This window comes from Manihot esculenta, chromosome 13 (genome assembly GCF_001659605.2).
Source record: "Manihot esculenta cultivar AM560-2 chromosome 13, M.esculenta_v8, whole genome shotgun sequence".
NCBI lineage: Eukaryota > Viridiplantae > Streptophyta > Magnoliopsida > Malpighiales > Euphorbiaceae > Manihot > Manihot esculenta.
Genome location: NC_035173.2, coordinates 3,948,914 through 4,020,160, shown reverse-complemented (window position 1 = coordinate 4,020,160; position 71,247 = coordinate 3,948,914). Strand labels below are relative to the sequence as shown.

The following is a 71,247-nucleotide window of genomic DNA, read 5'->3' as shown; positions in this document are numbered from 1 at the left end:
AAATAATTTATAATTTAGTTTTTGTTATTTTAATATTAAATAATTTAATTCTTAAAATTTTATTTTATTAATAAAATCATCATTCTATTAAAATTAAATAATTTAATCTTTTTAATTTTAATAATTTATAATAATTTAATTTTTATAATTTTAATATTTACAATAATTTAATTTTTTAATTTGAGTTGACTTTTAATTTATAGTTGATTTAACAGTAAAATTATTAAAATTACTATATTATTAATAAAATTAAAAATTAAAATATTCATTATTAAATAGCTAAAACTAAATTATAAATTGTATTAAATTTTAAAGAATATAATATAATTACTCAAACCTTTAATTACAATCAAATAACAATTAAATAAAAAAAATAACACGTCCTTGTCGGCTACCTCCATTCACGCACCTTCACTTCCATGAGACCTGTCCATAATTCTCGGCCACGTGTCACTTTCTCATCAACTCAAGTGCGAGCTCGAATTCTCATCTCCTACATCCCCATGTGCCCACGAGCTACGTTTCTCATTATTTCACCATTAGATCGGTCAAAGACAAATAATCTGCTGACACGCGTCTATCATAGATTCCATAGGCTGTCTTCCCTATATAGAGGGAGTGTGCAGACGCCAACCGCCACTGCCCCATTTCTAAGCAAATACAAAATCCGGTCACCAACTTTCCAAAACTGTCGTTTCTTCCTGTTCGATGATCGCAAATCAACGCGGGCCGGCTCGCCGGATTCTTACTTTTCCGGCAGTGCAACCTTGCGAGAGCATAAGCCCATCAACGCTGCTTACTTCGCTAACTAATCTAGCTCTCCAGATTTGCGACTACAAGTCCAAATCTTTCTCTACCAATGCACGAAACGCGCGCGAAATCATTCGCCTAATCAACAACATTACCATATTCCTCGAAGAAATCCGGACGGGTTTTCGTTCGGATCAGTCCGATTCGATTGTACTCAGTTTGTCGGAACTTCATTTGACGTTGCAAAAGGTTCTGTACTTGCTGGAAGATTGTACCCGAGAAGATGCTCGTCTATGGATGCTAATGATGTCGGAGCGGGTGGAGAACCACTTCCAGGTTCTTGTCCGGGCGATATCTGCGAGTTTGGATGTTCTGCCGCTCAGGTTGCTTGACGTGCCCAGCGAAGTGAAGGAGTTGATTGAATTAGTGACGAGGCAAGCACACAAATCAAGATTTCAAATGGACCCAAATGATAAACTGGTAATCAAAGATGTTTTCTTGCTTCTGAATCAGTTCGAAAATGGTGTTGTTCCTGACAGGAGCAATATAAAACGAGTTCTGGATTATATTGGGATCCAAAAATGGAGCGATTGCAATAAAGAGTTGAAGTTTATGGATGCAAAGATAGGATTCTTGCATTCAAATGAAAAGAGAAGTGAATTGTCGCTTTTAAGTAGCTTGATGGGGTTCTTGAGCTATTCAAGATGCGTGGTGTTCGATTCTATCGATACCAAAAAAGCCCAACAACAGCAGATTGATGGTAGACGTGGCAGTGAGCTGCTTAGCTGCCTTAACAGTGATGATTTTCGATGCCCAATATCACTGGAGGTCATGAAAGAGCCTGTCACCATAGAGACAGGGCATACTTATGATCGGTCTTCGATATTGAAGTGGTTCAGGTCTGGAAACCCCACTTGTCCGAAAACGGGAAAGAGACTTGGAACAACAGAACTAGTCCCAAATTTAGTGCTTAAGGAGCTAATTCAACAGTACTGCTTCCAAAATGGGATCCCTTTTGCTGAGTCTAAACACAAGAATCGTGACATAACCAGAACGGTTGTTGCAGGAAGTTTGGCAGCTGAAGGAGCTATGAGATTGGTCGCTGATTTTCTTGCAGGTAAGTTCACAAATGGAGATAATGTGGAGAGAAATAAAGCAGCTTATGAAATTCGGATTCTTAGCAAAGCAAACATTTTTAATCAGGCTTGCTTCGTGGAAGCTGGTGTGATCCCATATCTATTGAAGCTGTTGTTGTCTAAAGAGTCTTTATCTCAAGAGAATGCCATTGCAGGTTTATTGAATCTTTCGAAGCATTCAAAAAGCAAAGCTTTGATTGTTGAGAATGGAGGATTGGAGCTAATTGTTGAAGTTCTAAAGAAGGGGTTACAAGTTCAAGCTAAGCAGCATGCTGCTGCTACATTGTTTTATCTTGCTTCGGTGAAGGAGTACAGGAAATTGATTGGGGAGATTACTGAGGCTATACCAGCTTTAGTAAACTTAATAAGTGAAGGACATGATCATGCCAAGAAGAATTCTTTGGTTTCGATTTACATGTTGCTTATGCATCCTGACAATTTTTGGAGAGTTCTAGCAACTGGAGCAGTTCCTTTGCTTCTCAATCTTTTAACATCTTGTGAAAGAGAAGAACTAGTGACAGATTCTTTAGCAGTTTTAGCTAAATTAGCAGAAAAACAAGATGGGGCTAAGGTAATTCTACGTTCTGTAGCTTTGCCTAAAATTGTGCGGATTTTGGATTCCTCCAATTATTCAAGGGCAACAAAGGAGCAGTGTGTAGCGTTGTTGCTGGGTTTATGCATTAATGGTGGTACAGATGTGGTAGCCCATTTGGTGAAGAGCCCTTCTCATATAGGATCATTATATTCTCAACTCAGTGAAGGCACTGCTCGAGCAAGCAAGAAAGCAGGTGATCTCATCAGGATCCTCCATGGATTCTATGAAAGGAACTTGTCTGGATCAAAGAATCCAATTCTCCCGCAAGAACGGTTTATTCACGTTTGGTAACCCAATTTTTTTTGGTACACTCCATCGTCATTCTTCTATCTTCTTTCAAGAATGCCTCCATGTAAATACTACAACGTTGGAGGAATGCTTCTTGCTTGATTTTTGTATCGTTAGCTCAGTTTTTTGAAGAGCTAATATAATAATAATAAGAATGAAACTTTGTACAAACTTAGTAAATTCATCCATCAGAAGTAATAAAGGAAGAATTTTTATTATTTTACATTTTGCTTTATCATAAATTTCAGTGCATAGTTCTCAATCAGTGAAGTTGATTTGCTTCTTCCCATTTTGTTTAGCTGAACCGGTCATGCAAATTCAGATTGATAACTCTCTGCCATGAGATTACTCGTCAAAAAACTCTTAACGAAGGTCACCTGTTCTATGCTTGGTATCCTCACCCAGAGAATTGCATCCCCATCCATTTCCTGGAAGGACAAGACAATCCAGGTTTTAACAACAACATTGAAATTTTGATAAAAATCAACCAAGAGAACTGCCAATAAAGGAAACAAGTTTCTAGTAAATTTCTCAAAACTGCTTTACCAGCAGAAAGATTATGCATTTCAGGCAATTACAGACACACATCATTGAAAATAAGCAGGACATTTGTTCTGCAGAATTTAAGTATATTTGGCCAGTGCTGTTGGCCTCTGCCCCAATGCATACAGGTACTCATCAACAACAGGGCTTCTCGCCAAATATGGATAAGTTGGAAAAAAAATTGTCAAACAGAAGGGGGGGGGGGGGGGGGGAAGTATTTTTCAAAGTGACCGTAACTGCGGTTCAGTGGAGATAAACCTTCTTGGAGATTGTTGGGAGCGTCAAATGTTGGAGTTGATGAGTGGTCTCCTTAATTTTATATGAAATTAGATTATTATTTTTCTTGTATTAGGTGGGTTTGTTGGCTTTGTAAACTTCAAGAAGTGTGTTTTCGGTAAACGAGTGCTAGAAAAATAAAGAAGAAAATAGAGAAAATTTTCTTTGTATTACTTGTTTTTCTTTAATGAAGATTTCAAAGCTTGCCATTGGTGGTTGTTTAGCAAGACTGCTCTTTTTAAATTTGTTCTTAGGCTGGATTATCATTGTTTTGTTTCTGATGTTGGTCTGGCCGCTGGATCAATTGTACCTTGGTTTTGAGTGATCTGATGTCACAGATATAATCGATTCTGCCATTTCCGCAATCTGGTTTGGAATAGAAATTAAAAAAAAAAAAAAAAAAATCCCCCCAATCTCTTAAGCTCTGCAAAATTACTGCTAACTACTTTTTAAAAAAAAAAAAATTTAATGCAAATTAAGAGTGAATTGTCGTAATCGAGAGGCTAGGCAGTCTCTCCATGAAGTCATTGAGGGCCGGGAAATTGTAATATTATGCTGTGCATTTTACGTATGTTTGGACGGAGTGTAGGAAGGTTTTTTTTAATTAAGATAAGGTAAATGGAGATAACCAGGGGCGGAGGGAGGGTACGGCAAGGGGGCACGTGCCGTACTGGCGACCGGAAAATGCTTTGAAGGGGGATGAAGGTGCCGCAGCGGCGCAGCCGATGGTGCCGCAGCGGCGCAGCCGGTAGTGCCCTATCAAAGGGAAGCTCCTGGCTCCGCCACTGGAGATAACTGTCCCAATCCACCGAATGGGTGGGTTGAAGAAATTAGAGTCTTGAAGATTTTAAAACTTCCGAAAACTATAACGTCTTCAAATAAACTCCTTCAAAACAAAGTGATTATTTTGAAAAACCATACCTAGACTCCCCCAAGTTTCTTTTCAGTGGATTCTCAACACTTGGTTTATTGGTAAACTGAACTTTTCTTCTCTAGGCCTGGGACCAAGAAAGAGGGTTAGGCCATGACCCTCTTAAGTCTTGAATTGAATTGTAATTCTTTAGGCCCTGAATCAGTCTGACAAACTATTCCGGTTCAATTTTTATCTCTATTCGAGAATGGTTTTCATTTTAATTTAATGAGTTCCATTTAAATTTTAGATTAATTAATATCTCTATATATTTTTATTATTATGCTACCGAACAGGTTGAATCAAATATTAATTTTATATATTTTAAATATTAATTTTATATATTTTTATTATTTTGCTACCGGATAAATTGAATGAAATATTAAATTTATTTTGATTTAATTTAAATTTTAAAGTAGGAAGACTAAGCTAAATTTTAAGGTGATATAATTTATTATATAAAATAAAAAATATTATTTAATTTTTATAATATAAAAAAATTTATTTATTAGTTTTTTAATTTTAAAAAATTATAATGTTAAAAATATTTTAAAAGTCTATTAATTAATATTTTTATTAATTTTAATCGATTTTTGTAAAAAATTTAATATATCTAAACGCGATAAAATTTATTAGTAAACTTTTTAAAAATTAAATATATATTTTTTAAAATTCAATGATGAATTTCCACAAGGATTAAATGATTAATTTCCCATAAAATAAACGCAAAAGTTTCAAGCAAGTCTCTTTCCAGAAAAAGAAAGGAAAAATGTCTTGAAATAAGCAATAAGCATGTCTCTTCTCTTGCCCTTAGAACATACAGCTTGGATGCTGCCTCTTTTCTGTGACAAAGATTTTCCCTCACCTCAAGGACAAAGCAGAAGTTGGTACCACAGTGTATAATGATTCTTCACCTCATACCGATCCGGCAGGCAATGCAAAGCCAGGCAGCAAACCGGTTCTAAGGACTCCTAATTTGGATCAAATTGACAATGGCAAACCTAAAAGCAGATCAGGCAAAAAGATAGGAGATTATTGAGAACGAGTGTTTAAAGGTTCTCTTCCTTTTCAAGGAACCTAAATTTTAGGAAGCTGAAGAATTTCCAATTTTGAACCCAAGTTCCTAACCTGATTGAGACATGCGGTTCGCATGAGAATTTGCAAAACCTTGAAAGAATCATATGAACTAAACAAAAGGAATGAACATTCACCCAGTCAACCTATTGATAGCATCCGATCTATGTTTATCCAATTATGTCCTTCCCTTTATGGGAGCACCACCAAGTCACAGCTAGGTTTAGGAATGCGCAACTCTTTTCTTGCAGTCGAATTATACTTCAGATAATTTACTTTTGCAAATCCTAATTTTGAATGTCAAATTACGAACTTACAATTTCAATCTAAAATTGAAAGGAATTTTGACGCATTCGTAATATCCAATAGAGAATCTTACAAATGAAATTTCAAAAAGGGGGTGGTGGGAAGCATTCATAGAGTGAAACAAGCTTGTGTCAAATAACAAGATATAATAACAACATCAATAACTATCACATCTCTTCAGCTATTAAAATGAGATATAATGAATTCAGAGGGAATACAAAATTTCTCAGACCACCCAATTAGTAGACCGAACCATTCTTCCAACAGGTTGTAAATTATATTTTCCCTTCGAATTGAGGGAAAGTAAGTCCCTAATACCAAATAATGGAGGTCAATAAAATGACAAACCAAAAAAATTATTTTCGTACAAGCACAAACCCAAAAATGCAACTTGTGCAAGAATATATTCATTTCTTGAAGTTGAAGATGAAAATTTATATTCTAAAGCAATTCAAATCGCAAAATGTACCTTGATTGCTATCTGTGCTTTGTTCTACAATACTCAGAAACTACACGAACAAGAATATCAGTCTCAAAGCACTCACCAAGGAAAAAAAATCAGTAATTAGTTTTACGTCTTCGACCTCAAGGCAAGACCAGTTTCCACTTTCTTAATTTCGAAGATAAGCATCCTCCACATCTTGAGCACAAACATTTCAGCTTCATCATCCAATATAGACTGAAGCATATCCAACATTTGTGATGCCTTAACATGTTCTTGAGTACTGGATACAATGTAATCTACCAGTGTGGTTTCCTCCTCTCCCAAAAACTCCGTAATCTTCTTTGAAATCCATGGTCTCATTCTCTCGTGAAGCCCATGCTGTGAAAAGCAAATGAAACATCACAGCAACATTTTAGAATGCAGCGAATGTAACAAATGTGTATAACACCATCACCACAAGACAAAGTTGGATGACCTCATATGGGTTGAAGTTTATATCTTGTTAGCATTTTCACATCTCTATTTTCATGCAAATAATCAAAATACTCCATTTCGCCAGTTCTGAGGCATGTGGGCATTTTAAGTTTCAACTACTAGAAGGACCTGAAGCCAAATCTGGAACAAATAAAGCACTATTACCAACAACTTGGTCATATTTCTTATAAACACCATGCAAACATCTACCGGACCTCATCATAAAAAAAATTCAGATCAGCCTAGTTAGAAAACGTAACATATACCTATCCATGTTTTAAGATCAAACCTCCAGAAGAAGGGCCTCCATAAACTCAAAAATCGGCACATTATGAATACAAAAAGGATTAAAAATCTGATACAAGCCCATCGGGCTACAAGAAGAATGGGCCTGGTATACACAGGGTCTACAATAGGAGCAAAAGAATGCAGAGACGGTTAAATTGAAAGTGTCTTCTAGAATGGAATGGAAAGAGGAAATATTCTGTGGGCACCAAAAAACGAGGAGGGAAGGACAGCTGTTCCTGGAAAGCCTATTTATCCAGAGAACCGTTAAGAGGAAGGCATGCAGTTTTCACCAAAAAAAACTTTTGTTGAGAATTTGGCCATAGTGCTGGGCTGGTTATTCCAGATTTTCTTTGTCTTTTGTTCTCGTTATTGCAATTGGGAATAGTAGAAACTGAGGGTTATTTTCCCATCGTATTGAAGCTCATTCTGCCTGTTGAAAAGCTATTGATACAATTCTATCATCTCTTCCTTCATTTTTTCCTGTCTCTAATTCCTAACTCTATCAAAATCAAATTTCATTATTTATGCTTCAAATTGAGATGGACAAAGATCAAGACAAACAATGATGCTGACAAATCTAAATATCATATGCACCTCTCAAACAAGTGTGATGATGTTGGACCCCTATCCTCAGTTGAACAGTGAAATAAAAAGAATTAAGGCAGCAATATGAGAAGAAAAAGACAGAAGCAGACAATTTTGCAGAAATTAGCCCATCAAGACTTTTGTTCTGTATTATTTATAAAACATGGTCTCTATGGGAATAGCAGTTTAAACATCAAAACAATATGCGATTCACACGTAACAAGCTCCTACTTTCATTTTGAGGCATATTTGATACAAATTGAAATTTGTAGTTGCAATAGAGATACTGATGCAAACTATTTGAAAATCCATATTATGCAAGGAGACATTGCTTTTGCTAATTTGAATTGTAACAAAATGTTAAAAGTATAATATTATTTTATTTTATTTTTTAAAGAAAGAGGGACTTGAAACAGAGAATAGGTAAAGCAACTAAAATTTCTTACTTTGTCATAAACGGCCCAATTTATCTCATATGAGAATAGCTCATCCTTGGTCTTTGGGATCATATCAATCAACTGTTTTGCATCCAAAAGTTTCTGCTTATCTGGTGTTTTCACTTTGTCTAGCCCATGTTCCCGGTTCCTGTCCTGTTCAAGAATCTTATCTTTTTCATCTCTCACCCTATTAATATCTTCATCGTTCCTGTCTCTGTCCCTCTGACTTGGCCTATCATGAGTGCGTCTGCTTCTTTCTCTTTCCACATCAAGCCTCTCTTCTTTGGGATTAGCATTAGATATGCGTTTCGCAAATTCTGCAGCAGCAGCAAGATTTGGGGGTTGTGCTCCTGTAACAGCAGGTTGAACTGCCTGCAACTCCTCTGTTGAATAATCAATAGGAACCAGAGGCCTCATCTTTTTATCCTTGTGTGCCTCATCATCATCTTCTTCATGGAAAACTGAAGGAACAGTAGCACGTTTGCCAGACCCAACTAAACCAAAACCCAACTTTCTCGCAGGCACATTACCACTTCGCCGCATATCTGATTCGGTCATTGGTGTCAAGGTTGACTCATCAGCAGCACCATTTTGTAAGACCTCATCATCTGTCATACTCATTTGAAGTTATATCCCATTCAAAACATCAAAAAGATACTCTTTTTATTGCTTTTATTTATGTCAATAGTTCTAGGAGGATGTTAAGAAGAAAAATTATAACAGCAAAAGCATTAAGTAATACAATAAAAAAAAAGTACCTGCACGGTTTTCATTACCAGAATCTCCCTCATTAACCTGTTCAACAAACTTATCTTTGCTTTCAATGATGGCCTCCTCCACCAGAATTTTCTTTTCACTTCCATTCATGATAAGATCAGACGACAGCTTTAATGCATCTCTCTGTTGCTGCTGTAACCTTTCCTCCTCAGCCCTGCTCTTAGCCTCAGCAATTTCCTCCTCTTCTTTGAGTCTGTCAGCCATGTCTTCCTCCTTCTCCCTTAGTCTCTTTCTTCTCTTCTCTTCTAAGATACTCCTATGCCACCTTTTTCTTGAATCATCATCATCACCTTCTTCATCATAAAGAATCTCCTTCCTCCTTTTGCGTTCTCTTTCTTTCTCCTTCTCCTTCTCATACTGCCGCTGTTTCTCTTTCTCCCTTTCTCTATATTCCCAATCTTTCAGCCTCTCCTCAAACTCACGCTCTGCCTCCTCGATCTTCCTTCTCTGCTCCCTCTCTTTCCTAATTCTCTCTCGCTCTGCTTCCCTTTCATATCTTTCAAGTTCTCGTTCCTTTTCCCGTTTTAGGTCTCGGTCTCGGTCTCTTTCTCTGCTTCTCCTGTCATACTTTCTACTCCTATCAGGTGAGCTTGTTTCAGGTCTATCCTGTTCACTTGCTGCTTTATTGTCACTTGTCTCATCATCATTTTTATCTTCAGCTGTGTCTACAAAGTTATAAACAAGAAAAGCAACTAGTAATTAATACTTGCTCTTAAGGACTGAACTATGACTCTATCTGAAACTACGGCTCTAGTCTCACAAGAAGAGTAAGCTGTCAAGGACTTCAAGGAACTATTGTAAACATTAAATGTACAATTAAATATTATGATATGGAAAGGGCTTCAATTGTTCTACAAAATACTGCCAAATTTTTTTATTAATTAAGATTTTCTAATTGCATCGTAATTTTTTATTTATCTATATTTATTTTATCCACATTCCGATAACTTTATCAACTATAGGGTATCATAACTTTATGTATAATAAGTACAGCCAAAATTTCCATTATATATGAATTTTGATTGGAAAAAAAAAAGAATAAATATTCTTGTATCATTTACATTGTTTTACTCTGTAGCATATCAATGCTCTATGTACAGTTGTTTCAACTAGCATTACTTTTAGTTTCCATACATGCCAACTATAATTGAATTCAATGAATTATTTATTTGCAAATTCAACTTTGACTGGCTACAACATTTTAGTAATTCTATTGTTGAAGTTTCGTAACTTGATGGCTGAAAAGTATAAACCCAAAAATTAATATTCATAAGTTCAATTGTAACTGCAAATAAAAATACAACAAACATAACATTGAACATATAAGGGAAAAGACAAAGGGCTCTTTTAATTCCAGAAATATAACCTAATTTTCAACCTTATTCCAACCTTTAAATCTTGATTAATTTAACCTATAAATCATACCAATGAGATTCATTTTGTACATGAATGATTTCCTAGAAGACTATCATCAGATTACCATTACTCAATTGAAATAGAATGAAGAAAAGCATTATATGAATTTGTAAACTAAATAAAAGACAACAATATAATGAATAATTGCATACCAGCATTCACAGGTGTGTACAATTAATTCATTAATCATATTTTATTTATGTTACAGATTATTTTTCTTTTCAATGTATAATCACAATATATTTTTATAAGTATGTTATACAATTGCTATTATCTAATGAGAACATAAACTGCAGAATTACATGTTAAACATTACCACTTGTTACAAGGAATGGACATGACAAATGGCTAGTAATAATGAGCAACAAAAGTACCCAAGATCACATATCCACTACAAAAACTCACCTGGTCTTGCTATATCTGCATCAGAGTCCCCATCCCTCGATTTAGCTGGCAGTTCTGAGTTTGTATTCCCAGACCCATCTGCTGGTGTTTGCGGAGGTGGTGGAGGCAAAGGTTTAGTCTTCAACCTTTCTTCTATCATGCTAGTAAGTTTCTCCAAAGCTTCTTTGTCAGCTTCCTTGTCTTCATCAGTCACAATCCCAAAGTTGGCAAGATCATGACTTTCTTTGTCCCCCTTCTCCTTGTCAATGTTAGAATCCTCCTCAGAGGATTTGGAAGGTTCATTCTTTTCAACACCTAAGGCTGTTCCATCCTCCTTGTCAATCTTTGCAGCTTGATTTTCTTTGAGATTCTTGGAGTTTTCAGTTTTCTTTTCAACATAGCGCTCTAAATATTCTCTTGTTGCTTGATTAACATTTAGCTATTAAATCATGCAATCACAGGAACAAAGATCACAAACAGTTCTCGGGAAAGAAACCCAGATGCACACATATGATAGTAACACAAACAAATAATTAAAGACACATAGAAGTTAGCAAGACCAAAACATGTACAAGTCTAAGTCTAGAGCATATTTTCTTGAAGCAAACATAGTTTGATGGGCTGGCCCATGTCTCTATTGCTTTTCCCCTTTTCGTGCAACAGTTTAGGCGTTCCAATTTTATGCTTCAAGGAATCCAAACCTGGTAACTCTACCAGCCATAAGTCTAGATAAGCTTGGATAGAAATTGCCTTTTTCAGTTAGGACCCTTTTCAAATGTATTTGCAATCGATAACTGCTCGTATTATAAATGCTTATGCTACAATACCTTTACTTTGGATAATCAAAATCTTAAAATGGTCAATATACACGGGGACAGAATAGATTTTGTACTTTATGGTCAAGTACTACTTTCTACATCTGTATCTTACGTATCCCATCAAAATCAAATAAAAAAAAAACACATTCGTGGCAAAAAATTGAAAATTTAAAATCTGTTTCAAAAGGAAAGAGGGAAAGAAATGAGGAAACAAAAAGAAAGAACAATAAGCTGAAGATTTTGTTGAGAAGTTTATCTCATTCAGTCTATCAAAGAACAGCAAGCTTCAATCACCAAACGCATCTAATTTGGAACTTATCACCATTTACCTCAAAATCAATTGCAAGAAAATATCAAGCTATCAGTACATACCACCAGTTCTTGCCCATCAATATTAAATTTACTCAGTAGACGTAATGCACGGAGAACTCCTTCAGCAGATTCAAATTCACAAAATCCAAAGCGTTTAGGAGTTCCATCACTGGGGTCTTGAGCACGTTTCCAACTCTTGACAGGTCCACACAACTTCATAAAATTTAAAGAATCAGATTTCACAATTACGAAACTTCAACCATGGATAAGCAATAATACACAAAGCACACACAAAAGGACCAGGGGTAAAAAAGTATAAACAGACAACTAAAGTCAATAATTTACCCGAAGAAGAGAAAGCATAAAATCATTCTCCACAGTAGGTTCTATCTTGCCAACATAAACAGTAGTTTGTGGTTTCTCTGCTGGTGTGACAGATGGAACAGCTGGCCTAATGATGGGGGGGATAATTGGACGAACAGCAGGAATCCCTGGAACAAGAGGGCGGGATCCTGCTGGAAGCACACCAATCACTCCAGGTGGACGAGGAGGAAACATGGGGCGAACCATAGCCTGGTATGGAGAAGGATATCGTTGAATTCCTGCAAAAACAAAAAAATAAAATCTTTGCACTCATGTCAGAACAGGTCCACAAACTAAATGCAGTGCGTCCTCACCAATATGCATATATGTGTAAGAATAATTCAAAAAACGAAAATAATTAACTGCTGTTACCACACAATAAAAGCAAATTAGAGATGGCACCATACGCATCAAGCACACCAGCTGAACAGATAACCTGAAGGAACATTAATGGAAAAAAAAGGATCGAGCTCATAAACATGGATATGTGAAGTGGGCTTACCTTATGCATCCACTTGCAAAATAGTAGAATAGTAGCCCTTTTCAAACAATCCCATGCACCAATAGCAGAATTTTGACATTGAGCAACATGAGATTTGGAACATCTCATGCTTAAAGGATTTAATGATATGCAACTAGACTAATTTACTTTAGCCATTTTAATTTATTTCAACCGTTAGTGGTCAAATGCACAGCATGAAAACAAAATAAAGAAATGCAAGAGAGAGGGGGGAAGAGATATAGACTGTGATTGGAAGAATTGCGATACCTTAGAATACAAGCCAAGGAGCACTCAGTTGCTAACATGGTCTGCTGCTGGCAATTCATAGACCCATGAAAGGGAAAGAATCCTTATAACTACCAGAAAGTAGCCTACTAAAATAAACACGGCATAACCAGATATAATTTAGAAGGACACATGGATTATGCTGTATTCTTTAATTTGTATACTCCAGATGCTGATTTTAGTGCAGTAAAAAAGAATTTTCAGTTACACTGTTTATTAAAATACTATCAAATAAGGAAACCAGGCAAATACGTGCATACCAAAACAGGAGTTGTAGAAGGTGATACTCTCTTAAGCAATATGAAGCCTTCCAACCTTTCTCTCACCGTATTCAATCAAGACACTGTAGGAGAAAACATCCCGTCATCCATGCCCCTTTTTCTAAATTCTTCCACACCCCCCTCTTTAATATTCTTCCCACCAAAGCATAAAATAAACACCATTTATCTATGCCGACCATCCACGACTAATAAGTAGAAATTGATCACCAATGCGTATAATAGCTAGTTGTCTACCAGTTCATATGCTCACTCAATAACAAACAATACTAATGGTAGTAGTAGTAATAATAACCAACGCTTCTTAAACAATAAGATTAAAAAGAAATCGATAGGCATGGAGCACGCGAGAAAGAATAAGGGAAGGAATAACCCACCAGGAGGTTGCATAGTTCCTTGAGGAACAGCTCCAGGAATGACCCCATACCCGTTCGGCAAAGGCGCGTACGGTCTCAAAGCCGGATTTGGATGCTGACCGGGCGGAACCTGATACTGCATCACCGGAGTTGGCACCGGAACCGCTCCGGGTGCACCAGATGCCATAACCGACGGTGCACTCACCCCAGGCGGCTGCACTCCAACGCTAGGATTTTGATAATTCGGCAGCGGAGAGAATTGCGGAACCGGACGGAACGACTGAGCCAGGGGAGGCACAGAAGCGCCGGAAATTGGCGGCGCGTAAGATGGAAACGCATGTGCTGGAGTTGATACTAAAGCAGGATACGGATTCAGGGTATGGTTAGGGTTTGGTGTTTGTTGCTGTGTCAGTGGTGACGGAGGTGGCGGTGGTGTTGCAGAGTTGGATGTTGGATCGGGTTGGTTAGGCAGAAGTTCCGGGTTATCTGGCTCGGGTTTACTAGAATTGTGGTCTGCGGTAGCAGCAGGAGAAGACGGAGGGTCCGCCATGGAAATACAACACAGACACACAGAAATGGAGAGGGATTCTGCCGATGTGTTTTATTTTTCGACCTTTTTGCTTTCCTTGTGTAGTTTTGTGCCCTAGGGAAGAAAAGCATGGACTTGTATTGTGGCTTCTGTTCTCTTTGCAAGGATTACCTGTAGCGTCACATTATTTCTTTGCTATATTCTATGACACGTTTCATGATCTTATTGGCTGTAATTTGTCACTGATTGATTACCAACGGCTGAGATCGCTCTACTAGTTGGTAATATTTTTGCTTTTCACCCACATTTCTCAAACTTTTTAGTAAGCTTCCTGTGCACCTAAATTTCTAAATTACGTATATTAATTTTTTTTACCCGTCATCTCTGAAATTTGCAGAACAATTCACTTTCATTTCATTTTGCTATCATAAAATCTCCGACTATTATAATTTATTTTAAAAGAAAATATTTTAAATAAATTTTATAAAATATATTTTAATTTTTTTAAAATAAAAATTTTTAATTGAAAAAAATTAAATTCTCCAAATTGATGAAAAAATTATGTATTTAAAAGGGTTTAAATATTTAATTTTAAAAATATAAAAATTAATTTATCTTAATATTTATAATTTATTTATATTTAATAGGCCATAATACAATTTAATCAAGTTTTATATTAATTTAATATAAAACTCTACTAATTATTGTATAATGATAATAAAATAAAAATAAGAGAATAATGAAATGATTTTTTTTTCTGTTGAGGAACAAATATAAATAATACTCAAATTTTATAACACTAAACAATTTTACTGCACATGTTTACATGCATGATAAAGTAGGTAAATAACTGCAAATAATCATGTTCCTTTTACCCTTTATGTTGATTTGCTCACAATGTAGATTAAGAAAATTCTCCATCTTCTCTATGAAAACCAAACTTTCATCTATAGTAAATCCAACTCCTCGATTATTTTCTTCATACTTCCAAAATCCTAAAAGCATAAGACCCAAAACTCTCCTTAGTATGGTTCTGGTCCTTGCCTCTCAGGCTCTCCTCCATCAAATTCACTGCCATTAAAACCAATCTTGATAGCTCGTAGTTCAATGGACTTCACAATCCTTAGTTACTAGACTTGCCACCTTCAATGAAGAAGAAGAATAAAAGCATGAGCTACCCTGAATAAATCGTCTTTAATAAATCTTATTATATTTTTGAAACAGCTACTTTCATTAGTGACTTATTTGCTTTCTATTGTGACTTTTTCAAATTTTTATATTTTTATTTATTTTTTTTTTGAAAATATTTGTCTTGATAGAGAAATTAAATTGCTCTACTTAGATAAGTTCTTTACCATTAATTCTACTATGAAAGAGAGTGAGATTAGCTTCAATTATTTCAATTATGTAACACAGTTAATTGGGATATTAGGTTCATAAAGAAACAAGTCAATATTTCCAGTGGCGGAGTTAGGAGCTTCCGTTTGATAGAGCACCGCCTGCGCTGCGGCACCTTCATCCCCTTCAAAACATTTTCCGGTCGTCGGTACGGTACGTGCCCCTTGCCGTACCTTCCCTCCACCCCTGAATATTTCAACAGGTACTACCAAAAGGGAAAAGGGTATTTCAGTTAATTGGGAATTGTGTTAGGATGAAGCTAATACAAGATAGTGGACAGGATCTTGTGGATTGGAGTTGCTGGCTTTATGTCTAATTGTTATTGCAAATGTGTATTTATTCTCTTATAGGTTCTGGGGTGACTCACTTCTACCGATATATGGCTGGTGTGGAGGGAACTGCACGTTTTGACAGAGCTATGTGACAACGAGATGGGTCTGTGTGCTATGTATTCAGATATGGGTAAGTTGGGTATGATCTGGGTCTTGTTGAATTGCTTGTGATATGGAAGAAGTTAGATTTTTTGTGTCTGCTACTGTTAACCTGATTGAGATGAGAGTTAAATGGATGTTTGATTAATTTGACGTTGTACTGAGCTTGAGTATTATGTTTTTTGCATTTGGATAACTGATGTTTTTGAAATTTCTGATGTAAAGCAAGTGATAACATATTCAGCATATTGATATGCTGATGAAGCTTGCTCAGCTGAGTGCTCTCTGCTGGTACTATGTCTTTGTTAATGCGATGGTATTAAGCCCCAGCAAATGGTTATGAGTATAATTAAGAATTTTAGTGAGCAGATTGGTCTGCAATTCAGTTTTGGGGATGAGTGTATATAAGCTAAGCTTTTGTCTGTACATTGGACCTTCTGTGATTTTGGCAAATGACTATTAACCGAAAAAAATTATCAAAGATTAATAATCTATTTATTTAAATGTCTTAAAATTCTCAAGATAATTACACAATATTTATGTGAAAATTAACTTAAAAAATAAGGAAAATTTATTATTTAATTCATGAGAAAACTCATGAGTTGATCCATTGATTTTGAAAAATATATTAACCGTTAAATATTTTATTATTTAGTTTCTATAGTTTTAAAAAATTTATTAGTTTGTTTATCAATTTTATAAATAGTCTATTAATTAGTTATTACTTATTGAGAGTATTTTAAATTTTTTTTATAATATTTAACGATTAAAATTAATAAAATAATTAATTAGTAAATTTTTTAAAATATTATGAATATTTTAATATATTTTTTAAAATCGATTCATCAATTTTTTCTTAACATAAGAACTAAATAGTATTTTTTTAATAAAATAAAAGAAATGGAATGACATTAATTAACAATTTAAAATTAGGGCCGAACAATTTTGATTGTAATTGAAAATGGAAAAAAAAAAACCTATTTCTTGTGGTTTTGCAAATTTTTTAAAGGAAAGAGCTAGATTTTACTTTTACATGCGAGGACAATGAAAAGAGAGTTAAAATAGAATGGAAATCGCTCTTATAAAGGCTTTTAGAGAATTATCTTCTCATAGAATTGTTCATCTTTTTTTTTATGAAGATTTTCATTAAAAAAACAAAAAATCAAAGTCTAGTTACAAGCACTCAGAACACCCCCAAATAGACTTTTGTGCTCAAAACAGATACAATAAAATAAATGCTGAAGGCCCAAAGAGAAATCCTAAAGCAAGAAAAAGCCTCCTTGCTCATATGCCACCGCCGCCCTTCAACCCATCAATCAAGATCTGTTGTTGCCTCATCATAAAAAACTTCACACTGAAAAACTCCGAGAAAGAGGAAGAGGAGCAGAAATGAAGCAAAAGAAATTAGTAGCAACCAAACAAACGAAAGCAGGATCTAGAAATACAACCATGAAGACCAACCCGCACCAAAAGAAAAAAGAAGAAACAAGAGCAGAATAGAAAACAACTATATGCAAACTTCTACTCGGAGGGAAGAGCAGAGAATTCACGGTCCGAGCAAGAAGAGAAAAGCCTCTCCCACTGCGGAACTGATAAAAACGAAGACTTTCTCCTCAGAAAGAAAAACAACCGAGAGAAAACCTCTCTCTAAAATAAACTAGAGAGAACCAATCATTTCTAATTATTCATCTTTCAATGCAAAGAATCTCTCAGGCAACATCATAAGAAAATTTATTTATATTCGGATAGCATGAAAATATAACAATATTCTTAAATAATATATATAGCTAAGAATGTTTTGATAGGAAATAATTATTTAAATATTATAAATAAAAAAATAATATAATAACAATATTTAAAAAGAAAAACAAAAAAATGAAATATTTAACATAAAACTATTACTTATTAATTATAAAGTAAATCAATTTCTTATTAAATGCTGCCCGTGACAAAGAAAATTTTATTCAAAAAAAGTGATACATGTAATGATAATGGGTATATACATATGTTTAATTATATAAAAATTAATATTATGACAGAAATAATTTATTTGTTTAATAATGAATTACGTTAGTTACAAATGTATTAATTTTATATGGTTTGTTTTTTTAAAATAAAAATATATAAATGACGTTATGAATATTAAATTGATGATGTGATTGGAACGGAGCTACTGTAATTAGATAGAATCTGTAAAAAAGAGAATATGAGGCGTTGGTAGTGCTCATAGCAGTCATTCCAACACTCAAATTAATATACTGAAAAAGAGAGTAAATGTAATAAATTCTTTAGAACTCTTGTATAAGAGAATAGTGTATATTTACTTATATAATTTTTCTTCTTTTATACTGTAAAAAGATAGAAATGAATATAGTATTTTTTGATAATTCGACAATAATATAGCCGATTATTTGATAATGAATATCGCTAGATAATAGATTAATGATCTTGTAATTATATGTGTAATGGGAATACATTGAATTGTGCTTATTAACAGTAATTTGGCGCCAAGACTCTTTCTACTGAAAGAATGACGAGTCTTAATGATGATCCGAGTGTTAAAGTGTCTGAATTTTCCTTTTCAAGATAAATTTCTATTTATCCAATTTTTCTCACGTAGTCGTATGATAAAATAGTCGAAAGAACTTTTTTAATATGTAATACAACTTATGTAACATCAATCAATTAATTACTTATTAGTTAATAACTTATATGTAATACAAGCTATGTGTGAAACTATATAATTAATAAATTTTAAAAGAGTAATATAATTTAAAATAAAAAATTAAATAAAATTAAACGTAGCTAATGATTTAAGTTAAAAGTTTTAAAACCGCCTAAATTTAAAATTTATTTAGTTTAGAGTTTTTAAACATTTTAAGAAAAATTATAAAATAAATAAAAATCAAATAATTAATAATTTTTTAAAAAATACTGTAGCTTAATTAAAAAAATGAAATCAAATTAAATGCAGCTAACCATTTGAGTTGTAAATTTTACCATCTAAATTTAGACTCTATTTGGTTTAAAGGTTTTGAACACTTTGTTTAGGATTTGGCCCATTACAAAAGGAAACCTTTTAGCGTAATACTACCACTCATGGCAAAGTGAGAATCGCCATTGAGCTTGCAACTCAATAATGTTGAAACCCAGTAGCCAAAGTTGTAAATCAACTCAGAAGTTCATACACAAGGCACACAGTAAATAAATCAATAAAAATTAACTTTAAACCATCAGGCACAAAACTAAAATGTAAGCATCAATGTTGAAGTTGGAGAGAATTCACTCAACAAAGGCAAACCTTGCAAGAAAACATAATGGGGAACAAGGAAACCAAATATGCATATCCTCCCTTGCATACTTTTAATTCGATTGGAGTCAAAGAACCTAAATAAATAAATAGTGACCTCAACATCGATATACAAGAACTTCTAAGCTAAGTTCTTGATTTTTGAAATAAATTTTGAAGGTCAACTATCTCAAAAACTGAAATGATATAATGACTTTATATCGTTTTGAAAACTCCACTATGCTAATAAAATATTGATCTTATAATTTTTAAGTGTTTTCAAGTAGTAATGGTAAAGAGCTAAATGAGAATAAATACTTATAAAAACTCTTTTTAATTTAGAATTTGCCATTAAAACCAAAATAAGATATTGTTTATACCTCACTTGGATAGATGATAATTTAGACTATGAAAGAAATGCGCTATTTGTCTCGCCGATAACTTAAAAAAAAAAAATAAAAAAATATATATATAGAAAAAAGATCCTCTATTTAAAAGGAACTAGAGAGAATAAAAAGAATATAGCTTAAAATAATTTATACACTATTTTTTATATTATATATTATGCATTGTGTATTAAATAATTTATTGATTAAAAATTAACTTACAGAAAAACTATATAATTAATAAGGTTTACACAAGTAATATAGCTTGAAATAAAAAAAGCAAATCAAATTAAATGCAGGTAACAATCTAAGTTGTAAGTTTTATCAACCGCCTAAGTTTATAATCTATTTGGTTTAGAGTTTTTGGACACTTAGGGAAATTACAAAAATAAAAAAATCAAATAATCAACAAATTTTAAAAGAATAATGCAGTTTAAAATAAAAAAATCAAATCAAATTAAACACATCTAACAATTTAAGTTATAAATTTTACCAACTATCTAAATTTAGAATCTGTTTGGTTTAGAGGTTTTGAACACTTTATTTAAAATCTAAATAAAATGCATTCAATCCATTACAAGAAGAAATCTTTTACCATAACACAACCGCTCACAGCAAAATAAGAATTGTCATTATACTTGCAACCCAACCATGTTGAAACCCAGCGGTGAAAGTTTTAAATCAACTCATACACAAATGATAACATATAAGATGTAAGGAATATTGAGATTATTACGTGTGTACGCGTGATTTGAAAGAGACGAACTAATCTTTTCGCTTAGTTTGACCGGATAGTAGAAAGTTAAACTTATAGATGTCCGAAAATCAGGCCATCTTAGTGTTCGTGCCATACAATTAAAACTAAATATAAAGATTAGCGATCCCCGTACAAACCAAACACGACCAGAACAAGACAACTGATCTCTATGCGATAGTCGGTCCTTCTGACTCTCTCCGAGATATTAAATATGCAGTCAGCCACCTGACACGCCTAACAAAGGGTATAGCTAGACTCAATGACTCTACATTGATTAGTAATCTGTTAGCTGCCTGACATACCTGCCGCATCATAACACCATCCAATCTGATGGGACATAAAGCAGAGAATCGAGATATAAATATCCTTCAAATCAACCTCGCCAAGGGATTCATTTCTCTCGGAAGAACAACTCTCTCCTCTCTCAAGGCAGGACAGATTTACTCTCCATGGAAAAAAAGCCCTTCAAAAGGAAAACTCTCAATGGGCCAAAAACTAAAGTGCTCTCTTTGTTGCTCAAAGTCTAATTCACAGAAAACTAATCTCTTTTTCAGAATCTAACTCACACACTCGTAGAAGAATTTATCTCGTAAACTCGAGGAATAAACCCTTAAAATGGAAGCCGTCTGGAAATTTCCTTCTAAAATGCTTTATTATTTATTTTATTCTATTTTCTCTCCGATCTAACTAATTAGAGTACCAGAGAGTCTCTACTGAGACATCCCCGGTGGACCCATAACCGACTTTTTCTATTTTACCGCTCTCCTACATCAAAATAAAAAATGGAAGGATTTAACGAGATAATCATGGATCAATGGTTAACCCATTGAATTGAGTTAGATACATGTTGGATTGGCTTAATCAGTAAGAGACGCATTAAATAAATTATTAAAAATTAACCTTAAACCATTATGCTCAAAACTAAAATGGAAGCATCAAATGTGAAGCGAGAGAGGCTTTACTTAACAAAGCCAAACCTTGCTAGAAAATATAATGAGGGACAAGGAAACCAAATATGCACATGTTCTCTTGTAGAGTTTTGATTCGATTGGAATTAAAAACTTAAATAAGCAAATAGCAACCATCACCATTGCTATGTAGGAGCTTCCAAACAAAGCTCTTGACTTTCAATACAAGTCTTGAAGGTCAACTATTTCAAAAGTTAAAATGACATGCATGATGACTTTATCATGTCTAGAAAACTCGATTATACTCTTTTATAATAAATGGTCAATCTTATCCTCTTTTAAGTGTTTTTTATGGTAAAGGGACAAAAAGGAACAAATACCTATATAAACTCTTTTTGATTTTAGGATTTGCCATTAAAATTCAAAAGAAAACATTGTTTACATAGCTCAGATGGAGGAGACAATCCGGATCGGAGAAGAAATGCGCTCCTTGTAACGACCCGAAAATCGGACCGCTACCGGCGCTAGGATCCAGATCGGCTTAAGGCCACCGGGACCCGTAGCAAGCCTGACATGCAACCTGTAAACCTGTTTAATCCCATACATGATCAACAATCATACATAAAAATTTAAAACTTTTCTTTCATACATTCTATCATCCACCAAACTCAACCTGTGCATGCACTGAACATATACATAATCATAAACTTGACCCCTCTGTGGGATCTCATCAATGCCCCCAATGGGTGGCATAACAAGAGTTGAGTTGGCTAACATAGACATCAATCATTAAGATCATGTTTCAAAGGGATTACATTATACTATGGTCAAGCACACTTTTAACCTCAATATCATTACATTACATATCTATACATCATTATACAATCTGACATGTCCACTTTCTAACTATTACATACATAAGACTTCATTACTCTTCTTGACTTCTCTGTCTAACCCGTACCTGCAAACCTGGGGAATTTGGGAGAGGGGCTAGAGCCCAGTGAGCAGAATAGTAAAGCATTTAAAACATATGATAACATGAAATGCATCACATCACAACTAATCATATCAAGGATGAACTTGTCACCATTTAGCCCTCTACGTAATCCAATCATGCCAGGGGCGTAGTGCAGGCCACACCTGGTCTTTCTCTTATACATACATAACATAACATACATAATCCATGATGCCGGGGGCGTAGTGCAGGCCACATCCGGTCTTTCTCTTACATAGTGCCAGGGGCGTAGTGCAGGCCACACCTGGACTTCCATATCATATCATCGTGTCATAACATATGAGGGCTAATGGATCATTCAACATTCATCCACATCATCAACATATTATGCAATGCAACATATTCGTGATTTCTAATGCAAACATCCTAGAATATCACATGGCATCCGTGATGCATGAACATGCTCAAAACTGATTTATTTATTTATTTAAAACCATAAGAGTCATTCCACTCACCTCTGGCTAGCTCTGACACTGACTGAAGCAGCTGACTCACTGCTGAGGTCCTCGGTTCCTCGGGTCCGAACCTACACAGGTGGACTCAAATGAGGGACCAACATACTAGAACATAACTCTAAAACATCCCCCAAAAACCCCCTAAAACATCTCAAAACATCCATGCAAAACATGCAAAGAAAGGCTGGACAGGGCACTTTCGGCAGCAGGTTCGGCGGCCGAAAGTCCCTTCAGAGCCGAAAGTCAGGCAGGTTCGGCGGCACCTTCGGCGGCCGAAACTCCCAGACAGAGGCGAAACTCATGCATGTTCGGCGGCACTTTCGGCGGCCGAAACTCCCAGACAGAGACGAAAGTCTTCTTTCGGGGGCAAGCTTCGGCAGCCGAAGGCTGCCTCCACAAGAGGGTTCGGCGGCCGAAAGTCCCTTCGGCTGCTGAACCTGGTTTCTCCCAAAGGGCAGAAACTTGGTTCAAACATGCACAAAAGCCTCAAACTCATACCATCATGCATTTTGCTCAACCAAAACATGCACACAAGCTCCTAGGGGTCTCAAACTAACTTAAACCCCAACTACAACACACATACACAAGCATTTGCAAGCCACATTGTTCATGAACATACATTTATACCCATAAACATAACTAAAACCTAAACACGCATTCTACCCCCATGAACTTCATAAAACTTGCTTAAAACATACTATAAGCTAGAGATCGACTCTTACCTCTTGGAGATCGAGAGTAGAGGCGACCAAACTTGGGGTTGGGAGAGATTTGAGTTCTTGAACCTCAAAGCTCCAAAACTTTGCTCAAAAGCTCAAATCTTCAAAACAAAGTTAAAACAAGTGAAAAACTTGAAGGATCTAGAGGAAAAGCATCAAAGATCGGTGAGGGGCGGCGAAAAGCTCACCTTGGCCGAAAATGGGGAAAAGCTCGCCCGTTTTCGGCTAAGGGACCCTTTTATAGTGGCTGGCCAGGCCACGTTCGGGGGCCGAATGTGCCTCCGCATGCATGCCATGTTCGGCGGCCGAACTTGAGGTTCGGCGGCCGAACTTGAGGTTCGGCGGCCGAACCTGGGCTTCCCTCACTTATGCTTTCGGGGGCCTAAAGCGCACCCGCAACGCATGCATGTTCAGCGGCCGAACTTGAGGTTCGGCGGCCGAACCTGAACTTTCCTCCAAGGTTGTTTTTATTCAAAAACTCATTTCCTTTTCATTCAAAATCTTCAAAAACATTAAAACATCTCATGAAAACATGGTTTTACCTTTCTAGAGGTCTCCGACATCCGAGATTCCACCGGACGGTAGGAATTCCGATACCGGAGTCTAGCAGGGTATTACATTCTCCCCCCCTTAAGAACATTCGTCCCCGAATGTTCCTCAACTAACACATAGCATGGCATACACATATCATACACACAAAAAAACACATGAAACATATAAGGAACTAACCTTAGAAAAGATAAGGGTATTGCTGGAGCATGGACTCCCGTGTCTCCCAAGTGCACTCTTCCATATTGTGGTGGTTCCATAGGACTTTCACCATCGGGATTTCCTTGTTTCTCAACTTTCTGATCTGGGTGTCCACGATCCGCACTGGCTGCTCAACATAGGTGAGATCCTCTTGGATCTCTACATCAGGCTCACTAAGAACCTTGCCCGGATCTGACACAAATTTCCTCAACATTGAAACATGGAAAACCGGATGGATTCTTGCCATTGAAGCAGGCAAATCTAGCTTGTACGACACATTCCCAATCTTCTGCAAGATCTCGAAGGGTCCGATGTATCGTGGGGCTAGTTTACCTTTCTTCCCAAAGCGAACCACTCCTCTCATTGGAGACACCTTGAGCAATACCAGATCCCCCTCCTGAAACTCTACCTGTCTTCTGCGGATGTCTGCGTAACTCTTCTGTTTGCTTGCAGCAGTCTTGATTCTCTCTCTGATTATGGGTACCACCCTGCTGGTGATCTCTACAAGCTCAGACCCTGCCAAGGCCTTTTCTCCAACTTCCTCCCAGCAAATAGGTGACCTGCACTTCCTCCCATATAAAGCTTCATATGGAGCCATCCCGATGCTAGCATGATGGTTGTTATTGTAGGCAAACTCCACCAAAGGTAGATGTTGCCTCCAAGAACCGCCAAAGTCCAGCACACACATTCTAAGCATATCCTTGATAGTCTGGATGGTCCTTTCGGACTGTCCGTCCGTCTGGGGGTGGAAGGCAGTACTGAAATCCAATCTAGTACCCATGGCATTCTGCAGACTCCGCCAAAACCTGGAGGTGAACTGGGGCCCTCTATCCGACACTATCGAAACAGGAACCCCATGCAGCCTGACGATCTCATCCATATATACCTGCGCCAACTTGTCCACAGAGTAGCCACTCCTGACAGGGATGAAGTGAGCAGATTTGGTGAGTCTGTCCACAATCACCCATATGGAGTCCACTCTGTTGGACGCTGCCGGTAACCCCACTACGAAGTCCATAGCTATATTCTCCCATTTCCACTCTGGAATAGGTAGCGGGTTAAGCATTCCAGCCGGCTTCTGATGTTCCAGCTTCACCCTCTGACACACTTCGCAGGCTGACACGAACTGTGCCACTTCTTTCTTTATCGCTGGCCACCAATAAACTTTCTTCAAATCTTGATACATCTTGGTGGCTCCGGGGTGAACGCTGTATCTTGCATTATGAGCCTCCCTCATAATGTCTCCTTTTAGCCCTATGTCATCTGGTACACACAATCGACTCCCATAGCGGAGGATCCCCTTACTGTCAAATCTGAACTCACTGTCCTTGCCTGACTGAACAGTCCTGGCAATCTTCACTAACTCTGGGTCCTTATGCTGTTTCTGAGCCACTTGCTCCAGAAACACAAGTGTCACTCTCATCTGGGCCACTAAAGCACCGGTACCAGACAACTCTAACTGTAGACCTTCATCAATGAGCTTGTAAAACTCCTTCACCACTGGTCTCCTCTCTGCCGTGATGTGGGATAGACTGCCTAGTGACTTCCGGCTTAGGGCGTCTGCCACGACATTCGCCTTACCCGGATGATACTGAATCTTGCAATCATAGTCACTCAGCAGCTCTACCCATCTCCTCTGTCTTAAGTTCAAATCTCTTTGACTCAAGATGTACTGCAGGCTTTTATGATCTGTGAAGATCTCACATTTTACCCCATAGAGGTAGTGCCTCCACATCTTGAGCGCAAAGATTACTACTGCCATCTCAAGGTCATGTGTGGGGTAATTCAACTCATGCTTCTTCAGCTGCCTAGAAGCATAAGCAATCACCCTCTCATTCTGCATCAGTACACAACCCAGTCCCACACAGGACGCATCACAAAAGACTGTAAAGTCCTCATTACTAGATGGCAGAGCTAAAACTGGTGCTGAAGTCAACCTCTTCTTAAGCTTTTCGAAACTCTCTTCACACTGGTCGGTCCACAGAAACTTCTGATTCTTCCTGGTTAGTCTGGTCAGAGGAGCTGCTATTTTCGAGAAGTCCTGAACGAACCTCCTGTAGTAACCTGCCAAACCCAAGAAACTTCTGATCTCCGTCACTGAAGTGGGTCTAGGCCAGTTAGCCACAGTTTCTATCTTCTTGGGGTCTACCTCTATCCCATTCTCTGATACTACATGCCCCAAGAACGAAATGCTCTTCAGCCAGAATTCACATTTAGAGAACTTGGCATACAAGCCATGTTCCCTCAAAGTCTGCAGAACCAACCTCAGATGATGGGTATGCTCCTCTGCGTTCCTGGAATACACTAAGATATCATCTATGAAGACAATAACGAAGTGATCCAAGTACTGGCTAAACACTCTATTCATGAGATCCATGAATGCTGCAGGGGCGTTTGTTAACCCGAACGGCATTACAAGGAACTCAAAATGCCCATATCTGGTCCTGAAAGCCGTCTTTGGCACGTCCTCATCTCTGATCCTTAGCTGATGGTACCCAGATCTCAGATCTATTTTGGAGAAACAACCCGCTCCTGCTAGCTGGTCGAATAGATCGTCGATCCTTGGCAAAGGGTACTTGTTCTTGGTAGTGACTTTGTTCAACTGCCTGTAGTCGATACAAAGTCTAAGGGATCCATCCTTCTTTCTGACAAACAAGACTGGAGCACCCCAGGGTGAGGTACTCGGTCGGATGAAGCCCTTGTCTACCAATTCCTGTTACTGCTCCTTCAACTCTTTCAATTCTGCTGGCGCCATCCTGTAGAGAGGGATAGAGATCGGTCGGGTTCCAGGCAATAGTTCTATCTCGAACTCTATCTCCCTAGCAGGTGGTAAGCCTGGCAGCTCGTCTGGGAAGACGTCTAGAAACTCTCTGACCACTGGCACCGAGGCGGGCTCTCTAACCTGACTGCTATGCTCTCTCACATGAGCCAAATACCCCTGACATCCCCTCCTAAGCAACCTACGAGCCTGAAGAGCTGATATCAGACCTCTAGGTGTACCCCTCCTGTCTCCTCTGAAGACAACCTCTGACCCATCCTGACCTCTGAACCTGACTACCTTGTCCCTGCAGTCCAAGGTAGCACCATGGGTAGATAACCAGTCCATCCCTAGAATGACGTCAAAATCTGTCAAGTCTAGAACCACAAGGTCGGCGGACAAGCATCTTCCCTCAACAAACACAGGACTACACTGGCAGACTGACTCTGCCACTGATGGATCACACTTGGGTCCACTGACCCAGAGAGGACACTCTAACTCAGAGATCATCAACCCTAACCTCTGGACGGCTCTCGGTGTAACAAAAGAATGAGATGCACCAGGGTCCATCAAGGCATACACATCTGAACAACCAATGACTAAGTTACCTGCCACCACGGTGTTAGATGCATCTGCCTCCTGCTGAGTCATCGTGAAGATCCGCGCTGGAGCTGATGGACCTTCACCTCTGAAACCCGCTGAAGAAGAGGCTGCCCCTCTCCCTTTGCCTCTGCCACTGGCCTGAGTCATGGCTGGAGCTGCTGGCTGCGCTACACTGCCTGAAGCTGTCTGCTGGGACTGTGCCATCGGGGCTGCTCTTGGACAATCTCGAGATATATGCCCCTCCTGACCACATCTGTAACAAGCCGTCGTCCCAAACCGACATACTCCTCTGTGTGGCTTACCACACCTTGCACAAACTGTATTATCCGCACCAGAGCTTGAGCCACTCCCTAGTCCCAGACTGGACTTAACCTTGTTCCAGAACTTGTTCTTCTTAGACTTCCTGGGACCTCTGTCCCACTTCTTGCTACCTGAGGTTGCTGCACTCATTGAAGAAGAGCCTGGGGTCTTAGAACCAGAAGGCTGTGCCACTGACTGTTTAACTGATCCTTGAACGATGGCACTGGCCTCCATTTTCCGAGCCATATCCACTATGGCATGGAAGCTCTCCCTATCTGCTGACTGGATCAAGGAGGAATATCTGGAGTGGAGTTTCATGATATACCTCCTTGACCTTTTCTGATCTGAGTCAAGGCTTTGCCCTGCAAAAGGCAACAGCTCCAAAAATCTGTCTGTGAACTCCTCTACACCCATCTCATCAGTCTGCCTCAGCTGCTCAAATTCTATCATCTTCAGTTCCCTCGAGCTATCGGGGAAAGCCCATCCCGCAAACTCGTTTGCAAACTCTTCCCAAGACAAGCTATCCACTTTCGGGTTCACATAATTCTTGAACCACTCTCGTGCCTTCTTGCACTTAAGTGTGAACCCAGCCATTTGAATGGCTCTACTATCATCAGCCCCAATCTCATCTGTGATCACCTTAACCCTCTCCAGATACACAAACGGGTCATCCCCTTTTTCATACTGGGGAGCACCCAACTTCATGTAGTCGGTCATCTTGACCTTGCTCCCACTGGCTGAGCTAGGTCTAGGAGGTTGGGTAACTGGGGCTGCTGGTTCTGCTGGAGGAGGAGGAGGTGCAGCATCCCCTGGGGTAGGGTTTGCTGTATTTGGATAGTAAGGTGGAGGTGGATACATTGGGTACTGTGAATATGGTGGGTAGTAGGGTGGGTATGGCATCTGTGTGGGATAAGGGCTAAAGCTGTGGTAGTCCGATGTGCCTCCCATCGAATACCCAGGGTTTTGTGAGAAGGGTGGGTAGTAAGGTGGCTGAACAAATCCCGAGGCCTGAGTGTCTCCTTGGGATTCTCCCATTCCTTCTTCTGACATACTGACTCCCAGACTGCCATCCCTCCTCTGCTCTACATCCATATCATCCCCCATGTCCTCTGACGCTCCTCCCTGAACAGTTCCTCTGACTGATCTGCTTCTACCCAGATCCAAAGACCTTCTAGGGTCTCTTACTGCTCTTTCTCTGTTAGACCTACTAGACATTGCCCTAGGCAATGTTGGAGGACGGGCGCTCGTGCCCTCATCCTCAGGTGGTACTCCAGTCAATCTTGCTGATCGATGAGTTCCTCTCATCCTGTTTTCTGAAAAACAGTACACATCCCATAAACATTAGCATCATATGGTTCATGTGGGCACACATGAACCCGCATCACACATCATAGCATATCATTCATATCATAGCATTTCACATCATCATGTAAGACAGGACTCCACATCCTATCCTAGTGGACATGACCTTTCCTACTGTGCTTGACCTTCTATAACATCTATGAGCCCGACACTCTAGGTCCGACCATATGAACCTAGGGCTCTGATACCATTCTGTAACGACCCGAAAATCGGACCGCTACCGGCGCTAGGATCCAGATCGGCTTAAGGCCGCCGGGACCCGTAGCAAGCCTGACATGCAACCTGTAAACCTGTTTAATCCTATACATGATCAACAATCATACATAAAAATTTAAAACTTTTCTTTCATACATTCTATCATCCACCAAACTCAACCTGTGCATGCACTGAACATATACATAATCATAAACTTGACCCCTCTGTGGGATCTCATCAATGCCCCCAATGGGTGGCATAACAAGAGTTGAGTTGGCTAACATAGACATCAATCATTAAGATCATGTTTCAAAGGGATTACATTATACTATGGTCAAGCACACTTTTAACCTCAATATCATTACATTACATATCTATACATCATTATACAATCTGACATGTCCACTTTCTAACTATTACATACATAAGACTTCATTACTCTTCTTGACTTCTCTGTCTAACCCGTACCTGCAAACCTGGGGAATTTGGGAGAGGGGTGAGCTACTAGAGCCCAGTGAGCAGAATAGTAAAGCATTTAAAACATATGATAACATGAAATGCATCACATCACAACTAATCATATCAAGGATGAACTTGTCACCATTTAGCCCTCTACGTAATCCAATCATGCCAGGGGCGTAGTGCAGGCCACACCTGGTCTTTCTCTTATACATACATAACATAACATACATAATCCATGATGCCGGGGGCGTAGTGCAGGCCACATCCGGTCTTTCTCTTACATAGTGCTAGGGGCGTAGTGCAGGCCACACCTGGACTTCCATATCATATCATCGTGTCATAACATATGAGGGCTAATGGATCATTCAACATTCATCCACATCATCAACATATTATGCAATGCAACATATTTGTGATTTCTAATGCAAACATCCTAGAATATCACATGGCATCCGTGATGCATGAACATGCTCAAAACTGATTTATTTATTTATTTAAAACCATAAGAGTCATTCCACTCACCTCTGGCTAGCTCTGACACTGACTGAAGCAGCTGACTCACTACTGAGGTCCTCGGTTCCTCGGGTCCGAACCTACACAGGTGGACTCAAATGAGGGACCAACATACTAGAACATAACTCTAAAACATCCCCCAAAAACCCCCTAAAACATCTCAAAACATCCATGCAAAACATGCAAAGAAAGGCTGGACAGGGCACTTTCGGCGGCAGGTTCGGCGGCCGAAAGTCCCTTCAGAGCCGAAAGTCAGGCAGGTTCGGCGGCACCTTCGGCGGCCGAAACTCCCAGACAGAGGCGAAACTCATGCATGTTCGGCGGCACTTTCGGCGGCCGAAACTCCCAGACAGAGATGAAAGTCTCCTTTCGGGGGCAAGCTTCGGCAGCCGAAGGCTGCCTCCACAAGAGGGTTCGGCGGCCGAAAGTCCCTTCGGCTGCCGAACCTAGTTTCTCCCAAAGGGCAGAAACTTGGTTCAAACATGCACAAAAGCCTCAAACTCATACCATCATGCATTTTGCTCAACCAAAACATGCACACAAGCTCCTAGGGGTCTCAAACTAACTTAAACCCCAACTACAACACACATACACAAGCATTTGCAAGCCACATTGTTCATGAACATACATTTATACCCATAAACATAACTAAAACCTAAACACGCATTCTACCCCCATGAACTTCATAAAACTTGCTTAAAACATACTATAAGCTAGAGATCGACTCTTACCTCTTGGAGATCGAGAGTAGAGGCGACCAAACTTGGGGTTGGGAGAGATTTGAGTTCTTGAACCTCAAAGCTCCAAAACTTTGCTCAAAAGCTCAAATCTTCAAAACAAAGTTAAAACAAGTGAAAAACTTGAAGGATCTAGAGGAAAAGCATCAAAGATCGGTGAGGGGCGGCGAAAAGCTCACCTTGGCCGAAAATGGGGAAAAGTTCGCCCGTTTTCGGCTAAGGGACCCTTTTATAGTGGCTGGCCAGGCCACGTTCGGGGGCCGAATGTGCCTCCGCATGCATGCCATGTTCGGCGGCCGAACTTGAGGTTCGGCGGCCGAACCTGGGCTTCCCTCACTTATGCTTTCGGGGGCCTAAAGCGCACCCGCAACGCATGCATGTTCAGCGGCCGAACTTGAGGTTCGGCGGCCGAACCTGAACTTTCCTCCAAGGTTGTTTTTATTCAAAAACTCATTTCATTTTCATTCAAAATCTTCAAAAACATTAAAACATCTCATGAAAACATGGTTTTACCTTTCTAGAGGTCTCCGACATCCGAGATTCCACCGGACGGTAGGAATTCCGATACCGGAGTCTAGCCGGGTATTACACTCCTTGTCTCTCCCAGTAGCAAAAGGAAGGGAAAAAAAAAAACAAAGAGGACCTCTTTGTAGAGAAGCAACTAAAGAGAGGATCGGAGAGGACGGTTAGAGATGGATTATACATATACACTAATATTCTTATTTCTTTCTTCTTCTTATTTATTTATTTTAATAATAAAAAATATAATTTAATAAAAATATATATTTATTTGAATACTAAAATAAATGATTTGATGTAATAAATTAATAATGGTTGATTTATTTTAATAATAAAATAAATTATATAAATGTATCTTTATTAATTAATTTTCATAATTTTTTACCAAACAATTAATAAAAATCTATTTATCGAGCTCTCAATAATAGCTGTGGTATTGTGCAATGCTTAAACCGTCTCCTTGGCCGTTTGGACGTTCATCGGCTGCTATTAGTTTCATTCGACTGGTGAGCCAAACAGCTCCTAAGACCTTTGTCCGTTGGCAGCTAATGCTATTCACTTGCTAGGAGACAAAGGGGTATCACTGAGACTTTCTCTCCCATTCTGAATTCTGTTTTGCTATCTTCCAAAATTTTCAATTTGGCTAGAACACGAGAGAAGAACCGCGTTAACACATTAGTCGAGAAAAAAACTGCCCTGCTCATTCAATCAATGCATGGAAAAAGAGAATTCCAAGAAGAGACCGCTGGACCTGGACTGGAACGTGATGTTGGACTCAAACGCCGACGAACCACCGCCGATACTCATCGTTAAAGGTTCTACACAGCTGCCAAAACCCTCCCCTATGAGCATCGATTACTCGTCTAGGGAGGATTATGCTTCCATGACCGATCGCGAGCTCGAGGACGGGATTAAGAGGCACAAGGTCCATAACACAACCCTTGGCCCAAATTTGCCTGATAAAGGAGAGAAGCTTCGGACGCAGCTTAAAGCCTTAGAGGATGAGTACCAACGGAGAAAGCTTCCACGGCATGAAATGGTTCGTTTCGTTCTATTTTTGGTTATCTGTATCCTGATTCTGAAGTATTCAGCTTAATTTACAATCTATTCTGTTTGCCTGGAAAATGGCAGAAGCAGCAAAAGTAAATTAGTCTTGGTTTTCTTTTTATTTTTTGAAGGAATATTTTAATTTTTTTGAAGGCATTAGGTTTTGGGCGTTTATCTTACTAGTTGATTGAGTTTTTTCTAGTGTTAAAAATGACCAATCTTCTCAGAAAAATGTTAAAACGGCCGATTGGAACATACTGATCTGACTTCATGTTCAGGTTGAAGAAAGCCTTTCTCAGAAAAAAGGCACCAGTTTAGATATGGTTGAAAAAAATTGTTCTCTTATTTTGACATTATTATGATTAAAATACGTTAACTTTAATGTTAAATTAATGTTTCATATTCCGAAATAGTCTTTCTACATATTCAATAATTTGCTTTTCTCAACAGTGATTTTAGCAGTAATGTCAAACAGACTCTAAAGTCCAGTTTGACATGGAACTATTGAAGATGAACTCTTTTAGGCGTTTCTGAAAAATAATAATACTGAACACCTGCTCAACAATGATATCAAACTAGCCTAATTTTGAACTTTTAGTTTGTTATGAATCTTCTTATATCTTCCTTGCAACCAAGAATTTGCTTTGAAGTTCTTTTGTTTCACAATGTTTCATGTTTCGTTCGAAGAATTACTTCTTTGTTCTTTGGAAATAAGGGTCCATTTTTTCACAAATATCATGCAACTATTGTGAAGTGGGCTTTTGATGTTGCCTTGAGCAGTTAACTATATTAATTAATTAGTTAGCCATATGAGGTATTGTAATGCGCATCAAGTTTACTCCTTTGTGTCTTTGAATGTTTAGTTAGCCATATGAAATATTGTGATAGTTTGCATAAAGTTGAGACTAGGGATTCCAAATCACCTTGATACTGGATGTGGGGAGAGGTTTTCAAAATAGTTTTGTTGGATGTTGAGACTAAGGGGTTGTTTGGATGATGCTTTTCCATGGTTATGTAATGTATTGTTCCAGAGATAACCATGTTTTGAAGATTGTATTGTACATTGTATGATTCTTGGTGATTAAATTTCATGGTTGTATAACCATAGAAACACACATATTCTTTAACCACCAAATTGGTGGTTGCATTGTTATATAAAATTTGTTCCTCTTTTGCTCTTATATATTTTATATATGACCAATTTACACTTACAATAATGATTTGCTTTAACTAAACTAACCTTTCCAACCTAATAATAACCTTCATTAATATATCACCAACCTTCATCCTCTCTTGATCAAATATTTAATAATATTTAATATGTTAAATATTATTTAAAAAAAATCAAACAACTTTTCATGAATTGAAATAAATATGAAATGTGTATTAAATTATTAAAAATAAGGAACTATTGATCAAATTGCATAGAAAAATGAATGAGGGTATTTAGGTAAATTAATGATTATTTAGAACAATACTATACAATCAAACCAAATAAGGAATAGTTATAGAACCATGATAAACTATACAATCTTTTCAAACATTGTACAATGCAATATATTATAAAACTATACAATGGATACAATACTATGGAAACCCATACATTAACAAAATCATGGGGAAACATCATCCAAACAGGGTCTAGGATTCCAATCACTTTGATGGGTCTTATAAAAGAACCATAGAAATAGATTTGATAGAATGTCCAATCTAAAATCTTACAAAGGATTTATGGGTGTTTCCTGCTTGTATATCCTTCATGCATCCAGTATCTTTTTAATGTGGAAATTTTTTCTCCACACAACTTACACTTACATTTTCCTAACAATCTCCCTATGTTGGCTTTACTAGGACTATTCTACTCTCCCTCGAATGTAAGCCTTTCTCCTTATGACAAGTATTTATGCAAATGTCAAGTATTTATGCAATTGTCAAGAGTCCACTTGCTCCAACAAGCCATTAAAAGGTTGCAATAATCTCATTTCTACTTAGAGCATGTGAATCTAAGGATATATTTGGATCAGAGTGAGGAAGGGCAAGCAAGTTATTTACTCTTCTTTGGAAAGGGGTGAGTTGGTGGAGGGTAAGGATTCCCCCATCCCTCATTTCTCAATTTTTCTTGTACCTCAATTTGGAGTATAATGAGGAGACGAGGATAAGTTATCTTATTATTTATCTTTTCCTCTTTCTATACCATTCATTTACATCTTCCTGGCATAATAAACATGCACATCTCTCTTTACCCTTCCATTAATTCACCCTCTCCAAACATATGGGGAATGTTTGGTATCGCTACCATTTGTTATTTTCTTTTATTTTTTTTTTCTACTAGGCATTCGTGAAATGTTTAGTGTTTTCGTTTTTCACTCTTTTCCATAGAACACTTTTAAAATGAACAATGATAATAACAAAACCACATATCTTAGTTCTGTTTTGGCATTTACTGTTTTCTTTTAATACTGACCTATCTAGGCTTCTGGTAATTTATTAACATCAATTTTAAGGGAGAAAATATCTTCCTTGTTTGATGAATCAATCAACTATTATGGAAGGTAAAGAAACTAATCGTTGATTTCACCTTATATATCCAACTGTCATCTTCAACCTATGAAGTATTAAAAGAAAGAAGAAAACATTAAGCGGTTAAAGCAAAAGTGAGAACGTGTAAAAACCATAAAATCAATTTTGAAAATCTGAAATCAATTTAAAAGCTCAATTTTTATTTTAAGGAAACAAAAAACTATAAAACTGCAACCTTACTGAACATGTCCATAATTTCTTTTTATTTTATTTTTAATCCTTCTTACCTTACCCCTCCTTACCCTCTATTCCTCTTCCATTGTTTTATCTTCCAGATCACTTCATCCAAAAAGACTATCAGAGTCGCTGTAGAGTCATCATGTGTACTGAGAGTCACCACTTCCCTAATATGCTTTTTTTTAGGAGCACCTTACTGCTCTACCGGTCTTTTTAACTAGGACTCCTGAAACAAACTGAAAAACCGATCCTTCGATCAAAAACCATAAACACTAAAACCAAAAGAGAGATTAACCAAACTGATTAACTTAGATGGTTTGGTATCATGGTCTTAAATAATGGCGTAACGGTCGTTATGTAATGGATTTTTGGGGGGCCGTTACCCGTTATTCCATTATACAACGATCCCCCTGATTTGTAGCTGTTACATAATGGTACCATGAAGTAACGGTAACGGCCGTTACCAGTGATTGAAATTCTTTCATATCTTTCCTCTTCTGCCCCCCTATTCTCATTTTTATTAGTTTCTACACTTTTCAACAGATTCAAAGGCTATATTTTTTAAGTTTTCTCTTCATTTTCTTTTTCAAATTTCAATTTTCCCTGTATATTTCTCATATAAGTTTAGATCAATCATAAACTACTGTATTTTCAACCTTATTTCATCTAAAAAGTTAGTTAAGTTTTATGTATTTTAGTCTTTAGTTGTTTTTTTCGCTTTTTAAAAAATAAAATTTGTGGATTAAAGTGTTAGTTTTGAATTAAAATTGTACTTTGAGATATTAGTTTACTCGATCTATAAAGATTATGTTGGTTTTTCTTATTTTAAACTATATGATATTTAATTTAAGTTAAATAATCTATATTTCATGTATTTATGTTTATTATGCATTTGTATATATTATTTTGAATTAAATCTAATAAATATAATTTCATTTATAAACTTTGCAAATTTTTTGAAAAATTTACTTAGCACTAGGCTGTTACCATTACATTACAGCCGTTACAGGCCTGTTTCCCTTACTCGCAACTACAATCTCGATTTAAAACCATGTTCGATATGTATAGTCTTCATTTTAAAGAACCGGTGGTTAATAGGTTTGACCGAAGTATGTAAAATATCTTTGTTAGATTTAAATACTATATATAATTAATAAATATGTATTTATATAACATTTTTCAACATCTGATGGCTCCGATCCTATTTTTTTATAAATTTGAACTTTAATTCTTTAATGTTATATAATTAATTTTGAACAAATTAAACATGATGACAATAAAAACATATACTCATATTTGACTCTATAATAATAATAATGGGCATTATAATTATTTTTGCTAGGTAATAATCATTTTATTAATCATTTTAAGAAAATTTAGTTTTTAATTGATAATATAAATAAATTGTAAGTCTCTAGTTTGAAAACTGGTTTAACTGTTGAACCAAACTGGTCAAAACCAAAAGAAACGGTAAGTCATTAAGTATTTAACCAATATCAATATTTAGGTTCAATAAAATGGCTAATGGACTGGTTAACATGTCTATGCTTACTGCTACTATAGGTCTACCGGGAGTTCCCTGCTCTGTCATCCACATGTGGGAGGACCACTGGAATCATCCACCACTGTCTCCATTTTTGTCCATATTGAACCTTCAACTTTTGATCTTACCCTGTTACTTTGTTGGGCTTCTTTCTTTTATTAGGAGTTATTACTTAACTAGTCTATGTGGAGTCTCCTTGCTCTTCAATCGAAGTGTGGAAGACCCACAGTCCCTGCTTCACTGTCCTATTGGGAGTTTACTTGCTTTTCCTTCCACATGTGGGAGGATCATGAGAATCACTATTCACCATCTCTATAATTGTCCCACTTGGACCTTCGACCTTGATTTTGTTTGCTGAGGTTTGAAAAGCAGAAAATGCCTAAGGGAGTCGTCCTTAGCTTTTGTGAATGAAACACACTCATGTGTCTGGCGCAACATCTAACCTAACACTTGCAATTTCCTAACGATGGACATAATCTAGCATATCTTGCTGCACCTTTAAATTTGAAAGACAATTGCTTGAATTTCATGTCTGCATATATTAAAAACTGCAGGTAAAATTTTGAGTGTAGAATTTATGTTAGGTGGTCTGAGTGAGCTTGAGTATTCGTGCACAACCTCCTCATGTCAATTAGCATGATATTTTTCTTCAAAATTATATGGAAAAAAAAAGAGGAGAAGAAAGCATCAGAAAGCCATGCCATTCTATTGGTTTTTAACATTTGAAGTATTCTATTTGTACATTTTAGTTTGAGAAATTTTTTTCCTGACTTGGAAAATGGAATGTTGTTGACATATATTGAGCTATGAAGAACCATAGTGAGGATATTTGTAGTTCAACAAGGGTTTTAGTTGGGTATTTCATATTCTTGATTTTTTTCTATATCATGTATATTCAATTATTCATGCAGTCCTTGGCAAATATCAGATGTATTCAGGTGCTTTAATATTGTACACGAACTCATGGCATGATGCCTCTTACTTTTCTTTGGACAGGATGTTGATGTGCGTGAGAAGCCTGCTCAGTTAACAAGTTCAGGTATAACTGGTGCATTCAAATTTCTCTTTCCATGACCCTCCCTGAAGAAGCTGATCCAGAGCTAAAATTGCTGGCTTTAATTGTTATGCTTCACCTTGGATATGCATTCCTTGAAGCATGAGTAATTGATCAAGAAGAATGCATACCTGTGCTACAATTCTTATTGCTTTTTCTCATTGTTTTTTGGGGGCATATATGTGGAACCTAAATGCATTTTGTTTGTTATTCAGACGGCTTTAAACGAAAGAATGTATCATCTGAAGTCCATTCACAATCTGAAGTTGCCTCTATTATTTGTAGAAAGATGGAAGAAAATGTATGGTGCTGTCTTAATTTTTTAGAGAACTCGTTCCAAGTAAACTTCACAGCAAAATATAATCCACTGTTTCCTTATTTTAATTTGTATAACAGACAGATCGCAGGGTAGTAAAATCATTTGATGAAGAATCGACAACTTTGAGTCGATGCGACAACCTGAAAATGAGAACTAATGGAGCCTCATCAAAAAGATGGAGAAAAAAAGGTCATTCATCATCAAAAAAATTGCCTTTTCAATGCAATATCAACCTTTCACATAATGAAGATAAACATGTTACATACAACAGTGATCGAATGGGCGGAGCTTCTTCCACTTCTCTCTTCTGCAACAATGAGGAAAGCTTTTCCAAGAAGTGAGCAAGCATCCTCTTTGCAGATTTTCTTTATCTTTTTTGCCGCAGTGGAAAATTCTCAAGTTAGTCTATTTATTGATACACCTGAAGAAGATGTTTAATTGTTTATAAGCTTAATTTTAAATTTTGACTCTAAAGGATGATGATGTCAATTCGTAATTATAATCTGGCTAAATTATTTACTGTTTAGAATGCATTCCAAATGATTGTTTAGGAGATTGACTTATTGGGTTCGTAAAAGCCTTCTCTTGGGGTTGACTTACAGGTGCATTAAAGTTGCTACTTTTCACTCCCTTTACTTCTATCTTCTGTTTAGAAGGGTGCCTCATTATCTTTTACTTGGTTATTTTCCCTTGCAGGAAACTTTAGTCCCAGGGTCAGTATGCAGTGTTTACATGAGAGCCCTGTTAAATTGCATGTCCATCTGTAGCATTTTGGCTCAGTTTTTATTTATTATTTATTTTTTATTCTTCCACATCCTTTTGAATAGAGATATGATCCTGATGGAAGTTATTTTAATTTTTTTGAACGTCACAAATATATGCTTTTATTTTAATTAACTAGTTTTTCCTTTTAAGTAATGGTTATTATTGTTTTTTTTCTATGATAGGAAGGATACTTGTCAAATCGTATCTTCAAATGGCTCAAGGACTAGGAAGGTATGCCTTTTAATCTTTTCCCTCTTCCAGTTTGTATTCTGTTGCTCTCACTTCATCTACTTTGAGACTAGCTATATGGTTTTATTTTAGAGGGGAGGTTTTGATCTTGAAAGGCTATTTTAGCAAGGAGTATAAGATATACATGTTCATCTTAAGTGTACCTTCTATATTAGCTTCAGAATTATGTGTGCTGTGCATAGCAAATGTAAGTTTTGCCTGTATGAAAATCTTGTTTGTGCTGATAATTAGGTTTTGCCTTTTTTTCCCTTTATTTTTTTTCGTTTTGAAGGTTTGAGTTTTGTTACTAGCAACTAATGGATCAATTCCCCTTGGTGGATAAAGTGATTGGATGAACCATTTTTAGTATTTTCTAAAGATCTTTGATCATTGCCCTCTAATATCTCTACATTGATAGACTTAAATATCAGACAATTGATCTCTTTACGCACAAGCTAACAAGGAAGCAAGACTTGATTGATTACAATTTCCATGACTAGTTGCTTATTCATCTTTCTCTTGTAATCCTTCAATTCATCTTTCCACTTGTCATGACTTGAGCTAATGTAGCCAAACTTTTGTTTATCACTGTAATCATGCTATCGGAATTTTATTCCCACCCTATGTTGTGTTTTTATATCTAGTTGTTGATTAGATCCATGATGGCGTTATTCAAGCAGGGGCAGACAGTTGTTCTTGTAGATGAGGATGAAACTCAGCTTGCAGAGACAATAGAGTCCGAAAACAAGCTTGCTGAATGGTGAATAGAATTCCAAATACTTTTCTCTTTCTTCTGTGTTTCAGCTTTGAATTTTTTTTTATTTTGGTTTTTTTTACTGACGATTGCAGTTCTTTGTTTGCTTTCAGCATGAAGGATGCTACGATCTACTATCCATCAAGGTACTCCAAATATTTCTTGACAATGTTAATGACTTCTTTGGGAAGTAATTTAGAAGATTTGATTTTCATCATTAAGTATCCAGAACCTGTTATTGACTTCTTGCTTGTCTGTTAACCCAGGGATGATCCAGAATCTGTAGAAATTTGTTACTCAGATATAAACTGCCTGGCCCCTGAAGGTTTTTTGACATCACCGATCATGAACTTCTACATCAGGTTAGCGTATTTGGGTACATTTTATGTCTACTGTTTGAGTAGTGATGTTCATGGGTTTAGAGCTCAGGATATGTTTGGTAGGTTATAAGGGATTGGTATGTAATTAGTGAAATGTATTGGTCATTCTCTCCTTGATGTAGTTGCAAAAATAAAATGTATGTAATGTAATTTTTTATACAGTAGTGGCAGCACTAAACAAAGTAATCATGATTACATAAGTTTTTAGCTGTAAGGACATTACATCAGCTAAAATAATGACTAATGTAAAGTACATTTTTTTTTTATGATGATTACATAAGTTTTTAGTTGTATGGACATCACATTAGTTAAAATATTGATTAGTGTCAATTTCATTTTTTTTCTAACTGATAAAAAAATGGGACTTGTAATATAATTGTGATTGTATATTTGTATTGGTCTTACAAAACATTACCTTGTTGTCTTTACACATACCGGGACCAAGCAAATTTGTGAATCAGTCTTTTGGCCTCAGACTCTTTTTAACTTCTAAGTAATTGTTGGTTTTGTATCAGATTCATGATTGCTATTTGTAATTATGGTTGAAAGGCAAGGGCCTGTATAGAGGTCAGCAGCTTAAAAGATGCTGGCTATTTGGGGTGCAATTATGCATTTGACAAATATAATTTTTTGAAAATTTCTTTTTAAGGCTTTGAGCTTGTCTTATAGAATAGTATAAGAGCTTCAAAGTGATCTAGACCTGGATAATATAAAGGAGCCTCGCCCTCAAGGGACCAAAATACTTACTTCAAATTCTGAATTGATAAATGGAGTGAAATATAAATTTCATGGACAGGTTCTAAGTAAACAAGAAAAAAAGCTCATTTGGGAATCCATGAACAGCAGCAGGCTGATATGTGAGGCTCATTTTCTGATCATGTTGAGGGAAGGGGTGGCCTCTTTATAGGAAGGAGTCCTTTGTCCAATTCTCCTTCACTTGTATTCACAAGTCTCTTATTAATAGATGTTTTAGTTTAGGAACAAGATGGAATCCATGAGCAGGAGAAACATTCATAAACATAGTTGTCAAATCCAGATTTAAATCAAGAATTGACATATTCATTTTGTCAATTGATGATCGCGAATGATTCATAAAAATTTTTCAAAATTAATTAAAAATGATTTGTGTTCTACAAAATAGTAAAGAATGTCACAATAACATATCTTGATAAATATAGAATTATCATTTAGCTAATTAGAAGTATGTTTCATAATAAAACAATATATTGTGTTATATAGTTTTATATTATAAAAAGTCTTGAGTTGTAGACAATGGTTATTATTGTATATGTGTTGAAGCTTCCATTTAAATTTGATTAAATAGTTAAATAATAAATAAGAATAATTGGTTAAATTAAAAGGTCAGAATATAGTAATATAAAAAATATCAAAATTTGATAAGTATAATTAGAGAAATAATTTAAAAAAAAGAAAAGAAAAAGAGAAACAAGGGAGAGGAAAAAGAATGATTGGTGGAAGAAAGATAACTAAAAAAGGTTTTATATATACTTTTTATAGTAAAAATGAAGTGAAATCTTAAATTTTTAAGCTATAGGGTGACGGGTCTAATAATCTTCTAGAAAAAGAACGGACCGAATTGGCCAGTTACATTGATTCACTTGATTTCCTGTTGATTCTTCCGATTTGGTCATGATTCACACACATTTTTTGTTCACTCTATAGATTCGAATCGATAGATTGGGGAACTGAATCAAATACAAATTGCAGGATTCATACAAAAATAGATTCACCCCATAGATTCAAATTGATTGGATGGGGACTTGAATAGAATCAAAATGTATGAATCAATTCAAGAATCCTAAGATTCTAATAACAGTGTTCATAAGCAATTTCCTACGACTAATTTTGCTGTCAAGCTGGCTGAGCCTGTAAGCTGAATGTTGTAGGTGCTTGAGTTTATCTCTTGATTTTTTTAGCAAGCTCCAATTTTCTTCTCAATTTAAGCTAAGATTAAGGGGAATAATGACATTTGCTTCTCTTTATTATATTTGAGAAGTTTTTTTTCCCATGTGTTGATTGTGAGTCTTCTGTACGAATGTTTCAAGGCTCCTACTTCTGAGATGTTGCTTCTCTGTTTCCTGTGGATATTTAAGAGGTTGTGAGTTTGAACTTGGCTGCATTCGGTGACCTCTTGGTGTGTATGTCCATGTCCAGGTATTTGCGGCTGCAAATATCCCCATCAAACAAGGCTACATGTGATTATCACTTTTTCAATACATTTTTCTACAAGAAGCTCAAACAGGCTGTATCTTATAAGGTAAATTTTCCCTTTTTTTAAATATATATTACTAATTATAAAGGGAAATTGTCTTTGTTTTTGTAAATCAAGGCCTATATTCTTTAACTCATGACTTCATAGGGTCTGATGTGTTAGCTGTTTTATATTGGGGGAGCAAGTGAAACGCTATCCTCTGGAACTAAGATCCTGAGTTAAAATATTACTAATGTCATTGCTTGGCTGCCACACCACAAGTCATTTTGGTTTCTGAATGCTTGGAGCCATTGATAATGGGTTGGGTAACCTGGCTTCTGTTGGTGTAAGATTCGATCTATCATTTTGTCTCAACTCTTGAGCAACAGGAAATATAATACATAGGCTTGTTTAGGCACAATTTGAAAATATTTTATATAGTTATGCTTGGATTTTTTTTAAAAAAAAATATTTGAATGCTTATTCAGTATGAATTTTAACATCCACTTTGATGCACATCAGCAACTCATCTTCTCTTTATATGTAGGGGAGTGATAAAGAATCCTTTTTTCTCAAGTTCAGAAGGTGGTGGAAGGGTGTCAATATATTTCAGAAAGCATATGTCTTTATTCCCATACATGAAGAGTAAGTTTTTTCCGCTACTTAAATAGCTATGCAGACCTATGTTTAGGTTTGTTGCTGACTTTTACAGAAAATATGTAGACTGTGATCTTGCTATAGAATTACTCATGTTTCTTATTTCAGCTGATTCATCTTTATATATATATATATATATATGGGAGCATGTCATGACTAAGGAGATATAGAGAAAAAATAGCAAAATAAATTGTATCGTTAGAATTAATGAGATTTCATGATACAATTAAGGGGAGAATTATGGAAAGTTATTCCTATTTAATGTAGGATTTATATTTCCAAATAGATAGAATAATAAATGTCTATATATTCCTAAATAGAGAGATTGGGTTATTCATATTATAGTTGAAGAATTCTTAATTTATGGTACCATATCATATATGTCTTGGATTTTCCATCGTAGGTAGGGAAGCATTTGTATTATTAGTTATAGAATCCAATTCAATAAAGATATAGCCCTTGAAGGTTTTGTATCCATGAATGTAGGTTCTTATAGCCAAACCATGCAAGTGTTCATGTGTTATTTTCTTCTCCCTCTTTTATTATTCTAACTATAATATGGTATAAGAGCTTTCAATTTTTTAGGGCTTGGGTACTGTTCACGGGCCTAATTCACTAACAGTGTTCATTGATACTATTTATGAGACTGTTCACACCTAAGTTTCCGTTTTCGATGGGTGTGGTTTGTGCAATCCCTAAGTTGTTTTGTATTGATGTTTCCTTAGTGCAATTCTAAAGAATTGTTTTATATTTTGGTACTTTGTGGGAGTGCCTTATGTCCAAGTATTTTTAATATGCTCATGAGTTGTTGGTTATAAGCTGTAGTGAGGAAATTTTTGGCTTTTAAATAGAATCTCATTAAGCAGGAGTGTTAGAATTGATAAAGATTTCATGCTACAATTAAAGGGAGTATTATGGGAAGTTATTCCTATTTAATGTAGAATTTATATTCCTAAATGGATAGAATAATAAATGCCTATATATTCTTAAAATTGTGAGATTTGATATATTTCTATTATATTTGGAGAATCCTTTAATTTATGATGACATATAATCTTTCATTATAATGAGGGAAGCATTTGTATTATTAGTTATAGAATCCAATTCAATAAAGATGTAGCTCTTTCCTTTGTGTATGTGGATATAAGTTCTCATAGTCGAACCTCATAAATCTTGTTTTGTTATTTTCTTCTCCCTCTTCTATTATTCTAACTTTAACATGTATAAATAGCATAGCATTGTATTGGACACATCATCAATCCAATAATATAAAAGATGTTTCTCTGTAACTCTCTTGCTTCTTTCCTTTTCTTCCCAATTTCCTTTCTCATCTATTTGCTCTCCCCACTGCTCCCCTTTCTTTCTTTCTTCTTCCTTAATTCTGGAGTCTGAGAAGAATTGAGAAGCTTGCTAATGACTAAATGTTCAATAGGCTACTTGCTTTCTTGTCCAAGGATTTTAGGTTGTTCTTAATTAACACAAGTCAGTTTAAATTCTACAATAGGCAAAGAACTAGGGATTTCTTAAGTAATTAACATGAAGTGGGCTTAGTTCAAAGCCATAATGGTTGTGTTCCACACATGCAATCACGCATGCATATCATTCTTTTTAGTGTGTGTATGTACATGTGTGTGTGTGTATATATATATATATATATTTATATAATTGGTGATGCACACAGAGGTATTTATTAGTAATGATAATCAGTTTCCAACTTGTATTGTTTAATTGCTCTGTATCATAGTTTATAGATTACTAGTTGCATTTCACTTAAAGTTTTGAGTTCGTTCCTAATCTGATATTGATAGAGAACATTTTCTACTCACCCTTCTATTGCTTAAATTGCTTCTCATTAATTGACTTATCTATGGTGTTCTGATGATTCAGTCTTCATTGGAGCTTGGTGATTATATGTGTCCCAGACAAGGCAGATGAATTAGGACCTATTATACTTCATTTGGATTCTTTGGGACTTCACTCTAGCAAATCAGTTTTTGGAGACATTAGAAGGTGAGGCGAAGGCCTTTTTGGACACATTTCAATATTAACTTTCTGTGAAGGAGATATACAAGATTGTACCTTATTCTGCAAATGCCTTTTTATTCAGTTGTAGCAGCAATGGTGTTAGTTTTACTTTTATGGCTATGTGAAGAATCTTATAGCATGTTTGTTAGCATGAACCAAGGATCTTTCAAATTTTCTGTTTTATTTACACACATGAAGTTAGAATTTGAATTACTCGTCTTTCAGATCTTCAAGGAATTAGTGAGAAGCATTGAGAACTCTCATGATAAGATGCAAAATTTGTTGCACGTTGTATAGTTAGCTGTTGGTTGTAATGCCGCTTCTTGTTCTGAATTTTGTGCCTAAATATGTCATTTGTCTGCTGCAGCTATTTGAGGGAAGAATGGAGCTACATGAATCAAGAAGTTGCTCCCGCAGATCTTCCCATCGCAGACAAAATATGGAAACATCTCCCTCGTAGAATTGATGAGAAAAAAATTGAGGTAAATTTCTACATAAAATGCTCTGAATTTTGTATTTTTTTATTGTTTTTTTTTTTTGGCTTCAAGCTTCATGGGAATAAATCGGTCAACTTTAACCTCTATGGCTGGATAGAGAATATGTTCCTCCTTTTCAACTGGAACTGCTTTAAGAACTACAAATGTGTGAATTTTCCTTTAGTAAAAACATTATGGTAGCATGAGGCTCAGAGTATTTTGTTTGTGGTAAAATTCAGTGAAGTTTCATAAGTTTGAGTGGAGTTTATGTCAGAAGAATGATAGTCATCTTACATGCTGGTTGGAGTGGCATAGAAACAGCTTTTCTTTTTATTAATATGAAGTAATTAACATTATCATAAGCTTTATCAATCTGTAGATGCAGTTTTAAAATCTGCATGAAATGTTTAAAAAGAGATTTTACTTAGGAATTGCCTCCGCTGATGTTGGATGTCAGCAAGTGCTGGAAGTGAATAAATAAGCTGTAGGGTGAACTTGAGGTTCTTGGGACTTGGTTCTCAGTCTTGATATCCTAACACTATGGCTAGCATTGGGGTGAACAGAGTCGGGGAAAAGCTGTACATGAATTATATTGCACTGTTTTGATAGAAGATTTGTAATTGTATGCTGAAGATGTGAAGGGAATATGAATGAGATGTGTGGGATGATCCAGTCCTGATGAAGATAATCACAAGGATAATGCTACTCGTTATTTATTTATTTATATATTTTGGTAATATTCAGTATTCTGAAAACTAGTCAGTTGGCCAATGGCCATATTGGTTTAATTCTTCAGAATTTCTCCTCAAAATTAGAGTGTGATTTCCTATCAGGTACCGCAACAGAAAAATGAGTATGATTGTGGTCTCTTTGTACTGTTCTTCATGGAGCGGTTCATTGAAGAAGCTCCTGCGAGACTGAAAAAGAAAGATTTAGCAATGGTATTTCCTGCCACTCCTTGGCTTGAATAGTTTCTTCTATGAAATATAATTGCATGCAATTTCTAACATCACTTTGTTAACATATCTTTGTTATAGTTTGGCAAGCGGTGGTTCAGACCTGAACAAGCCTCTGGTTTGAGAGCAAAAATCCAGAAATTACTATCAAATGAATTTCACAAGGCAAATGAGGATCGCCAATGTTTGGAATTTTCTCCTTCACTTCCAGGTGATGCTTCATCTTGAATGTGACCCAATTGCAACTTCACTACTTCTCTGATGCGCTGAGTGTACATTCATGTATTATAAAATTACTCTGAAAGAATAGTGAAATGACAATTGTATAGCCTCGGGAATTGGTTCAGATGCCATTGACGTCACAGAGAAAAAGCAGGTACACATTTGCCCGAACATCAAAAGATGTAGATCATTTCCCAACTGACCAGTTTTGGCAAGTCAGAAGTCCATTTTATTTGCTTGTCCGAAACCCAAATGTACAGTAGGCAATTGGAGCAGAGCTGATCACTAATGATGGTGGTCATTAAGACATTATCCACCAATTAGGTTGCATTTTTTTTAATTTTTTATTTTTTTAGGGATGAAAATGTACAAGCATCAAAGGACAGTTGATAAACTGAACTCCGTGGAAGCGCTCGCTTACTTGTGATTTGATGTGCAAGGCTTACATAATTTTTAGCAGAATACAGCGAGCTTATCTTATTCTTGCTAAATTGTGATGCTAGTCTTCAAATGGGTAAATCTAGAAGCATACCATAGTTCATATAAGGAGCAGAAGGTCTATGGAAATTCAGTTTTATTTTTCAATAAAATTTTATTTTATTTTTATTTTGTATATAAAAACAAGAGATGACATAAGAAAAATGTGTTTTGTCAATAATGTTTCACATATGAGACAGAACCAAAATATTATTAGTGCATTAAAATAAAAGAATGGTTGCATATATCAGTCTTGGTTTCTCTATTTACGCCTAAGAATTTACATATTAGCTGGGTTAGCACAAGTTCATATCCATGGGTTTCTGAAGCAGACTTGTAGCCTTCAGAACCTGTAGCAGAAGCAACCTGGAGGCTGGTTAAGAGGGGTCATGCCTCTCCCCTTGGATGCGTCTATGGCCTCCAACATTGACACTACCTCCTCCATCTCTGGTCTCTTGTTAGGCTCTGCATCCCAACATCTTCTCATCACTTTTGCTACAGACCTTGGACAACACTTGGGTATTTCTGGCCTCAGATTCTGCATTAAAAAGAATTTACAAATTGTCAACTCCGACGATTCTCAAAGTGTAAAAGCATTGCTTTCATGCAAAGACCAGCGGAAGATGCAAAATAAAAAACCTACGAACCTGGTAAACCACCGCAGAAGTTATTTCAGCGAAGCTTATATTTGGATACAACACGTTGCAGCAATACATCTCCCATAAGCAAATTCCGAAGCTGTAAACGTCACATTTCCTGTTGTATGGCTTGTTTTCGAAGACCTTAAATCATATCAGCAAAATCAGCATTACAAACTCTTTCTCAGAATTCATCAGGCTAGAAAGGATTTGAATGATTGGCAACACTGCTGCATGTTTTGTTTTTAATAATATACATACCTCTGGAGCCATGTAACCAAGTGAACCAGTACAACCCGTCATTTCATTAGAATTCAAAGCTTCAAGTCTAGCAACTCCGAAATCAGTAATCTTCAGTGTTTGATTCTCGTCAAGAAGCATATTTTCTGTCTTCACATCTCTGTGCGCAATGTTCTTGGAATGTAGGTAGCTCAACCTGCCAGGATGAAAAGAGCATCATTGAGCATAACGGTGGAAGATTTTGTGAAAGAAAAAAGGGGTATATAATATTGAAAAGAAATCTAGTTACCCTCTTGCAAGATCTAGAGCTAGTTGCATGAAATGCTTGAAAGGCAGCTTTGTTTCTCGGTTCTTGATGAGGTAGGATTTCAGAGAACCTCCAGGTTGATAATCAGTGACAAGGCAACACAAATTGACAGCCATGCCAATTCGGCCATTGTGGGTTTGGAATTTTATTTCTGATGTACCCATCATAGCACCTATCAACTGTGCAACACAGGCAACAAAAAAGGTTCAAATTTGTTAGAAACTCTATGCAAATTAATTAATTTCATAAAAAAATGAAAAATATTTGATCACCTGTGAAACATTGGGATGAGACAGTTTCTGCCAAATAGAAACCTCTTGCCGAAATGCTGCCCTAAGTGAAGAAATTTGAGCGTTTGTCTTTTGATCTTCATCACCCCAGTCAAGCACTTTAACTGAAACAAAACCCTATTGTGAATTGATCAAGCTTATCACTGAACCAATTAATTAGAAAAAGCCAAAACGAGAGTGAAAGTTGAAAGATCATACTGATTCTTGGGATATAATCAATAGAGTGCAAAGAAAAGCTAAGCTAACTAACCTGCAACGTCTCGGCCGTCATAATCTCCTCGGTGAACAGAAGCAAAAGTCCCTCGAGCTATTAATTTTTTAACAGTTAGTTTATGGGGATCAATCTCCCATTCTTCTTTGACGCAGCCTTTGAGCTTTGTTGCCTCGTCGCCTTTCTCCTCGTACACACTGTTGAGTCGTCCAAAGTTGACATCCAAGCTCTTAAAAGCAATCAAGTTTGCCCTTCCTAAGCTTCTACTCCTCTGCATCTTTCTCAGATCGCAAGCTTTTTACAGAATCAGTGTAGCAAATCAGTTATATTTGGCGGAAGCGAGTTTGTTTTGAAAATTGATAGCAATTAAGCGGTGGTATATATATAGTTTTCCTCTAAGTGGAGGTTACTTAGTTGCCAAGTTTAGGGGTTTAAGGATAAAAGTCGGTGTTTCTCTTGGAAAAGGAAAGGAAAGGAAAAAGAAGAGAAAGTCGATGTGTGTCAAAGCACTTTCAATCAAGAAAACTTTCTATACACACAGAAGTTTACTTAATTGCCAAACTTTTCTTTATATCTCTCTTTCTTTTTTTAGTTTTATTTTTCTTAAAAAAAAAAAAAAAACTTTTGAAACTTCAGGATGTTTTATATTTTTTTATATTGTAAAAATTAAATAATAAAATTTCCTTTTCTTTAATTATTAATGCTGAGATCTGAAGTTTTCCTTTCTCATTTCACATAATCAAACTCCATTTTTCTTTTGCTAATAAATTCCATTTCTCCCAGTCATGTGGAAACCAATTTTTTCCATCTTTGTTAAATTTTTTGAACTTTTTTGGTGAATAGAGGTTCTAAAAGAAAGCCCAAATCAATTCACTGAATGGACTTGGTGTAATTATAAGTTAAATTATTAGGTGAATATTATGGTTGAATGGAGTTAATTACTAAAAAAAAACCTTATTTTTTATAAATTTTTTCAATTATATCTCAATGATAAGAATTAGATTGAACACTTCCATTTCAAATCTACTTGTTTAAAATATAAAAATTAAATTAAAATACAGGAAAATCCGTACTCATATAAGCATTAGTTTCCAGCTATTGATTATGTATTCATATATAATCAATGGCTGAAAAGTCGATGGTAATATAAATACGTACTTTCTTTGTCCTCATCCAAAGCAAATTATACTAGAAATGCTGAAACGATACACTAGGCTATATAACCTTGCAAGTTTCCTAGGCATAATACAATCCAAAAATGCAGAGATCACTGTTTCTATTGGCATCAGCAGTGGCCATGCATCCTTAACTTCCAGAATACTGAAAGGTAATAAAATGCTAAATATAAAAAACATTGAGCATCACTCACAAAATGTACTGGTAACTACTTCTGCAAATTGGCTTGTTATTCAGCAATTTATATTTCTTCCACAACTCAGAGATTCTTGAGAAAATGCGATGAATATCAAGATCATTCAAAGAAACAAGTATCAATTTCCGTTTGAAATGCTAGTTTAATTGTGAAAAACAAACATGCTACATAACACCTGTTGCCGATCATCTTGTTGGCAGCTATAACAGAAGTCCACCGGCCATGTTATAGAGGTGTTGCAAATCCTGATACAAGAACACAATAGATCAATAAACTTAATTTTGAATGCCTCATTCTAATCTGGGACATTTGGAGGAGGCTTTTTGAGATGTTATTGGTTGATGTTATCATAAGACCTATCAAGAAGTTCAGGACGCAGGTACTTCAACCAGGAGCAGCAATCTAAATCAATCACATCAAGTTAAATCCGACGAGTCGGCTGGTATATACTAATAATACTATTTAACTAGAATGTTATGGAACTGGTGTTTGCACATAGATTCAAGTTATGTTTGCCCTCTGCAGTGATGAAGTCCCAGAAGTGAGAAAAATCGACATGTACGAAAAGTTCCTGTGCAGCAAAGCTAATTACAGAAATTGAATGTGATAAATATGGTGTCCCTGTTGTATGTTGACAAGAAAATTGTATATAAAAGAAGTAAAAGGATTTAAAAGGCTGCAGGAAATTTCAGAAAACATGGAGGGAAACAAATCATTAAACATATTTTTAAGAAATCAGGAAAGTGTGTTAAAAAGCTTATGTACGAAAGAAAAAAAAAATCTCTAGTAGATCTCATTTAAGTTTGAATTGGCTTCTTCCCATCATTATGCTAGACTTATAAAAAACCTAAGGAACATTAGGAACTCCCCTGAATTCCCACTAGTTTTCAATAAGCTTAAAACCAGGAATCTGCTCTAAAAATGTACCAAGTTGGAACAGCTAGGCATACAAATTTCCTATATCAATTCATTTCTGGAATCAAAGGTGAGTTAAGTGGTCAGACAAATGCATCCATATGGATATGCAAAGTCTATGATGATGCATAGAATCAGGTGAAATCCCGTAAATCAGCCATGCTATAATTGCAAAGGCTCCAATTCACTACAGCAAGACGCTCTCTGGCCCTGGACAAGAATGTCATGACAGGTCCTACCTCAAATGTCCCTTTTCTCTCATCTTTCTGATAGTTTCATGGTAGTCCCTGTAGATTTAGTGCCTTACAGATTAATTGCTAGCATAAAACACAAATACAAGGAAACCTAAATACCTAACCCTGCAGCTGAAGCAAATTGGATGAGTCTGCCATGTAAAAACATCAAACGTGTGAAGAATATCTTCACCGATTTGGATATTCTAAGATTAGGCTTGTTCACAAAATGGTTGGACAAATAGGAAGTTGTGACTGCTTTACTCAGTGGCAGATATCAATCCATTTTCATAGCACTCCTCCAGAAAGCAGTTGCAGAAAACAAATATGATCCCAAACCAGATATTTTGATTAGCATTTAACAAAACTTAATATCATTTTAAAATCCATTTATCTGGCCAGCAATGCAGAAGGGCAACAAGAATCAACCATGTTCTGTATACTTTTCTAAAAATTTGCATAGTTTAGTGTCAAGGCCATCAAACAGCCTAAGGAGACATCTCAATGACAAGATTATTTGATACAGAAAACAAATATTTTCCCCAGAAATGATTTTAGCGTCCAGCTCATTAATCAGGCATTCAACCAAACCAACTAAGACAGAGATTTTTTACTATGAAAATTTTTTTAAAGAAAGATTAGGGTTAAGAAGGGGCATTTTCTTTCTATCCTAAAAGTTCTCAGAATTTCAATATCTTAATAAAAGGAACCAAATCCTTCAGCATTTCCTAAAATCAAAATACACCTTCTAATACATTCTACTGTGCCTAAGATCACATTGACTACCATATTATTGCAGATCACAGGATGTTAATTAAAAAAAAATTACTTTCAAGAGTACCTTCAGAAAGACATCCCCAAGTGTCATTATGCAATGATAGCAATGAGGTGAACAAAGCAGAGGCTGTAACACTATGCAATGGCATTAAGGACAGTGCACCACCCAACTCCACAGGAAGCCTAAAACAGCCATACAATGAGTCTTCTTAGAATTACTATAACAGAGTCCACAAAGATTATTTGAAAACATTCAAACAATTGAAATAAAGCTCTTGCTCTTTAAAATGATGATATTGTGACAAAGCAACAGATAACAGCATTAGAAAAATGATAAATACACTACATCCAAATTGATCTTAAATCTCAAGAGACTAAGAGTGTGAAGTTGAACCCTAAAACTCTTTTCATACAAATTATATGAAATCTGAAAAAGGAGGTACTTTTATACAGGATCTTGGAATTGAATGAGCATCCCCACAATTGAAAAACAACTAAAACCACAAAAACTATAGTTTGCATTCGGTTTACATCAATAAATATCCATATTTCATAATCCAATGACCAAAACAACCAATAAAGAAAAACACAAAATGTAATTTCACATTCCTTAATTTGAATCAACAAACAGCATGAGAAAAGAGATATAAACGGGTGTGTACTCATACATAGGCATAGAATGCAAGAAAACCTGGAAAAGCTGAGCTTGTGGGGTGATAAGCGACTAGCAGAGGAAGACTTGGGGAAGAGTCCAGTCAAGCTAGAAGCTTTTGGAGCAAAAGGGGAAGGTATCGTTTTACTTGATGTTGATGATGGTGAACGGGCTAAAAGGGTTCTAGCAGAAGCTGAAGAGAACTGAAGGGTTCTTCTTGCACCATTGGCCGCCATCTTTCTTCGTTTCTTTCTTTCTGTGCTAAGCAAAACCCCTCGCCGCCCTTCAGTTCTATGCTGCTCAACGGCAAGAAGGGTTGCAGTTTGTGGGCTGGATTTTAATTAATTGTACTATGGACCTAAAATTAGCCCATTTATGAAGCGGCCCAACTTCTTTTGGGCTTATGTTTCTTTTTGTTGTATTGTTTATGCAGTAAATTACTGTTAGATCCCTGAAATTTCAAGTTAATTCACCTCTATTTCATAATTTATACTTATTCTAATTTAAATATATTATTTTATCTCTATCATATTATTCAGTCACTTAAATTAAAATTAAAATTAAAATATATTGATTAATAATTTTTTAAAAAAAATTAAATAATTTAATTTTATAAATTTATAAAAATATCTAAAAGAGAAATTATTATTTAGCCTTTTAATTTTAAAAAATATATGAAAATATTCTTAAAATTTTAAAAATTATACTAATTTATCTCTTCGCTATTTTAACAGTTAAGTATAATATTAAATTTTAAAATACCTCAATATATAAATATTAGTTAGTAAATATTTTTACTAAATTAAAAAACTAATTTATAAGTTTTTTTTATATTATATAAATTAAATAATAAAATATTTAAAGGTTAAAATTAATAAAAAAAATTAATTTAAAATTTTAAAACGTTTTAATATATTTTTTAATTAGAAAATTAACTAATAATTTTTTGTATATTATAGAAATTAAATAATAAATTTTTATATTTTAAATAAAAATAAATTAGTGAAATTTTAAAAAATTTAAGGACTTTATAGTAATTTAAAAAAAAAAGGAAAGTGAAAAAAATTAAAGAAGTGTTTTACATGGGACATGGACAAGACAAGCATATGATGAAATGAAAGGTGAGGTTAAAAACACAAACACCGACCAATGGCTGCTTCGTCTCCGTCTCCGTCTCCGTACATAAAATTAATGAATTCACGAAACCAAACCAGTACGAAAATATATCTACGAAAGCCACTTCTCTTTACATTAGTAATTGCTGTCTGCCTCACTTCTTCTTTCTTCTCTTTTTCTAAAAAATAAAAATAAAAAAAATTATTTCTGTCATTTTTTTACGAAAAATAATTATTTTATTTCTTAATTTTTCTATACATTGTGAATATTATGCTTATGGTAAATATTAGAGCTTATTAGAGAGTTTTCTCTGTAATTCAATTATTTATCATTTCTTAGTGAGATAAATAATTATCATTTCAAATAAAATAAAATTTAATATAATATGAAAGAAAATAAAATTATTATACGTACGGAGTTTGAACCAAAATTAATCCTAACATATTAAGACTTTTACTATATACTTGTTTTACAACATAACTCAATCTATTTGCTTTTAATGCTCTTAGAAACATATGTCCTTTTTCAATTAATTTTTTTAATTGATAAAATAGTAAATATAAAGTTAATTATTAGAGATAAATTAGTAAATTTTACACTTTTATTTAATAAAAAATTATTATTTAGTTTTTATAATACGAAAAAATTCACTAATTAAATTTTTAATTTTAAAAAATACTGGTGTCATGAGATTCAGAAAACAGAATTTATAATATTAGTGTAAGTTTAGATAAAGAGAAAAATGTACTCTTCTTTTATTCATGAGATTTAAAAAACAGAATTTACAGTATAAGTATAAGTTTAGACAAAGAGTAAAATATTCTTTCATTTTATTCATTTTCTTTTACCTACTACTGACGTCTAATAGTTTTTCTGCTATCGTGACACTTGTCTCTGTCACTCGACTCCATATATACGGACGTGTTAAAACCTTTTTCTGCGCCAGTCGGTCATTTAATTTCACTCGGCACGTATGTGAGCAGAGTTACGAAATGACTGGACCTATTGCTCTTTCCCACATCACATCACTGAGCTGAATCACTTCTCGCTGGACCTGAGTTTGCCATCGATCCGCCCTGCCCTGCATATCTAGGTCAAAACTTGAAATGTTAGATCGGTCAGCAAAAGAGGCCTTCATAGGTTTTGGAGCAGAGCTGTTTTCTTGGTCTAACATTACCCAGAGTAAATAAGACTCAGCGATCATCAAATACATTAAAATATATATGATATTTTAAAAAATATACTAAGTAATTTTTTATTTATTTTACTATTACGTATGGTAAAAAATTTTTAAAGAAATTAAATTTTTATTTCTTCGATATAGGAGAAATAATTTACTTTTAATTTTTAAAAAATAATTAATTTGAACCCCATAAAATTTTAACAGTGACGCGAAACAAACTTAGGTGATACCAATTATAACTTGATTGTGAGAGGTATCTTCCTCTTGATCTTCATATTCAATGCCAGAATGGTACTATTCTCATATAAAATTAAAGTAGTTGTCCTTATTCAATAAATTCTTTGATCCTCAATATCAAATAAACATCGTTGAACCAGTGAAGAAATTCTTTCTACATGGTTATCATGGACTATGACACGTAATAACTTCCTTAATGTCATTTCATTTGTTGTTTTATGAAGATATTGGTGGTGTTGATTTTATCATTATCATCATTATCATCTCCGATATGCATGAGCCATGAGATAAATCCACCAACTTTTAATGCTTCACACGCATTCATGTAACAAAACCAACTTGTTTATAAGCATCATCAGAAGCACACGTAGAGAGAGATTATCGAGACAGACGTGCATGTATTTTCATGTCTTGTCTGATCGTTCACCCGCTTTTGTCCTGTGTCTTTTATTTTAGGTGCTGCATCTTCAGAGAGCAGTAGTTGAAAACATTTGAAGTTTGGTTTATGATTATTTGTTGGGAAAGGAAGTTGCAGAGTTGGCCTTTAGAGTAGGAAGAGTTTTAATGGAGATCCAGCTACCAAATTTATATTAAAATAAGCTAATATAATTGCTTATGTTAGTTTTACTGTGTAGTCTGTTCTTCCTAATGATATTTTATTGAAGTAATTATAAAAAAATTATCCTAGTTCAGATATTTATAAATTTAATTATAAAATTTTATTTTATAATAAAATAGTTCATTTAATTATGATTCATTTTTATATTCTTGTCCTTTGATCACTAAATATTATAATTATTTTAAAATAAATATTTATATTTTTTTAAAAATTAATTTCACATATTTATTAAATTTAATAGCTTATAATCAATTAATAAAATAAAAATTAAATCAAGAATATTAACGCAATATACATCTAAATTTAAGTCTAATTTTTCTCTTTTTAATATTTTTTATTAATTAGAATAAAAAGGACACATCATATTTTTTATTTTATTATTTTTTATATATAAAATCTTAAAATTTAATAAATAGAGAGATTAATTTATAAATATAAAAGATTAATTTTAATTAAAAATATAAATTTTAAATTATAAAATTATTTTATTAATCAAATAAAATTTAATAAATTAAATTTAAAAATACAAAAACTAAAATATAATTTTTATTAAATATATATAGTAAAATTATAATTTATCAGTGATATTTTATGATATTAATATAAAATCTTTTTATTATAATTAAAAAATATATAATTCTATTTGAAAATGCGCTATAATAAATTTTTAAAATTACTCTTATTTTATTTGTTTTGGCTTCTGTATGACTTGCTGGCCGTGAATGATATGCTATGCATTAATATACTATCCTAAGATTAAAAAAAAAAAAAATTTATATTGGAATTCTATATTAAATAAGAATATATAGGGAAAATTAAAATGGAGCAAAGAGATGAACCGACATTTACTATAGGATAGTATGGGAGAATTAATTAGAAGGAGAGACAAAAGAAGCAGATTTCAAAGTAAATGTGGGCTATAAATGTAATATGTACAATTAAATCTAAGTAGTTGAAATATAAAAAATTACGACCGACAGGTCACTCTTATCATAGATTAATTTAATATTTTAATATTATTTTTAAAAAATAAATTAAATTTAACTCATCGCAAAAATTAATTAAAAAAAAAAAATTCGAGACTATAGGGAGTGATTCGGTTGCTCTGTTATAAATCAATATAGGAGAGCATCATTTTTTTTTTTTTTTTTTTTAAAGCATCGACTCCTTTCTCCTTACTAGTAGAAAGCAGATCATAATTTGTGGAAACTTACGGAAGTGTCTCCTTGATTTCAAAGTTGCAATCAACCAAAACCCAAAAATTCAATTGCATCTTGTAGTAATTTCTAAAGTTGCTAATAAAAATTAGTCACTTTTAAAACGTAGAGTCAAAGAATGAGTGAAATTTTGAGAGTTTTCTTATAATCAGAAAAAGAAAAATGTCACTTTTCATTTTCTATGCATGATTTATTTTAAATAAATTTTTATAAGAATTAAATTTTTTTAAAATGAAAATTTTTTAAATTAAAAAGTATTGAATTGTTTCTTTCTAAATAAGAAATTTGAAGGAAAAAAATTAAATTAAATTTAAATTCTCGTAAAATTTTTTATTTGAAACAAAGACATTATGTAGATCATTAAACTATTTTTAATTAAAAATAAAATAAAAAATAAAGTTGAGAAAAAGGCAGAATGGTTCGTCCGACAATCATGTTGTGTTAACATGTGCTGCAAGTTCTTGAATGAAAAGCATTTTAAGCAAAATTCACAAATGATTTGATTTTTTTTTTCCTTCTAAAGTCCTTTCGGACAGCTCATTATTTTAATCTATTTATTATTATTATTAGTATTAGTATTCAGAAAATAATTTAAATATTAAATATATTGTTTTTTTCCACAAAATTATATATTAAAAAACACAGCCAAAATAAAGTGGTGTTCGGTCAGCTTTATTTTTAAAGTTTTTTTTTTTTTTATTAGCTGTCAATTAAATTGAATTTATTTTTTATTTAAACTATATTAACTTTTATAATTTTTTTACTTTATAAAATTTTGTATTCAAATTAATTTTTTTATTAATAATTATTTGGAATTATAATAAATAATGTATTTCAATAGCTAAAACCAAACAGATTCTACACTAACGTTTTCTTTCTCTATGTCATCTTAGTCATTTTTTCAATATAAGGCTTAAACATATGATAAATTTCAATTTAAGATTCATTTATTTTTTCTGTATATTTATTTTTCGCTTTAAAATTGATTTATTTAAAATTATTAATTGCTTCGAATATATTAAGGAGTGTTAGTTAATTTTCTAAACTCTAATTTATTATTTATTTTTTTCTTTTTTTTTAATTATCTTATTTTTCTATTAATAGATTTTTTTTTGAAAGTAAAATGAGGATTCTATTAATAGATTAATAGTGAGAGAATTATTGAAATCAATAATTAGATGAAATAAATGATAATTTAGTCAAATTTGCTACAATTTAGATAATTAAATTATTTTATTAATTAATCATTATGTATAAACTTTAAATGGAAGACAAAAGTAGACAGAGATAATAATTGAAAAGAATGCATTAATTATTAAATTAATAAGTTGAAAAAATAAATTAAATATTTCATCCCTCTACTTTTTTAATTTCATATAATTATTACAATCTCAATAATTCTTTCTTCATCAATCGAAAAGTAAGAAAAAATGCCAATTAAATAAAAATAATTTTATATTTTTTGAAAATTTTATTTATTTTTTATTTGTAATTGAGGAATTGATATTTTTTTATTTAAAAAAGAAATTGTATAAAAAATTTTAAAATTTAATTAAAATAACCATATTAAGATGAGGGGATGTGAAAATTATAAGGACAAAACAAGGAAGCATGGATAACTAAATTCAAAGAGATGATGATGAAGCCTTCCCAAGAAATTGTCATTAATTGTGGCCTGCATTTCCCTTGTTTTGTATTCACATTAAGACCAAACTTTCCTGTTACTAGTTGAAATTGCTGAGTTTGACTAATGTGTCCTTTGAAATATGTGATTTCTTGCAGCTACTTAATTTCAAGACATTGGCTGGCAGGCAGGCTGGCCGGCTGCCATTTCATCCTATTTCTTGCCCCATTCAATTTCATGATAAGGATGAAAAAAAAAAATTTTTATTTTAGTATGATTCACTTTATAAAAAAAAAAATTCAAAATGAATTCTTATTGGATAAACATAACAAATCTTTCACAAATAGAATACTTAAACATAATAAAGATTTAAGAACATTTTGACTCTAGGTTTGCAAACCATCAAAGGGGCAAGAGAGATGATGGACACCCACCAAGTCTTCTCTTCTTTAACATCAAACAATCCAAACATTGCATGTTATTGTATTTAATAGCACAAAATGATTGAGCACCAGGGAAAAAGTTTACGCCTAAAGTCCAACACTAAGTCACCATTTATATTGTACTTGTAGATGGCATAATCAATCTATTAGAAAATAGTAATACCTTTGTCAGTACAAAATTGACTGCATATCCTAAAATCTAAGAAAACAAAATCTCAGCTTTAGTCTATTGTATTAATTTGTAATTTTGTACTATTTCTATGTTTTGCATGATTATAGTGCTCACCACAAGTTAACTATTTTTAAAAGATTGATTTGTTAAAATATAATTAAGCTACATTTAACTCGTTAAAATATTTATAAAAAAGGATTTAATAAATTTCAATTATCCATAAGAGATTGATTATTTATGAGATATTTATAATCGAAAGTAATAAGTTTTTTTCAAAACAACGTAGTTTTGTCTCTAATAAGTAAAACTCACGACTTACAAGGACACATACTCTAAAGATTGAGCTACTGATTAACTCTTTTTAGATAAAACTAACCTTTCTCTCCTAGTTTATTCATCTGCGGTGGTCCAAGTCATATCATTCTCGAAAATCCAATGACATACCTCGATCTGACCCGGATCCGAACCCAATGCCAAGAAAGCTCCGTGGGTGGGGCTCCAAGCCGATGTATCTAAGTGACAAATGGCAACACCGTGGTTGATCTTCGCCTTGCTATTTGGATCAAAGATCTCCGCTTCGTAGATCCGAACTTTGGGAACCGAGTGGCAGTAATAGAGGAGGTAAGGGAACAAGCTCTGGTGACAAGATACTGATTTTGTCACTTTTCCACCATTGATCCCTTTGACCGAACCGATCAAGATGTCCTTCTTAGATCCTTTCACATTTTCCGTCGTACGTACCACCACATTGTGTCCTAAGACAGAGGTGGCGAAGTCGATCATGTCCTCGGCTGAGCCCACGCAGCGCTTTGTCTCGCCTGGGCTAGGGTCTCTCTCGCACTCGTTAAGAGCGTCAATGATTACCTTTTCCATGGTGGAATTATCAGCGGCGTGGAAAGTTTCCTTGAGTGGAGCAATCTTGGAGGAGGAGAATGGTAATTTTGAGGTGATGGACCGGGGCAAAAATGACCTTGGGGGCATTTTATCTCTAATGTCAGGCATTGGCATCACGTTACCCATCTTCAGCTCTGACTCTCGGAAGAATTTGCCAGGCTCGATCCACTTATTTACCAAACTACCACTGAGGTTTTTTCCAGTAATTTCTTCAGATGCAGTGATGGCTGTAGAGCTTATATTGCTGTACTCAGAAAAAGAGATACTCTTCTTATTGGTATACTCTTTGAAAGTGTTGTTCACTCCATAGATCTTGAATCCAATCTTCTGCCCGTCAGCTTCTTCACCATATGCTGAGAACGTATCTGTTCCTTCATTGAAGGATTTTCCATAATTTCTGAAATCGACAGTTCCTTGAGTTGATTTTTTAGCATACGATTGGAAGGAATCGTCACCCACATTGGACTGTTCTCTGTAACTGGTGAATGTATCAAAACCACCATTTCCTTCAGCACCGTAGTTTTTGAAATTGTTCTGTGGAACATTCCCATTAACCCCATAAGACTTGAAGGAATTGTTAGCTCCATTACTGTTCTCGCCGTAATTCGAAAAATCTGAGCCAATCACATTAGAGTTCTCTCCATAGCTCGTAAACTCATTAGGGGCTGCATTCCCGTTCTTCCCATAACTGGTGAATGTTTCGCTACCGGAGTTTGTATCCCCTGTATAACTTGAGAACTTTTGGGCCTTGAGGTTTCCATGATCGGAGTAAGACGTGAACCGGAGATTTGGTACATTAACTCGCTCATTGTAATTCTTGAACTCGCTTTCACCTCCGCTGCTCCTGGCACCATAGGTGTTGAAGCTTTGGTCAACGACGTTTCCTTCAGGGCCATAATTGGAAAATTTCTCGCGGTGATCAATAGCGACTCGGCCATATCTGCGAAAAGTGTCAACAGGTACATTGACACCATCAGAATAGTTCTTGAAGGAGTCGACTCCCTCCACCACACCTGTACCATAATTGGTAAAGTTCTTATTTTGGTAAACAGCGAAGTCTGAGTTTCCATCGTGCTTTTCAAGGCTGGGAGCTAAGTCGGGGAAGCAGAAGAGCTTGGCGGAGGAGCAGAAGGCGGAGAACTTAATGGAGAGGGCATTTTGCGATGCGAGTTTGGTAAAAATGGCAGCATCCACGGCGTTCAATGGGGATGCCTTGGATAGAATGAATTGAGATTGTGGTAAATTGTTGTGGATCTCCTTGTCCCAATACCGACTAAGATATGCTTTTGGCGTTAGTGGGCTTTCACCCGCGGCCAGTAGCACTCTGGCTAAACTCAACTGCAGCATTCAAGAAACATAAGCCAACCCAACCAGAATTACATGAAAGATAATTAGAAAATAAAACAAGAAAAACAAAACAAAACAAAAAGCCATTTGGATCGATTCAGAAGAGCAAATTTAGTATAAAGAGAGGTGCTTACATTGAGCAAGAATGGGAAGCTAAGGAAGACGACGAAGACGACAGGGATAATGGGGTGAGTTTGCATTTTTCTTCTAGCAAAGACGAGTGAGAATATAAAAAGGTTTAGAAAGAGTGGACTTGGGATTTGTTCAGTGAGCTTTGACGCAGCTGGGGTTCCTTTCCTCGGTCGAGCATCACAATTCACCTGCAGCAAAGTCCACAAAAGCCATAGAAAACAGAGGAAAAGAAATTAACGTCCAACGTAGATTTCAATGGACAAAACACTCGACAGTGATGACATGAAGCTAAAGAAGCAGAGAGTAACTCTATGAGAGAACAAAACAAAGGTGACTAATGTGTAAAATGAAAAGAAATGGGTTGAAAATTTGATGAGTTTGAAATGTTTGGCAGCTTCAAATCGTTACAGAAGAAGAGGGAGAATATTACGTATACAAAAAAAAGTTGAGTGTTTTTGTGTGCGAGTGTATTACGTATTTGCTAATCTTGTTTAAAAAATCATGCAAAAAAAGTGAGTGCGAAGATTGAAGTTGATGCAGAAATGAAGGAGAAAGAGCCAAATAAAAAGAAGAAGAGAAAGGTAACTTCTTAAGCAGATGGAGCCAAGATTCGCCCAAAGCTAACTCCTTGGAACTCTGAAGGAATGAGCATAAATGGGACTTTATTTATAGAACCCAATTGCTTCTAAAATTTCATGCAATTAGCTTTTCTAAAAGTATTTTGAGCAATCTCTGTTAAATGGAATTAAGCTCCAATTAGCAATGTGTTCAGAAAAAGTGAAACGAAATTTTGTAGAATAAAATAAAATAAAATAATAAAAATAAAGTATCAAAGTTTTTTAATATCAATTTGTTTGATTAAAAAACGTAAAGTCATAATATACTTAGCATTTTTTAAACATTCAAAAAAAAAATTATATTCTTTAAAAATAAGGCGCCAAATAAAATATTATTTTTTTAAATTTGAGTAAATCTGAGAGGTTTAGGTTCTATTCTCTTAATTTTTTATTTTCATTTAAAAAAAAAAAACATTGCAATGCTTTGGTTGCTTAGAGTATTTTTGTTTAGATGCCTATCTCCATTAAACTCCAGTTATGCATAAATGGATTGCAGATGAAGGCATTAGCTTCTCCGGCTGAAGCAGCTCATCTTCTGATGTTGATTTCATTATGCATATTCACTTGTTACCAATTTTATTTTCCGCAGTGTCTTGTCCTTTTCTTAAATTCCAGAAAAGCTTTTGTAATAGTTCCAAGTTCAGCCAACTTCAGAACTGTATATAATTAGATATCTCCTTGAAGACAAAATCCCAAGTGGGAAACCATTGAAACAGAGGCTACCCTACATGAAGCCCAGCAAGAGCATGATATACATGAAACTAAAGGCAAAAATTGCATTAAACACCATATATGAATTGAGAAACACTCTTCCCCTTGTATTTTTCCTGCAAATAATTGCTTGACTAGTTAGGTGAGTTATCCATGTTCATTGATCATCCTTATAACTATTAGTACATTGTCCAGCTGTTATGCCATCAATTTTTTGCAATATTTTAAAAGTTTCTCCTTCTCAGGCCTGTCAATGGGAGCTGAAGGACCTCAAAGTTCAGATCTGGCAATTAAATTTCAGTGCGCAAACCTCCTCCCCTCTCTCTCTAGAATCCCACATTAATTAGCTAAGAATTGATATCAAAGTCAGTCTAAATCAGAAAAATTGTGTGAACCCAATAGATCTAAGTGAAAAGATCTATTATAAGACGAGGTAAATTATTTTGAGAGTATTGGCGAAACACAATATCTAATATCCAATATCCAGTTCTAACTTATAAATTATATCCAATTTAATACAATATAATATAATAGAGTTATAATGAATGAAAACATCTCACAAAGTTATTTAGACCGATTTTAGTCCGGCCATTTAGGCTCTCCTTTTTAATTTTTGGCTAGACGGCTAATACCCAGTGGCTATGTACCATTTAGTTCCATTCATATAAATTTGTACAGTCATTTTCCACCATAGTTTTGGTATAAAAGTTTTGTTATCTTTACTAAATGGGGATGAAAACTGTTCATTTGCTATAAAAATACTTTGTGACCGTACAAAAAATTAATACTCTGAATCCAAAATCTTCACTTCTTAATGAAGAAGCATTATCATTTTAACTAGTAAAAGCATATCTATGAATTCCAAATTTGAAAGCATACTAAACTTCACTTCTTTGGCTAAACTTGTCCTATTTATTTTGCTGGGCAGTAATATTAAAATGCTAAAAAAGCTGTAATCTCTTTGAATATTCAGTAGATTTTGGCCAACTTTATTCAGATATGCAATATCTAAATCTGAATTGATGACCAAATTTAAGCTTTAAGCTTTAAACATCCTTCTCCGCCACACCTAATTAGAAAGCAATCAAATTCTTGAGAAAGCTAATAAAAAGAAACAAAAGCATATGTTACCATATCTTGTAATAACAAGTACCTTCTTTCTCTTCTTTTTTTTTTAAAGGAAAATAATAAGTAGATTTTTTAAAATTTTAGAGATATTTTTATATTTTTTTTTTAAATTAAAAGACTAACTAATAAATTTTTCTGTATTATAAATACTACATAATTAATTTCCTTTGTTTCTTTTAATAGCTTTGATGGTGTGGATGAGAGAGATGATGGATCTGGGTGTTGAGCCACTTGGTAGCTCAAGTGGATGGAGATATGGAGTGGAGGCTGGACCATTTTCATGATAAGAAAAGAGTCACAAGCTCAACATATCAAATAATGAATGTACTACCTACTTGAAAACAAATTCAAGAAAGCATGTATCGGAAGAGAAGATTCATCCTAGACTCCAGTAGCTTTATTTAATATTTGTGAAATTAAAGAAGTTTATCCCCAAAGGATGAAATTTTCACTTGTGAGGAGTAGTAGTGTTTTTTTAGCATGCATTTGCCCAATGATGATTCTCTTTTTTCATTGGCAATAATATTCACATGGCACTGGAAATTGCTTTTTGTGTTTGTTTTTATCATGCCAGCAGTAGTAATTCCTGGGGCAGATTTTATATCCCACTCGCTTAATAGCAACAGTTTAAAAAATATTATTTTTATTTCCATTATTATAATATAAAATAATAATTTATTAAATAATAATTTATTAAACATAACTTAAATTATTATTAAAATATATTATTATACATAATAAAAAAATTCTTTATTTACAATAATTTTAAAATGATGTCAAATTATTACCTTATTAATATTAATTTTAAATATTTTTAAATCTTTAATATAATTATATGATACTGTGAGATTTTCTTGGTTATAAATTTTATTTGTAAAATTTTTTCATTATTAAAAATCTGATTTTTTTTTGAGATTTTGTAAAATTTCAGATATAAATTTTGTGAGATTGTGAAAATTTAATTAAAACTACACAATGGAATGAAGGATTCCCTAGACAACGTGGGGTTGGATTCCTGATAATGAAATTTCATGCACATCTGAACAATCACATGAGCTTGGATCAAAGAAGCAACCAATTTCAGTAGGGCATATGCATGTATCTAAAGCTGTAAAGATGCCATTAACTTTAGCAGAGATCAGCAAAGAGAAGTTAACAAACAAACTTCATCAATCATGCAAGTCAATCAATCCTACAGAATCCTATAACTCTTTCTTTACAAGAAAATTGTCTTCATATATCCCAACTGCCCAAATTCATCCAATTCCAACCTCTGCAAACTTTTCATTCACTGTAAAAAAACAAGATATCTGCAACGGAATGACTATAATATAAAATAATTAGTAAAAGTAATAGAATAAATATCAGAAATATGCTATAAAGACAGAACAAGGAAGCATTGGATGATTAAATTCAAAGAGATGGTGATGAAGCCTTCCCAAGAAATTGCCATTAATTGTTAAATTTTGCAGCGGGAAGACCAAACTTTCCTGTTGCTATTTGAAATTGCTAAGTTTAACTGATGAGTCCTTTGAAATAGGGCTTTTTGTAAATTTAAGAGTAGGAGACTTTTTATTTGCGGATTGCGTATTTAGAGTTAGGATAAAAATATTTACGTATTTGAGATTGGGATGACAGGTGGCAGCCGAAAAATTTATTTGGCGCCTATTTAAGAGGCGCCAGAGCCTGGCGTCACTTTAAGTGGCGCTAGGCCATTATTTTTTTATTTTTTTAGAATGGTCTAGCGCCATTCACAGTGGCGTCAGACCATTATTTTTTTTTTTCTCTTAAGAATGGTATGGCGCCACTGTGTGTAGTGGCGCCAAGCCATTTTTTTTTTAAATTTTTTTAATTATTAAAATATTATAATTATATTAATTAATATATTATTTTTATATTATATTTTTTATTATAAAAATTTTTTATAATATATTTTATTAATTTTAATATATTTTTATAATAATATTCTAATTAAATAATATTAATTATAAATTTATTTAACTATTATTAAATATATATACAAGAAAAATTGAATCAAATAATTAATAAAAAATAGAATAATTAATTAATTAATATAAATATTTAAAATTATAAAAATTAAATTTATTTTTATTGGACTGTGATTTGTATGTAATCATAAAATAATATTAATAGTCCTAATATTTTAGAGAGTTATGAAATATAATATAAAAAATTTATTATAATAAAAAATATAATATAAAAAATTTAATTATTATATAAAAAATATAATATAAATAAAATTATTAAATTAACATTATATAAAAATAATATATTAATTAATTAATATAATTATAATATTTTAATAATAAAAAATTAAATCATGGCCTCACTTCTTACAAATAAAAATAAAAAATAAATAATGATTATATATTAATATTTGATAAATTAATAAAATTAATATTATGTTGTGATTAGAGATATAAAAATAATTTTGTTGTGATTAGATATATACAAATAATTTAATAATATTGTATATATTTATTTAATATTTTTATTATTTTAATAAATTAATACAATAATATTATTTTATTATTTTAATAAATTAATACAGTAATATTGCGATTAAATAGTATCAGTAATTTTTTAATCACATAATAATATTATTTTATAATTTTACAAATTACTAAAATCAGTTATAAATAATTTTAGTATTATAAAATTAATATTATTATGCATAATCATAAAATTAATATTATTCTGTGATTATGTACGGCGGCATAATAGGAATCTAATAGAAATAAATTTAGTTTTTATAATTTTAAATATTTATATTAACTAACTTTTTTATTTTTTTATTTTTTATTAATTATTTAATTCAATATTTTTATATATATTTAATACTAAATAAATAAATTTATAATTAATATTATTTAATTATAATATTATTATAAAAATATATTAAAATTAATAAAATATATTATAAAATATTATTATAATAAAAAATATAATATAAAAATAATATATTAATTTATATAATTATAATATTTTAATAATTAAAAAAAAAATTTTAAAAATAAAGGACTATGAGTGGCGCCAGGCCATTCTTAAGAAAAAAAAAATAATAGTTTGATGCCATTGTAAGTCGCGCCAGACCATTCTAAAAAAATAAAAAAAATAATGGTCTGACGTCACTTAAAGTGGCATCAGGCTCTGGCGCCTATCAAACAGGCGCCAAGTAAGTTTTTCGACTGCCACCTGTCACTCTAATCCCAAATTCGTAAATATTTTTATCTTAACCCTAAATCCGAAACTAAAAAGTTTTCACCTCTAAATTTATAAAAAGCCCTTTAAAATATGTGATTTCTTGCAGCTGCTTAATTTAAATCCATTGGCAGGCAGGCTGCCATGCATTTCATCCTATTTCTTGCCCCATTCAATTTCATTCATCCTATTTCTTGCCCCATTCAATTTCATATATTGTTCATCATCACGTTAAGTTGGATTGAGAGTATTCGGTTCAAATCAAAAAAATCAATCGAATCGAATTAATTTAAAAATTCACTTTAATTTTTTATTCATTTTAATTCCGTTCAAATTTTTAATTTAAAATTTTTTCAATTATTTCAGTTTTAATAAAAAAAATTAAAAAAATCGAATCGAATCGATTAATGATAATAGTATATTATTTTTAATAATATAAAAAGATTAGATTATATTAAGATTAAAATATTATAATTAAATTTTAAAATATTAAAAATAAAATTTAAAAAAAATTATTAAAAATTTAAATTCATCAAACTGAATCGAATGAAACTGAATTAAATTGATTTAATTTGATTCGACCAAAATCAATTTAATTTTATTTTTATAAATATTAAAAATTTAATTTTAAATTAAATCGATAGCATAAGTGATGGATGAAGAAATCTAACATTTGTGTTGATTTATATCTAGTAGTTTTTTTTTTTTTAACGATGTGACTTGCACGTTTATTTAATTTTTTATATATATTATGATTTCTTATTTTTTTATTAATTTTTATATAAATTATTATTATATTATTGTTAATTTTTAATCAATTAAATTTAATCTCATTATTTTAATAAATATATGAATATAGTTTATTCCCAATTAAATTGATTCTGTATTTAATTCAATTAAAATTATTATTTTTTAACTAATCACATGAATTTTTTCATTTATTTATATTTTAATCGAGTGAAGTTATTATTTAACTAATTAAATTAATTTTTATAAAAAGTTTTTTAAACTGTTTTTAAAATTTCATTAGAATTTCAAAATCAATCAAATTAATATTTCATATCGTTTTCTTTTTAATCCATTAAGTTATAATTTAATTTTAATTTATTAATATTGTTGCTATATAAATAATATTATATCTTTAAAATATAATTACAAAAGAAAATAATAGCTACAAAAGATATCATCTATTTTAGTAATCCTTATTTGAAATTTGATTTTCTTATATTTTTTAATATTATTTTAAATTTTCATAATGAACTCAAATTAATTTAAATAATAAATTTAATATCTAGTTAAAAATATTCTAATTTTAAAAATTATAATCTTATTATATTTTTATATATCCTTTGAAAATTTTTTAAATAACTCTAAAAATAATTTAAATAATAAAATTATCATCATTTTAAAAATTAAAATTTAAATGATAAAGTTATCAATTTTTTTAAAATTAAATAGTATTGTAAATTATTTTTTATTATTTTTTCAAATTAATTCATTTAATTTAAAATTTAGATTTATTTATTAATAATTAAAAAATCATTTATTAATATAAACATAATAATCACTTCAAATAAGTTACGAGCTATCACCTTACAATAGGGTCATAGGATCATGTGGCAAAATAGGCTATTGTACTCTTGAGAATGAATATTCAGATACCATATTTTTTTATTTTTAGCCAAAACTCACCTTTTGAACAATAGGACTGAGGTTTCACGGAAAGTTGAGAACACAATCCAACAGATCCCCATTATATTTATAATTGCAGGATTCTTATCTATTAGCAGGTACTAATCAAATTTTTAGAAAATTTAACAAGTAATTCCATTTTTTACAGTATAACAATTGTGAATATAAAAATTAAGGTATACATTCTTATATAATGATAGGGTGTATATTTTATCTATTTAATGCAAATTTTCCCTATAAAATTGCAGTTTATTATAGTGAATTATAAATATTTCTTTCCTTTTTGCAATATTGACAGATTTTGAACTCTTTGAAAATAAAAGCTTGTAATCGGAAGATTTAGACAGAAACCACAAGTGGAGTTGTCTGGCCGACCTCTCACAAAGCTCACCTCGAACTCACAAGCCGACCTCGAACAAGACAGACCTCGTATGTAAGACCGTAGATACAATTCATGGAATATCACCGGATTTTCAGGTATGATTAAAGAAGATCAATTTGAAAATGAATGATTTTAGAAAGACCAAGATTTTAGAAATTGTCTCTTTTCTTTTTAAAGAGATATTTTATTTTTTTACTCTTTAGTTTAAGATTACTCTTTGAAAAGGGGAAGCTTCTTTGTATTGGACAACAAGGAAATTTGGAGTTTATTCAGGGTTTTATCATGAGTTTTAGTATCTAAACTCTTTTATCTAGTTAGAAAATTTTCAAGGTGTAATTCACAGAGATTGCAAGATCAAATCGAGCTTAATCTTTCATTCTCATTTCTGGTTTCTTTGTTATTTCTTCTATTCTTGAGATTATTATTTGTTTAATTGATACAGTCTGCCCAATTGTTCAATTGAATAAATAATATATAATCATTCAAATTCATTAAGTCTATAGTCACTTGTGAGTTTGATATTTGTAACAAACAATGTTTTATTTTGAAATTACGTATTATGATTTCATAGTGCATTGAGTGAACTTCTTGGTCGGAGTCAAGTCTTGCTAGTTTTCAATGTTGTTATCAAATTAAATCTTTTTGAGTTGATCAAGTGGTTTTTTTGTTGAAAATGGGTTAATTAGTGAACTGATTATTTTCAGTCTTTTATTTAAGGAAATATTAGATTGTTAGACCTTGTTCAACCATAACTAGTTGACCATAATTTGAGATCGAACATCCTTGAGTTTGTAATAAATCCAAAAAATTCACACTGAAATATTCTCAAAACTAGATGTTTTCTTACTCTGATTAATGTCTTTAATTATTTATTTTTTATTAATTTACTTTTACTTCCAATTAAATATTCTCAATCAAAACCCCCATTTTTATATTTACAGTTTAATTTATTTTGTTTTGAAGCGAGACATAAGGTCAAATAGTTGGACAGTTGGATCTTTAAAATATATAGTCAATAGGTCGAACATTAGGTCTTTAAGTCACCAAGTCGTGTGTTCAACAGATTATCACATCTGGAAAGTGACCAAGAGATTGGCCGGTAGGCCATAAGGATGACAAGTCGGTCAAGTAGATTGGCAAATCGTTTAGTTACAAGACTATTGTTAGGTTGTTAATAGTTCAGTCAATAAGTCGACAGGTCGTTAAATCAAGTCGAACAAGTCGATTAAGTCAGACAAGTGGGTCATTAGGCAAATCTCGAGAGCGTCATTCACCTTATTTCACATCTACCTTCATAAAATAAAAATACAGTGGTTACTC

The 71,247-nt window shown here is 33.9% G+C and overlaps 6 protein-coding genes across 21 annotated transcripts; 2 read left to right on the top strand and 4 right to left on the bottom strand.

The window, feature by feature from the left end:
- Window positions 1-466: 466 nt before the first annotated feature.
- On the top strand, window positions 467-2,992 carry LOC110629439 (U-box domain-containing protein 19). The gene has a single exon (XM_021776409.2). The coding sequence runs from the start codon at window positions 709-711 to the stop codon at window positions 2,770-2,772; it is 2,064 nt and encodes a 687-aa protein (XP_021632101.1). The 5' UTR covers window positions 467-708; the 3' UTR covers window positions 2,773-2,992.
- Window positions 2,993-6,024: 3,032 nt separating this feature from the next.
- On the bottom strand, window positions 6,025-14,284 carry LOC110630005 (RNA-binding protein 25). 13 transcript variants are annotated; one of them, XM_021777290.2, is made up of 9 exons: window positions 13,620-14,080; window positions 13,225-13,307; window positions 12,947-12,993; window positions 12,160-12,613; window positions 11,875-12,027; window positions 10,706-11,123; window positions 8,866-9,549; window positions 8,117-8,715; window positions 6,254-6,701 (listed from the first exon to the last, which is right to left on the bottom strand). In XM_021777290.2, exons 4-9 carry the CDS (start codon window positions 12,382-12,384, stop codon window positions 6,450-6,452), a joined length of 2,331 nt encoding a protein of 776 aa, XP_021632982.1. In that variant the 5' UTR covers window positions 12,385-12,613; window positions 12,947-12,993; window positions 13,225-13,307; window positions 13,620-14,080; the 3' UTR covers window positions 6,254-6,449. The 13 variants fall into 13 exon arrangements, 12 of the variants coding, with proteins under 12 accessions (XP_021632982.1, XP_043805105.1, XP_021632974.1 ...); XR_002490335.1 differs by lacking the exons at window positions 12,947-12,993; window positions 13,225-13,307 and adding an exon at window positions 6,025-6,189 and having other exon boundaries at window positions 6,348-6,701; window positions 12,160-12,416; window positions 13,620-14,284; XM_043949170.1 differs by having other exon boundaries at window positions 12,160-13,050.
- Window positions 14,285-32,118: 17,834 nt separating this feature from the next.
- Window positions 32,119-47,570, top strand: LOC110629953 (ubiquitin-like-specific protease 1D). 2 transcript variants are annotated; one of them, XM_021777179.2, is made up of 14 exons: window positions 32,119-32,723; window positions 38,028-38,070; window positions 38,301-38,386; window positions 38,482-38,741; window positions 39,352-39,400; window positions 40,042-40,157; window positions 40,265-40,297; window positions 40,418-40,513; window positions 42,707-42,809; window positions 43,291-43,388; window positions 45,288-45,410; window positions 45,793-45,907; window positions 46,735-46,842; window positions 46,939-47,570. In XM_021777179.2, the coding sequence occupies exons 1-14, from the start codon at window positions 32,400-32,402 to the stop codon at window positions 47,083-47,085; spliced, it is 1,701 nt and encodes a 566-aa protein (XP_021632871.1). In that variant the 5' UTR covers window positions 32,119-32,399; the 3' UTR covers window positions 47,086-47,570. The 2 variants fall into 2 exon arrangements, with proteins under 2 accessions (XP_021632871.1, XP_021632874.1); XM_021777182.2 differs by having other exon boundaries at window positions 32,120-32,723; window positions 40,078-40,157.
- Window positions 47,571-47,755: 185 nt separating this feature from the next.
- LOC110629954 (serine/threonine-protein kinase STY13) lies at window positions 47,756-49,815 on the bottom strand. Of its 2 annotated transcripts, none has more exons than XM_021777184.2 (6): window positions 49,282-49,815; window positions 49,014-49,135; window positions 48,724-48,920; window positions 48,456-48,630; window positions 48,204-48,338; window positions 47,756-48,094 (listed from the first exon to the last, which is right to left on the bottom strand). In XM_021777184.2, exons 1-6 carry the CDS (start codon window positions 49,517-49,519, stop codon window positions 47,900-47,902), a joined length of 1,062 nt encoding a protein of 353 aa, XP_021632876.1. In that variant the 5' UTR covers window positions 49,520-49,815; the 3' UTR covers window positions 47,756-47,899. The 2 variants fall into 2 exon arrangements, with proteins under 2 accessions (XP_021632876.1, XP_021632877.1); XM_021777185.2 differs by having other exon boundaries at window positions 49,014-49,148; window positions 49,282-49,451.
- A 442-nt stretch (window positions 49,816-50,257) lies between these two features.
- LOC110629399 lies at window positions 50,258-53,512 on the bottom strand. Its single transcript, XM_021776353.2, has 3 exons — window positions 53,231-53,512; window positions 52,604-52,722; window positions 50,258-50,859 (listed from the first exon to the last, which is right to left on the bottom strand). The coding sequence occupies exons 1-3, from the start codon at window positions 53,425-53,427 to the stop codon at window positions 50,840-50,842; spliced, it is 336 nt and encodes a 111-aa protein (XP_021632045.1). The 5' UTR covers window positions 53,428-53,512; the 3' UTR covers window positions 50,258-50,839.
- A 6,493-nt stretch (window positions 53,513-60,005) lies between these two features.
- LOC110629570 (polygalacturonase 1 beta-like protein 3) lies at window positions 60,006-62,915 on the bottom strand. Of its 2 annotated transcripts, XM_021776596.2 has the most exons (3): window positions 62,762-62,915; window positions 62,178-62,363; window positions 60,006-62,034 (listed from the first exon to the last, which is right to left on the bottom strand). In XM_021776596.2, exons 2-3 carry the CDS (start codon window positions 62,241-62,243, stop codon window positions 60,193-60,195), a joined length of 1,908 nt encoding a protein of 635 aa, XP_021632288.1. In that variant the 5' UTR covers window positions 62,244-62,363; window positions 62,762-62,915; the 3' UTR covers window positions 60,006-60,192. The 2 variants fall into 2 exon arrangements, with proteins under 2 accessions (XP_021632288.1, XP_021632289.1); XM_021776597.2 differs by having other exon boundaries at window positions 62,178-62,834.
- Window positions 62,916-71,247: the final 8,332 nt, after the last annotated feature.

Bases quoted from the DNA above. Each gene is read 5' to 3' on its own strand.
- LOC110629439 (XM_021776409.2), top strand. From the start codon at position 709: ATGATCGCAAATCAACGCGGGCCGGCTCGCCGGATTCTTACTTTTCCG.
- LOC110630005 (XM_021777280.2), bottom strand. From the start codon at position 14,148: ATGGCGGACCCTCCGTCTTCTCCTGCTGCTACCGCAGACCACAATTCT. The intron at 12,417-13,619 runs GTGGGTTATTCC...TTGTTTTTGCAG, and splicing joins AGGAACTATGCAACCTCCTG to GAATTCAACGATATCCTTCT. The intron at 8,716-8,865 runs GTACTTTTTTTT...TGAGTATGACAG, and splicing joins TGGTAATGAAAACCGTGCAG to ATGATGAGGTCTTACAAAAT.
- LOC110629953 (XM_021777179.2), top strand. From the start codon at position 32,400: ATGGAAAAAGAGAATTCCAAGAAGAGACCGCTGGACCTGGACTGGAAC. The intron at 40,514-42,706 runs GTTAGCGTATTT...GTCCATGTCCAG, and splicing joins ATCATGAACTTCTACATCAG to GTATTTGCGGCTGCAAATAT. The intron at 45,411-45,792 runs GTGAGGCGAAGG...TGTCTGCTGCAG, and splicing joins GTTTTTGGAGACATTAGAAG to CTATTTGAGGGAAGAATGGA.
- LOC110629954 (XM_021777184.2), bottom strand. From the start codon at position 49,519: ATGCAGAGGAGTAGAAGCTTAGGAAGGGCAAACTTGATTGCTTTTAAG. The intron at 48,921-49,013 runs GTGATCAAATAT...TGTGTTGCACAG, and splicing joins CTCATCCCAATGTTTCACAG to TTGATAGGTGCTATGATGGG. The intron at 48,339-48,455 runs GTATGTATATTA...ATATGATTTAAG, and splicing joins TTGGTTACATGGCTCCAGAG to GTCTTCGAAAACAAGCCATA.
- LOC110629399 (XM_021776353.2), bottom strand. From the start codon at position 53,427: ATGGCGGCCAATGGTGCAAGAAGAACCCTTCAGTTCTCTTCAGCTTCT. The intron at 52,723-53,230 runs GTTTTCTTGCAT...TGGCTGTTTTAG, and splicing joins CACAAGCTCAGCTTTTCCAG to GCTTCCTGTGGAGTTGGGTG. The intron at 50,860-52,603 runs GTACTCTTGAAA...TTCTTGTATCAG, and splicing joins TTGGGGATGTCTTTCTGAAG to GATTTGCAACACCTCTATAA.
- LOC110629570 (XM_021776596.2), bottom strand. From the start codon at position 62,243: ATGCAAACTCACCCCATTATCCCTGTCGTCTTCGTCGTCTTCCTTAGC. The intron at 62,035-62,177 runs GTAAGCACCTCT...TGAATGCTGCAG, and splicing joins GCTTCCCATTCTTGCTCAAT to TTGAGTTTAGCCAGAGTGCT.